Raw genomic sequence first — 60,948 nt, forward strand, 5'->3', positions numbered from 1 at the left:
AACCGGCAACCCATCAAACACGCCCAGACAAAAACACGCGGAGGGAGGCCGATCGCCCGCCGTCCGATCGCGCCCACGGACGGCCCAGATCCGCCCGCGAGGCCGGCTTAGCTTAATTACCGGCCACTGCATGCCGCGGCCAGGACGGTAATTAATTAATTACTGCTGCTGTAACTACGGATCTCGATCGCGCTTTGCTGCGAGAGAGATCCGGTAAAAAAAGAAGAGATTTTTGACAGAGGAAGCTACTGCTGCTGCCACCATGGTAATTACTAGTAGCAGGAGTAGCCGGGTTATTTTTTTAAAAGCTGCTTTGGTTAGAACTGTCTTAAACATCCACGGTTTCTATAAATTCTAAAGAATGAACCGAGAAACCACGAGCTTAAGAAACTAGGTTTTAGAGTTTTTTCAGATTTTCAAAAGCTAGCTACTAAACAATTATTTCTCAGAATCTAAAATATCTCAAACATGTCCATTGATCGATTCATGGACACAGGAAGGAAGCCGTTTGGAAGGGTTTTTATGTGGGGGGAATTGAATGCACATGTGGAACGGGTGACGACCGTCTGTGTTGTTGGGCAAGGACAGACAAGCCCCACTTTGGGTCAAGTTCATAATTCCACCTGTTTCTTGCAATGAAAAATATTTAAACTCCCACACAAAATCGTATTTACATAGAGTCTAGTAAAAGTGAATTTAGGAAATGAGTCTCAAAAACTACTGCATCCGTTCTAAAATGATTGTATTTATGGATTTCCGTGTCCTACATTTAACCGTTTGTCTTACTTAAAAAAGTTATATTTTTTTAAAAAATAATCACACATAAAATAATAATCATGTTCTACCATCTAATAACAATAAAAATATTAATCATAAAATATATCAATTTCTTTAGAAAATAGGAGGCTAACAGCCCATATTTTCATTTCTGTTATATTTACAAGTTAAAATTTAAATTTTAAACTTTAATTTTAAAGTAGATTTTACGGCTTTTGTATCAAACTTTATTTTTTTAGCCTTGTTTACTAGATTACAATAAACACGTACATAAAAATTTATTTCATAAATTAATTTTTTATTTGCAAATGTTGTTAGGGAAAAATATCAAACAATCACCGCTAGATAATATTCGGATGACGACGACAACGATGACGAGGCGTGGTGGCTAAAATATAATTTAGGGAAATTTTGGAATAAGCTTTCTTAGCGGCATAAAAAGCACATGGGGGAGGGGAAGAGACGGAAATGAAAGAGAATGAACAGACGGATGGATAGGGGAAAGCAATGTGAGTGGAATCATGGGAACTTTTGTGTCATTGTATGTGTGTTTGTTCTCAGTCCCTTTGCTTTTCTTTTGCTCCACCTTAACATTATCCTGTTTGCCCTCCGCTATTGTTGGTGTTGTTTCCGCTCCCTTTGCTTTTAATTCTCCTTTGCACAAGTGGCAATGGTCATTTGCATGCACTTCACTTACTAAGATCCATTAGCTTGATAGCTCTGTCTCCTGATGATATATATACTCTCTTGACCTTTTTTCTTAAAGCCTATCTCTTCAGTTTTTTTTTTCTTTCATAGCATCACATAGATAGACAGGTACATAGATAGATAGATAAATGGATAGATGGATAGGTATCTCCCTTTTTGGGCAGGAATCACTTGGAATGAGAATAATAACTGTATTTGTTACTGCAACCCATCTACCAGCACTGTTGCTGGCACTGTTCAACTAAGGTGTGTATGATTCAGAAGGGAAATGGTGCTACTGTTTGGCAGCTGAGCTGGTGCTCTCACTGTACAAGCATCTTCTCTTTCTCCCCAAATGAGCTAATTAAGGTTTTGCAGGAAAGGATATTAGAAACTGTTTCTATGCTTCTTTGGGTTTTTTTTCTCTCAGTATAAATGGATTGTCCACTTTGACTTTGTATTTAATCTGCGTATTTTTTAGACAAATCTTGCAGCCTAATCATCATTTGAATTTTTAACCTTAAATTTGTTATTTTAGGTTTTGTTATTATAGTTTATTTTGCAATCATGTCTTACGTCACTAATAACATGTATATAAAAGTTTTATTCATAAATTATTTTTTATTTTTAAATATGTCGTTTGATTTTTTCCTGAATAAACCTTTTCACACCCTTAATCTATTTAACGTGTATAGTATTATGGTACTACAACAATGTAGTGCATTCATGCTACCAAATTAAATACCAACATGTGTATTTGAAGCCTTGAGCACCGTTTGTCTGGCATGTGCTCATAAATGGAGTCCTTTTTTAAAAATAAATCTCCAACAAAACATGCATTTGGTTTCCCTTTATAAAAACACTTCCGGCCGGTCCGGTTTAAAATAAAGTATCCCATTCCATGCTTCGTTATGGGCTGATTTTTTGGTTTTCTATGAAAAAAGCCAAATTACATATTTGCAAACAAATAAAAATTTGTGAATAAAAAATTATATATGTATTCCTAGTGATATAAAAATCAAGACTAAAAAATAAACTTTGGTGAAAAACATCCTATAATCAACTCCAAATTTAAGGTTGAAAAATCAAATTTTACCTTATAAGCATAAGCATAAGCGAAAAGACGTGGGTTTATATTAGTTTATCAGACACGGGAAAATTTTAAATTATAAATCATAATTTTAATTTTCAGGTTTATGTTAGGATTTTTTATCGTATTTTATGTAGTATTGACTTTTAAACTACTATAAATATAAATTATATTTTCGACTTACGCTGTAAAAAAGTCTTACCGGATGGAGCTCAATCGGTCAGATGTGAATACCGGATTGATATATATTTTCAGCCTATTTTTCATACTTATTCTCTTACGGCTTTGCTTCTATAAGCTAACATTTATTTTTTACCTTAAAATTTAAGTTGGTTTTAAGGTTTTTTTTATCATGGATTATTTTTCAAACTTAGCTTTGCTAAGAACACATATAAAAAAATTATTTATAAATTATTTTTCATTTGCAAATATATGGAAAAGTCAAACGATCCACATCTTAGTTCATCCGTAGGAACTAAAGTTCTCCCAATGTTCCAGAGGTGGTAATAGTAAAGACTAAAGACTATGAGGTTGATGTTTTTTCATGGAAAAAATCAAACAATATATTTATAAATGAACAATAATTTGTGAAAATTTTACATATTTATATGTCTGAAAGTCATGACTGAAAATAAACTCCGGTGAAAAACACTAAAATCAACTCTAAATTTAAGATTACAAAGTCAAATTTTGGCTTCTAGGTATAAGTAAAAACGAAAAGATGTGACTGAAAAAGTTACTTTGATAAAAAACACTAAAATCAACTCTAAATTTAAAACTGCAAAGTTAAATTTTGCCTTACAGCAACGAAAAGATAAAGTTTGGGAAGACAACCAATCCATGTAAAGACCGAAACTAGCATAATTAATACTATAGTTAGTTGTTCATAATCTTTATAACACATGTCAAATCATGAAATGTCCCAGCAAACAGTTTTAAAAACTAGAGAGTACGTTCAGTGATGGGCAAATTAAAATTAAGAAAATTTTGGATGAGGCAAACAAACAAAGATACAGTGTGAAGCTGGCCGGCCGCCAGCGTCATGTCCGTTTAAAATTTAGGATAACCCGTTTCAATACCACTGTGACCAATCATATCAAATTCTTGCAATCGTACGGACTTCGTATACTTTAATAGTTTAATTACGTGCATGTACATAAGACGGACACTTAAATTAATCTGCTGAATTTAACAATCGTTGGCTTGAGCGTGGACAATTTCTATCCTCCGTAAGAAAAATAATTACTCCGTACGTATATGTTATCTTCCTTGACAGATTTTGGATTTTGTATGGACACGTTTTGTAAGCGCCTAAACAATATGTTTTATATAAACTTTTCTATACAAAAGTTCCCTGTCTGATATTTTTATAATAAATTTCAATTTTTTATTAGTCAATTCATTTGTTCCTACTATGCTAAAAAAAATTCATCTGTTCATATCCTCAAACTGCCATAACAAATAGGATTACTTGATAATCAAAACCCAAAATCTTCATATGTTTTAAACCGGGCATAAGATATTAAGCAAGCAGGAGGGTAATTATTAATCGAGTTAATAATCACTGTCACCTCATCTAATTTTTGACAAGGCGTTGCACTTGTACGCACCGCATTGATGATTTGAGGAGTTGAAATAAACGGGTGGGTCCCATCAAAACCAAAGAGTTATTTTATCTTTTATATGGCGTGATGAGGCAGGCTGTGGGTTCTTTTAATAATAGATTATCTGATTTTTATACATAATACTATTAATTACTACAAAATTAAAAATTATAGTAAAAATAAGATATATATATATATATAACAATATATATATATATATATATATATATATAACATTTTGAAAATATAGTTGTTTGAAAAATATACGCGTAAAAGCCCATCAACAATAAGATGTATTAGTGCAAACGAACGCAACATAATAAGTTGAATATCACTTTGGAGTTGAGTAATCCATGTGAAATTCAAAGTCAAATTGCACCACGTCCACGTCATTAATTGCATACTTAGATCGATAGCTCCACATAGCTGGACGCAGTCATCTGGACTTGGACATCGATCAGCTCAGGGAGTAGCATATAACTACATTTTCAATTATTTGTCCAGTAGTTTATTTATACAGAAAAAAATGTAAAGCTCAGCGGTATTTTTGTATTTGTCACCCATAAAATATATTGCTATAATTCGATATATTTGTCACCCATAAAATATAATTGTAGTTAGTAAAAATATGACACAGATGGATTGAGACTAAATGTGATATAAAACGGGAAACAATTTGTTGGGACTTGATAAAAAAAGACCAATTGGTCTTTTTCTTTTTATTGGTACATTGAGATAGGTCAAAATAAAGTTATATTAGGATGAAGTTAGTGCTCAAATGTTTTTAGAGCCACTAAATATGTATTACGTGTAAAATGGGGAAGCTTCATCGAACATGGAGTGATAACTTTTTTGTTGACAAATAAAAACAGTAAAAAAAGCAGTACTAGCTATTTTTTTTTCAGAAAGAAAGGAGTGTTTTTCTTTTGAGAACCTGGGAGGTATACATTTGCGTGTGGCTCCGTGTTTCCGAAACCGGCAGAAAAAACGATTATTACGATAATCATAATAAAAAACCATCAAAAATTATATTAAAACTGTGATAGTCGTAGGATAATGGTGTTCCGTACGACGACGGTTTCGGAGGCAAACACAAGCCCCAGTGGCTGTTGGATGAACGGAACTTTTTTTTTCCTTCTCGCATCGAATGTTTGGATGTTAATGAGTAGTATTTCAATATAGATTGATAACAAAACTAATTACATAAATAAAGGCTATTTTATTAGATAAATTTTTTAAGCCTAATTAATCATGATTAGTAAATGTTTACTATAGCATCACATATTCACTAATCATGGACTAATTAGGCTCAATAGATCTGTTTCACGAAATAGTCTGAAGTATGTAGTGAGTTTTATTAATAATCTATATTTAATACTTTTAATTAGTGTCCAAACATTTGATGTGATATCGACTAAAAAAAGTTAAACGAAAACAAGAAAAAGTTGGATGGAAAAAACAGGTCCTAATTTGGCTTGGTGGTCACCGTGATACAAGCACGGTAGCTGTACTACTCCCCTGTTTTTGGTAGGAACACAGAAAAATGCTGAGCCAGTACTATTAACCACCACTGCCTCGCTCATGCGTGCAACAGTAATTAATCTGCTTCTTTCTCCCTCTCTCTTTTTTTTTACTAAGCAGTAACAGCAGTAGATGAGTTGAGTTGAACAGTGCATTTGCATTGCACTGCATCAGTGGTAGTAGTGGTACAAAATGTATTTGCCTCTAAATTACTTATTTAACGTGGAGGTGGTAGTAGTAATCACCATGTCAAGTACATGATCTCTATGCTTTTAAAAATAAAAAAATAAACTTTAAAAGTTTGATGACTTGTCCAAAGCAAAATCGGAGGACGTATTCCCTCGGTTCCGAAATATTAACATTTATGTTTTTTAATTTATACTATATCGTAAGCATTTCTGAATTAATTATTATGATTATCATCGTATTAATGATCCTCCAACCAATCAGAATCTAAATCATTTAAGATTTAAAAATTGACCACTGAGTGGGCTAAAATGATATCTTTTGACCTAACCTTATATATGATCACGTTTTACAAAGGGTGAGTACATGGCTATGTTCTAATCCAATTTTGGATTTTTGTTAGCACATTTTTCAAAATGTCAAATGATATGTTCCATGCAAAAATTATCTATACAAAAGTTTCTCATCTGATCTTTCTGAAACAAAATTTTTCACTCTATACTAACTAATTCAGTCATTTACACCGTCAAATAATTATCGAAAAATAGATAATATATTTCAAACATATATATCTCACACACCGCCTGTACATGGAAAATTTAACTATTTGCCACTCTTATAAGTGACAACTCATTTACCACTCTTATATTTGCTCTTGCACATTTGCCATAGAAAAGAGAGGATTTCCTAACTATTTGCCACTCTTGCCAACGTGGCATGCCAACTAGGATTGACAGTGTGGCACATGATCATGAAATGTCCTTTTTGCCCTCCCTTGCACTTAACCCTCAGCCATTCCTCTCCTGCCATACTTGCTGGTTGCTACTGGAGGCGAAGCAGCTCCCTCAGTTCCTCTGTTTTCCTTTAGATCTAATCTTAACAAATTAATTAATTAAGTGCTTATTTTGTTTTGGGTTTGGAATTAATTACTCCCTCCATCCCACAAAGAATTAATTCTTTGGTTTTTGTGTCTAGCGTTTCATTATTCGTCTTATTTATTTTTAAAAATAAATTTAAAAATTAGTCACACGTAAAGTACTATTCATGTTTTATCATCTAATAAAAATAAAAATATTAATTGTAAGTTTTTTAAATAAGATGAAGAGTCAAACATTGTAGGTAAAAACAAAAAAATAATTTATTTTTGAACGAAGAGAGTAATTCATATAGCTCAATGTGTTCAGATGTATATGTCGTGAGTATACTAGTTCATCAGTTTTTTCCCGATTCATGAGCTCATGTATGTTTATGTTGTTCTTGATTCAATTCAATTCTTTTTTATTTTCACCGGTGAAGGGGAATTTTCATCAATCATAATCAATTACCGTCAATTGATGTGTTAATCTTCGTTGCTTGACTCCAGTGAATCAAGAAAGAATGGAACAGCCAAGTCATGGGGCAAAAAGGACATCTGGTGACATTGTTTCAAGTAGGCTAGCTTAGTTGGCATGCCACATTGCGAGCGTGGCAAATAGTTAGAGAATTCTCTCTTTCCCAGGATAAATATGCAGAGCAAATATAAAAGTGGCAAATAAAGAGTAGCCAACTATAAAAATGGCAAATTGTTAAATTTACCCCCTACACAGATTGTTACCGTGACATGTACACGTAGGTAAAGTAGCTAGCTTTGGGCGTGGGTGGGGCCCACCTGCCCGGCAAAGATGGCAGGCAGGGATGGATGCATGCATGCTGGCGTGGCGGGAAGGGTCGCTTTCGGGGATGGATGACACGTGTTGCACTCTGATTCCATCCATGTGTGCAAAACGGCAGCGCCGATCGGGACCGTACACGTGGACGCTGCCGACTCGCACGGCCTCGTCCGTCCAAGGTGTGTTAGGATTAATAAATCAGGAAACGTTTGTGATTAGTTGATATCAGAAAATATTAAATAGACTCAGAAATATTAAAAGTCAAAACGAGAGAGTATTACGTGTGAGTTCAATACAGACAAGGCGTGAGCTGCTAGATATACACAAGTTTCAGACAGAAAAAATAACAGAGTAGAATCATGTGTTTATTTCCTCCATTAGCTTAATCATACCCCCCCCCCCACCTAATTGGAAAAAACACAGCATGTATGGACACCTGTGTGGTCTCCAAGAAAGAAAAAAGGAAATCACTGTATTAGTACTATTGCTTAATCAAGGGGGAGAAGCTAGGGCTACCTGGAAATCACCACATGTGTGTTCTGATCCTCACAAGAACATGAACATGATGGATCATCACTGTCAACCTTTGCTAGTACCTCTTTGTATGCATAATTCTGCCCCCCTTTCCCCCCAAAAAGCCTCTCTTTTTAGGTCTGATATAAATGTTTGGAAGCTCATGGTCCTAGCCTCTTCATGATTAGCTCATCACCAACCTCTCTTTCTCTCTCTAGAACTTGGTTATTTGATCCATGTCTAATAAACCATTGAAAATGAATAAGTAACTAAAAAATAATTTATAAATATAGACTTTATATCTATGTTATTAGCTGTGTATAAATGCAAGTATAGAAAAATAATTGCGAGTTCAAAATCAATTTCTAGGGATAAATATAAACATATTGTTCCAAAAAAATCAAAATCAATTTCTGAGAAAGAATTTGGACCTAAACAATTTCAAGGAACGAACCAGTCATCTTTATAAATTGGTTTTTGGATGGAGGGATTAAGTTTTAAAATTAAAGTTTTGGCTACGGTTATTAATCTAAGAAGACGACGGGAGATTGGGAAGCTAATTATATTTGATATTAACAAGATCACTCATGCTACATTTTACACCAAAATTATTATAATATAAATATAAATGGTCTGTATATACAGATGTGGGTGATCATGACATGTGTAGGTCGAAATGAGTGTGTGCGTGTGTGTATGTCGAATGCACATGTGTGAAGCATTCTGAAGTGACACATACCGGATGATCCAGTTATCCACTGATCCCATTGCGTCACCAAACCTTGTGATCCTCCCTGTGGCCTTTTGAGATGGACAAGGACTGCAGTGCTTATCAGCTAACCAAGTTGGGAGACGTGTACTTTAGTTTCAATTTATGTTTTGTTCTTGAGAATGCGCATCAAACAACAATAAAAGGGCAATTGTAAATTTACCATTAGTTTAAAATGTTATTATACTGTCATTAAAAAATTACAAAAATACCACTAGATCTGTCATTCGAGTGACATCATTACAATTTAGAAAGAACTGGTGACAAATTTGCAAAAACCCCAACAACAAATGGTTAATAATATGGACTGCATTTTTTTCATTGGGGGAGATGAGAACAAGAAAAAGGAAAAGGAAAAAAGAACCCTAATGCCCTCAGCATCCAATATATCCATCCATGGTTGCTGCTTAATTGCTCTTGCTTCTTTATGTGTTTGGTTATTTAATTTCATTCTGGCCAATTGCTGTGATGATTGAGTTCCTTGCAAGGGATTTGATTATGAGACACCAATGATGTTAATTGTTCCAGATGCTGAAAGCCAGAATCCATCAATTTGTTGAATGCATATTGCTGATGTTTCCCTTGTTGTGCTCTGATTAGTTAATTAGTTTAATTAGTTTGCTTCTTTACCACTGATAGTGATGTCCATTCTGCGAGGCATTAACATCATTTACTTTAAGCTAGCTACGTACTGATTGCTTCTAGATGATGGTTAATAGATTAATTAATGCAGGAACTTTAACTAGCTAGGTACTGAAAATATTATTTTGGAGCATAAAAAAGTCATAAATATATTAGACTATATAAAGATGGTATATATTGCCGGAGGGACACGTAACGTATATATTTCCATATGAATATATATTGGGGATTGAATTACGATATATATAGTGTTCATATCCCTGTCTCACTAATAAGAAATTGATGATTTAACATGTGTTTCTACACATTTATAAAAGTATCAAATAATTCTTTTTTGCATGTGCTGCATTATAAATTTTAAATGGATATTAATTGTAGAAGTATAAAGAGCAAGCTAGCCAGCCAGCTAGCTTTATTATAAGAAATGGAGGGGGTAGTATAAAAAAATGTAAAATCTACAACTTATTATATGAGTGACCTATTGACTACAGTGGTCTTAGTTTGAGAGTATATATACCTCTTTTAATGTTTGAACTTTATTCCCCTTTAAACTAGACTAACTGAATTGATTAATGTATCTCCAACAGCATGCATTGATCTCTCTGGTCATTTCTTTTAATTTATTTGATAGTGGAGATGTGTTGGGCCCCTTTACTCTTTCTGTAGGGCCCACTAAGTTGGGTGCATATACATATGTTGGAACCAAGGTTTGAGGAGGAAGAGGTTTGGTTTTGATAATTTAATTTGTGTCTTAATTAATTTTACCAATGTGAGGTTCTGCTAGCTGTAAATTTTGCTACCAATATGTATTTACCATTCATTCCCATCTTTCCTGGTCCCAAAAACCAAAAAATAATATCAGAGTACCCTAATTATCTTTGATTGGAGGGTGTATATTGTACAATTAATTGTTCCAACCTAGCTAGCTGTATGGGATTTTTACTCTGAAAATCTACTGTATATATCTAGTTGGATTTAAGCTCATCTGTATGGAGTGTAGCTAGCCATCCTCACAAATCAATTGTATTATTTTATAAGCAACCTGCATATAGTATATTATACATACCTGGTTTACATCACCGACTGATAACCGGATTTCCAACCTTATCGACATCTTGGTTTCCGATAAATTTGGATTCGACGGATTTCAACTGAATTTTGATCAAACTTATTGTTTGACATCTGAATTTGTCAAAACAAACATTTAGAATTTTAACCGGAAATTGATTTTGAGCCAGGTCGAAACGTTAGAAAAAAAAAACACAAAAGTCGATCATTTCGTCGGCTTTGCAAACCCTGGCATTATATACTAGTACTAGTTAATTTGAAGCTAGGTAGCATTTCCCTTAATTTGTCTTGATTGTGTTCAGTCTGATATTAAAAACATGTTCATGTTGGTCGCGTTGATGGAATCCATTCGATCGCCAGCATTAACAAGACGTCAAGAGAGAGGTTGGGTTAAGTACGTGTCTTAATGTCCAAGTGATAGCGATGCAAAAGAATACTTTTTGAGCTGCCATGCCTATCCAGGTATGACACGTGTGCATGCTTAACTATAATACAAACATATTACTTGCATTGCTCTTCCACTACATTATAATTAAGAATGTTCCTACCTAACTTGCTAATAAACTAGTAGTATATTGCTTGCTAGTGCAAAAGAATTCTTGTTTTTTTTTCGGGGGGGGGGGGGGGGGGGGGGGGTTGGGGTCTCTCCAAGTTAGGCTAATTACTACCATGGCATGCCTAGCTTGATGTGATGCCGAAATGATAATTATACTAGTTGTGATGAAAGTAACATGAAGCTTACCAGTTCCATTAATCCTCTCCTCATAAGCTTCCAATTCTATCTTAACTGATACATTTAATTATCATGTCATTTCAACATTTTTATATGATTTATATTTGTCAGAAAGCATGCATTCGGTTGAAATTTATATATATGGATAAGATTAGAGGAAGTATGTAGTACTCCACACAACTCAACTCAATCTGGTGCTAATCCTAATCCTCGAGTATATATAAATATTAAAGATGCAATTAGAGCGACAACATCGAGCACTATTTGGACAGAGAAAAAAGTGGTCGATCAGGGCATCTGACAAAAGAAAAGTAGCCGGCCGGGGTGTGTGGAATTAGTTGCACAAGTTGTGTATATAATATGCATGTTAGCATGTTTTACTTGCAGCTATTCTAAGTAGTTAAAAACGAATGTTAGCATGTTTACACTTGCTAAATGTTGCCACACAGAAAACATAATTCTCCATGAAAAAAATATATATGCCTTTTTAGGTGAAACAGTGGCTATATATATATACACACTTGGACCTTTTTGTGGTGAAAGAATATGTCTAATACAAGGATCTATCTCTAGTTAAGGAATTAATTAACCATGAATCACTTGAATTTAATCCGGTGGCTGCTACTACAGTTTCTGAAGTTACTGTCCATAAACAGTTTCTGAAGTCACAGTGCACAAGGAGCAGTCAGTTCAGTTATCTAGAGTTAAAATACTACTACTACCTGGCATGCTGGTTTCTATCATCAACTCTCTCATTCTGATTCCTGAATGAATGTCTGTGCCTGCTAGTTGAAATGGATGAACTCCATGAACTCACTTAACTCTGAAGTCGTCATGCACAGCACAGGGTCATGCAAAGATGCAGTGGTGATAACAATAATAACAAAGGAGAGATGGAGATGTGAGGATGGAGATGGAGACAGAGAGGAGGAGAAAAGTTTGGTTATAGCAGCTGGAGAGAGGGGGAAGGGGCCCTCCACCCACCTCACTGCATTGCTGCATATTTTTGCATTGCTGCTCTCCTTGGCCTTTTTATCATGTGTGGTGAACAGAGACAAGCCACCTAAAGATGAGGGTGAGAGAGATGAGAGGGGTTTGGACCATTTAGGTCAGGAAGCATTCAGCATTTCTGAATTCAGCAGCTATCCTCTTCCTCCTACCTGCATGCCTCCTCCTATCAAAAAAGCCAGAGAGAGATACAGAAGAAAAAAAATATGCAAGAAGAAAGAAAGAAAATCAATCATATGTGTGTGTGTGTGTGTGTCTGTCTCAGCACTGGACTCCAAAGGTTGCAATGATAGGAAAGGACCAAACAAGCTCAGCCCTACTCTCCAAAGATATCTCACTGCTGCTACTGCATGCCTTTCCCTTTGATTGCCCTACATGCTTCTGTAGCCTGGGATCAACTAGTCATGCATCCCCTCTCTATCAACTCTACCTAGATTAGCTCTTTCTACCCTCACTGCACCTTGCAAATGCACTGTGTGTGGCAAATTGGCAAATGGCACTAGCTACCAAGGGGGTCCTCTCCTCAAGCTGATATTTAGGCAGCAGCAGCAGCTAGCATGCATGCAGGTAAATGCACCTACTCAAGCAGTTGCATCAGTTGCATTGCAGCTTGATTTGGACCTAAAAGGAGGGAGCTGAGCATGCTTGCTTGACCTGCATCTTATTTCTGCAGTTCCAACCATATGCAGTGCACCTCACAGTTAGTAGCTAGCTAGTACTGGTATGGAAGAAGACCTGTCCAAGTGTCCATCTCCCTATCTGCCTGCAGTCTCTCTGAATATGTATGACATAGATATATATCCACCATTTTGAGATCAAGTGACTAGTTAGTTATTAAATTCCAGATGTTACACAGGACAAATTAACTTGTCAGCAGAGACAGCTAGGTTGGTTAGGTTACGATGGTGATTAGGCACAGAGTTTGGCAACTCTCATATGGTGGTGACATGCATCATGCACCCCCTTGGTGACCTGTTCAGTTTCTTTGGGCTAAAGAACTCTCTTTGCAGATAACTAACTAACTAAGTGGACTGTCAACCATAAATCTATTAACAACAAGCTAGCAAATGCATGTTTGGTTTTGGTTTGCTCGAGAGATGAGATAGAGCATATTTATATAATACAGTCGTGGACAGATAGATATATCATGGTCAATTCCATGCTCTCCCCTAATTCAGGCGTCCGGAATTGAATATATATTCCCTGTCCAACGTCTATCATCTGCAGTTTCGTACCAAACAATTAGCTAGCCAATCATGCAATATATCCAACATCATCAGGAGTCCGGGAAACATGAACAAACTGAACAAAACATCTGTCCTGATCTTGACTAGAACGTCCTGACAAACAAGCATAGCCTAGCTTGTCTGACAAATGGAAACAAACGTCGACCTAGAAATGCATATCCTAATTAGTAATTAATCATCTTTGGCTAACAAGATATACACTACTTTCTCCCATGCTAATTATCTTCATCTTCAATGCATATCCCAATTGGTGCTTTGCGTGATTGGCTGATTGCAGCTACCACTGCCTGCACTTCTGAATATTGCAACGATCGAATGAGCGAACGGTCGTGTTGCCTGACAGAAGCTGCAGGTTTTCCAGCAAAACACTGCAGGTCTGCTGCAGTGCAAGAAACTGATGGAGGATAGATCGAGAGAGTGATTAATTGTGGTAGAGGAATGATTAGGCAGTAAAAAAGGAAGCTGGATCGAGCAAAGGCCAATTAATCACTGTACGATTTCCCCTTTGTACGTATGTGTTGGTGGTCGCTGCAGATCGACGCACATGCGAGCATCAGCATCAGATTAATTCAGAGAAAATCATATAACCAACAGATTAACATAATCTTGTTACCATGGGTGAAAAACACGAGGGGTGTGTGTGTGTGTGTTTTTACAGTGGAACCCCTTGCTGTTGTCGAATTCTCAAACGCTGGTCCCTCCATACTAGCAGCAGCTTAGCTTAATTAGCAAGACAGCTACTCCTGCAGGCTACAGTTCGTACAAGCACGCGAAGAGAGAGAGAGAGAGAGAGGTATCGATCGATCAAGATGAAGAATGTCTCAGGATCGACGTGAATTTACCTTCATCGATCGGTCTCTCAACAACTACTGTACTGCGTGGTTAATTACGAGCTACGAGTAGTATGATTACAGTGTTGTGTAGTAGCAGCAGTAGCAGTGAGTAGAGGAATTGAATACCGCGAGAGCTAGCCATAGCTGACCTGCAGAATGTCGAGGAGAGAATTAAGTGAAGGAAGATCGATCGGTCGAGGTAGAGGACGATCAATTTCAAACCATCCATATGCATACATCGATCGATCACGTCGCCATGAACGAAGGTATTGGAGAGGAGCTAGGCGAAGTGATTTACACATCCATCCAAACTGCATAGCTAGGAATAAAAAATAATTCATCAATAAAACTCTTTTATATATATGCCTATTTTTAATGATTTAAAAACAAAGACTAAAAAATAATACGGATACAAAGACTTTAAAATCAAATCTAAATTTAAAGTTAAAACTTTTAAATTTTATATATTGAAAATATGAGTTATTTAATTAAGCAAGCAGCTGCAATTAATTAAGGTGCTACTGTTACACAGTACTACGCCTGCTGCATAGTACTATGCATGTCGATCAGCGTATGCATGCAGGATGGATCATATCGATTCCCAATATTATTGCTTGGCTTATAACCCAAACTTTAAAATTATAACTTAAATTTAAAATTTGTTTTGCGGTTTTTTATACGTAGTTTATCCTCCCACAATTGTTTTTGATAGCTATGGACATGCATCTAAAGTTTTACAAATTGAATTTTTAATCATTAATGAGTTGTTTCGCTAATACTTATTACTCGGTTATAGTACATATACATGCACATATTAATATGATATATACATGTATTTATATAGTAACATAGATGAAAATTTAATAAAGGGGGTGTGGGTACGTCCTACTGCAAACTACAAAGCAAAGTAACTGTGGCACCGTGCAGGAATATATTATATATTTATTTATATAAATGAAAATAAAGGAGTATTACAGTACATATGGGCTCTCACATGCACAGTGCTGTATACATCCTGTCGATAGCTAGCCGGGCCTCCGTATTTGCTGCACTTCTGCACTGCACTGCACTGCCGGCTCCAAGCACATTCATACACATACATATATACTAGCTGAATGTCTGTACTTAGGAAAGGATACAAATATATTATATTATTTCTAGAATAATAAATTATTTTCATGAAATATTTGACCATTTTTTTATATAGGAAATATCCATATCAATTTGATTTTATGTGGATATACATTTAGATTTGATTGATTTTTAATATTACAAAGTTAAGTGGGTAACTTTAAAAATACAATGAGAGCTACCACTAGAGACTTTTATAGTAGTAAAGATAATGTCCGTATAAATACACGTAACATGTGTACAGGTCCCATGCATGCACATGCTACTTGTAGCTGCCAATAAGCTACGTCCTCTACGTACAAAGATATATCTATATACGGATACGATACGGTGTACATACGTACGTGTACCGGGCCCTGCCAACCTCCCGGTCTCGTACGTGCAGGGAGAGCATGTGGATGAGGCCCAGTAGATAAATGGGCCGGACTTTTATTGTCTCGGGCCCATGGGTCTCTCGGCCCATTTGGTGTATAGACTATACTACATTACTATATCTGGGAGAAACCAGATCGTGGCCCTGGAAAGGGCAATGGACGGACGGGATTTCTCTGGGAGGGCATCGTCTTCAACCTTTGCATGGATGGGGAAGCTGTGCAAAGAGAAAGAGGAAGGTGCAATGACCGTTTGAAAAAAAAATTGGACTTCAAATTCGAGGGTATTTTTATGTGACCTAAAGATATATGGTCTTTTTTTTGAGGTAACAAAAAAATAGATGGTTAATCTGACACCCTCATCTTGTGGCTTTTGCTTATAAACCAAAATTTGAATTTTTAACTATAAATTTGGAATTGATTTTGAGGGTTTTTTATCGTAGTTTATTTTTTAGCCTTGGCTTTCAGATCGTTGTGAACATGTTTATAAAAAGTTTTATTCTTAAATTATTTTTTATTTATAAATATATCATTTGGTTTTTCTCTCCCCCTAATTGCATCCCCTCTCTCTCCATGTCAGTGTGGGAATGTCTTTCAGTAGAAGACTGAGACTGGCAGTAGAACTGTAGAAGTATATACTCCCTCGGTATTCTTTTATATAACGCCGTTAACTTTTAGGTCATGTTTGACTATTCGTCTTATTCAAAAAAATTATATAACTATTAATTATTTTGTTATAATATGATTTATTATTATAGAAACTTTAAGTATGTATTATAATTTTGTATATTTGGATATAAATTTTGAATAAGACAAATGGTCAAACGTAATCCTAAAAGTCAATGATGTTATACATAAAAATATGGAGGAAGTACCTGACTAACAGTAGAAGTAATTAACAAGAAGCAGCGCAGGTAAATGCACTGCCCAATGCGACAGCTGAAGAGAATGTAATGTCGTTAAGATGACTGTACACAACATGACAACAAGCACTACATGTAAGTATATACTCTACGTACGAATTTGGATGGCTGCAGTGCTCTGCTACATGACATTCAAAGGGTGATTCTTTGACTTTTTTTTAAGGAAGAAACAAACGACATATTCGAAGATGAAAAACAATTCATGAATAAAATATTTATATACACATTCTTCACGATATAAAAACAAATACTGAAAAATAAATTGCGATGAAAAATACTAAAATCAACTCTAAATCTGTGATTGAAATTCGAATTTTAGCTTATAAGAATAATAAAGATAAAAAAAATGAGGTTGTTAAATGTTAATCTACATTCAAGTCCTTTCTTTTCCAAGTCAAATCCGGGACAGATAGATAGACAGACATAGCTCTACTCGTATTAACAACGACACGCTGGAAACAATTAATACAATGACATAATTAATTAAGGCTGCAGGAGGATGCAGCCAAACTAGCTGCTGCAGGGCTGCATGTACAGGGAGCCACATAATTAAGCTGCAGAGATCTGGAGTAATTAATTCATTATATAGTATATATTTTGTGGTGCACCGTACTTTCCATTTTAATGGATGGGGGCGCAGATGATAGAGGCAGTAGCGTGTAAAATCTCTAAAGTAAAATCTTACTCCCTCGTCTAAAAAAATCAATATATGAAAATGGATGTACCTGAACAAACGTTTTTATCTTCCCGTTAAAAAAAAAATCAATATGCGAGAATGTACTAGAATAACAAACGTTGTATCTAGATTAATTATAGAAATTCGTTTTTTCTGAGACGGAGGACATGCGAGATAACACATCACGTGGCCGAAGATGTATAATAAGTATATGTAAGTATGTATACGGAACTGATGGCCTCATTGGTTGCCTAAGATGCATATGCCGTTACCAAATTTTAATTTTAAAACCTAATTTTACAATTGTTTTAAAGGTTTTTTTATCTTACTCTTCTATGCTCATATTCATTCACGTATCATCGTACGTGTGTTTAGATTCATTAACGTCTATATAAATCTAAATAATACTATAAAACCTTATACCGTGGAATAAAAAAATTGTCTTATTTTTCAGAATTGACGTTCAGATTATCCAAAACACACATATAAAAGTTTGAACCATAATTGATTATTTTTCCCATCCCTAATTAATACACTGTTTAAAGTATTCTGTTTTCATATTTCCCCCAACCGATGGGGCCATGAAGCGTGATGAATATATATGCGTCTGGGTACGTACCAATTAGTAATTAACGTACCAAGTAGTAATTAATGTACTAACAAAACCATAGCTTTAATACGTATACTAACGGGCACGCATGCATGCATGCAAGCGTGTATAGGCTATGTTACACGTTACGGTTGCTTGCAATCTAAATAGTCATAAAAATATAAAAAAATTGATAAGATAGATTAATATGAGTTATATCACTCTATAAATATGTAAGTTTAAATTCAACTTCTATAAATTATAGCAAAAAAACAAACAAAACTGAAACTAAGTATACGCATATTCATAATAGTTTTTGTTATTACTGCTACAACTCGTAGAAGTTGAATTTAAACTTGCATGTCGGTGGAGTGAAATAACTCATATTAAACTATTTTTTTCATATTTTTTTGATGACTATTTAGATGGCATGCAAGTAACGGGTGTACCTATACCCGTGTGCTAAAAAACTGCCTCCTCCGTGTTGGCTACAGTTTTTCACTTGCCGTTTCATTCGTTCAAACCGTCCGTCAATAACATTGTGGTTTATACGTGAACCCATGTAATATGTCGCGATAATGTTACTATTATCGCGATACATCCTTATGGATTTTTTATTTTCCGTTTAATTTTACGGTACCCCTGCATGAATGTATGCATCATTGTGCTGTACATGTATGTGTACGTATATATATGCGTATGCAAGTACGTCTACGGACTGGACGTGAATTAAGGTAGATGGATCGTCAAGTACGTACGTATGTGTGCAGGTAGCCAAGCCGACAGGCGGGCTGGCCGACTAGCTAGCCGTTGCCACCTATTGGCACATGGGAATTGTTACATTTAGGTGACCAATTTTTTTTTCTCAAATCTCAGTGACCTATTTTCTGATCGCCTGTGCTAGAATTTTATGAACAGGAGTCAGTCTTTAATCCCTTGATTATGGGAGAGGGAGCAGGCTGGGATGGATTTACCATGGGGATAGAGGGGCTCGAGCCTTTGCTAGTGTTATTGGGACCATGAAAAATCCTACTAAAATTTTATACCAAAGATCAATGAGAAGAAGAGCTACTGTTTCATCTAGCTTGTTTTGTTTAGACTCCTCTGGCATCCTTTAATTTGATTCATTTTCTAGATCCATCACTAGGAGGGAGGCTAGAAAAATAAGAGGGAGAGAGGGCCAAGGTGGTATCCAAAAATTAACGGTGATGGTGCAGGGTTGATGAGGATGGGGCCGACTACAATAATAGTTTTAGAGTTTAGGTTTTGGGATAGAGTTGGGGCTAGAGGGCGGTTGGGGGAAAGGAGAGTGGATGTTTGTTTGGGGCTAAGTGATGTAGTACGTGGCGATGAACAAAGACAAGTGGTGAGGTGGCGAGGTCAACAATGTTAAATCTATGAGGTGAAGGCTAGCAGGTGTTAGGGGTGGTGGTGTGAGTGACAACAATGTAAGTATTCAAGAGGTGGAGTCGGATCCAATGGTGTGAGCCAACGAAGATAAGGAAGAATTGATGTAACAAGTGGTTAGATAAAATCAGGAGGACAAATCCAGTGTGACAAAGGAATATAGTGTGCAAAGGATAGGGGCCGGTGTGCCGTTTACGGTGATGAAGAATCGAGAGAGGAGAATTTGGGATTTTGGGTCGATAAACGGTGTGCAAGATATAGAAGAGAAGCTAGGGCTTTTGGGAAGGGGGTGTGTACAGGAATCCCAAAATTTGACCATTTTTTTTTCATTTGTCTAAACAGTAAACACACACCCTTGGGTCGTCGATCATCGTATGATTTTGAGCTTAATTAGTTTCTTTGGGCAATTTCGTATACCGATCGAGTAGATCATAGATGGAGGTGTCACAAACTAAATGTACTGATTCTAGATCTGATGGTCTGATCGCTACTGTACATATCTGATCCTGATGTGACAAGCAGCTGCAGCTAGCCTGCAGGGCTGCAACAACTCGATCCATGGATTCATGCCAATTACGCCTCCTAAATACTGAAATAGGATAATATAATAGATACATTTATATATATAGTCGATCGATCGGACAGCATGCATGCAAATCAGCTAGCCATGCACATGCTCGCCTGCACACATGATCGATCGACCTTCGTGTGTGTGTATGTATATATATATAAATACTGAGGTGATGGTTGGTTTTTAATTTTCATGTAAAAAGTCGAATGACATATTTACAAATAAAAAATAATTTGTAAATAAAAACTTTATACACGTATTCTTAGCCATTTAAAAGCAATACTGAAAAATAAACTCCGGTGAAAAAAATCCCAAATCAACTCTGAATTTAATACTGAAATTTTAAATTTTGGCTTATAAGTATAAGCAGAAGCGAAAAGATGGGGACGACCGATCGATCATTTCTTTAAAGTTTTTATGTAAATATATACGAATATAAGTCTCTTTTGCAATAAATAAAATCACATCAAGGTAATTAATAATTATGTAAATTTTAGATAAGACGACTAACTAAAACACACGCATAGACTAAAAATTATTGTGATTAAATAAAAGATAAGTACAGTGAGATGATCGAGTAGGTGCATACTGTTGCATGCAGGTGCACAGCTTCCGAGAATCGATCAATGGCGTACGTACAGACCGGTTGAGGCTGGCATAATTCGATCGATCTGCCATACTGCCTCTGCAGGACCAGGACCAGGCACTGCACCAGTAGTCGCTACGTCTACGTATTTATATACACCATGCATGCACATGTGTGCGTGCTTATATATATATTGACTCCATTCCATACGATAATGGTTTCTGATTTTATTTAGATTTATATATGAGCTAATAAATCTAGATGCATATACAAAATATATATATTGACATGTATTAAACTTAGAAAGTGTTATAATGTAGAATGGATGGAGTATTGCGTGCAAGCTAGCTACGGCTACCCCTCTATTATTTCGGGAAGGGAAAATGTAATGCCAATTAAAAAATCACGCTAGGATATTGTCAAGAGAAAAAAATCTATTTTGAATTTAGAATTTAATGTTGGTATTAGTTTGGAGCTTTTGCTTGCTAAGTTTTTGTTCCCATACAGTTATCCATCCCACGGGTGAAAATTTGGGAGAGTTAAAGAAGTACATAAATGTGTTAAAATTTTTAATGCAATTGCTGTTTCGAAAACGGATAGGACGTACGTACTCAAGGAGTGTAACGATCCAGTTTGTCATTGCTCTTAATTAATTTATTTGGTCATATATTTATGCTACTAGATAATCTGAAAAAGAGGAGTACAACGTACACTACACTACGATAAATTAATAATTTGTACATATGGTCAATAATCAATCAAGGGAGGGGCCGCAAAAATTAAAATCCACCTATTATATATATATACACGTAGTGACATGTTTACAAATAAAAATAATTTATAAATAAAGCTTTTACATATGTATTCATGGTGATTTAAGAACAAGGCTAAAAATAAATTTTCATGAAAAAACTCAAAATAAACTCCTAATTTTACCTTATAACTAGAAACAAAAATAAAAGTGAAAAGATAGGATGATATATACGCACATTCGTGTACTATATGTATATACAAAGATACAGATCCCGAGGGTACGTACACGTATACATACGGAGAGTGATCGCGCGTTCCGTGCCTCGATCGCTCGTCTACGTACGTACGTACAATACATGCATGCACGTGCGTCGTATTTAAAGTACACATTATACTGTATACACGAATCAGGAGGTAGCAGCACAAGTGTCGGCTTCTTTTTTTATTTATTTATTTGTTTTTTCCTCCTTTAATTATTTTCTCCGGCCCCGGCCTTTCCTGCCGTGCATCGTGATCGTCCGGTTCTTAATTAATTTTGTTTCTGAAAAAAAAAAGTGAATAGGGTCCAGTAATAAAATCGAGTGTACAGTGGTGGGCACGCAACGTGGTGTGGGTAATTAGCCACGTGAAAGAAACATTTTTTGGCTAACCATGCGGAAAATGTGAGGCGACTTACAACATCAAACTGAGGGTTAGGATGAGACAATGAGTCATCCTAAAAATTGGTTATGACTACAAACAGTGTGCCCTTGCAAAGAAAATAAATTAACGAAAAAGACACAAAGTGAGAATAGAGTCGGTGTTGAAGGACATGTTTAGAGATGGCAACGGGACCCGTGACCCGAGACCCGATAGGTATTTACTCCATTAGGATATGGGTATGAACTAAATATATAACCCATGTGTAAGTAATTGGACAAATACCTTCACCCGTATGGGTATGTAGGTATAGAAACGTTCTTATGATCCCCATACCTGTTTACCCATGGGTAATAAATACCCGCAAGTTCAAATGCATGTCATGGCCCAATATTAAATTAGTCTAGCCCAATTAACCAAAACCCTAGGTATTTAAATCATCCATACCTTTTTCACCGCACTATATGAATATGATGTCTTAAGTATCTATTGTCTACTGTAATATACTATATAGAAACTATGCAATTTAGTTTGTTTTAAACTGTTGTGTGTATATGGGTAACCCGACAGGTAAGGTTTACCCAAGCGGGTATGGGTCTGGAAAAATTTTTCTACCCGTGACGGGTATGAGTATTTTGATAGTATAAAATTTTACCGATGGGTATGGGTCTAGGGTACCAATACCCGATGGGTATTTACTCATTTCCATCCCTAGACATGTTTGGCATGGCTCTCACTCCACCATCTTTTTAGTCCAACCAAACGGTTTTAGCTCCGTACAAATAAAAGCGGAGTAATTTGGAGTGATCTAGAAAAAATAAACCCTTTCTGAAGGTAAGCTAGAGTCCAACCAAACGGTCCTAGCTCCATGCAAAATATAAGTGGAATGGTATAGACTATCTGAAACAAATACGAAGTAAACCACTTCTGAAATTAAATCCCAACTAACGGTTTCACCTCTATAAAATAAGGGTGGAACGGCACAAAGTGCGGAAATTCTAAAGAAGTTGGGCCCTACCAAACAAACATGCATATATAATACAAAAGTTTTCAAACCAGGGTGTAATTTGAACCCCCCCAAGAATGCAGAAAGGTACCTTGTCGAGAGAGAAGGAAAGGGAAATGAACGATAAGCTGCATGCTTCGTGGGCCGCCGCATCTCTATTGCGGCCCATCCGCTTGCCTGGGCCGGATTTGGCACTACCAGTAAAACATCCTGGCGCGTACATGGGCCCATACAAGAGGCCGAGAATTTCATGGGCCTGATGATTCTTTTCATCTCGGCCCAAGATAGGTTGCTGGGCTGGACCCGACAAAGCCCATCACTGGTTTTTCGGCCCATTTGCGGCCTTCTTCTGCACTGCCAGTAAATAGAATGGGCCGGTTTAGTGTGGGCTAAGAGTCCAGTTTAACTGCCGCTACCGTGCTACGCCTTGCAGTGGTTTTGTTGCACTGGATGCTTTTGACATATGAGCCCCTGGAGAATCACTATTTTGCTCTTAGGCCCCTCCATGTTTTTGGATAGCCTCCCCCATCCCACCATGACGTGACAACCTTCTGTTATGTTACTGCAAATTTGAAGGCACCCCTGTGAAGCATAAAGTTGGAGGGAAAATCTAGGATGAGTTTTGATAGAGATGTCACATAAAAATTAGGGTGTAACTTAGGTAGATTTGGTACGAAAAGTTAATAGTGGTTTAAAATGACAGTACTTGTTTAAATAGAGTGTGGCGCGAAAACGATAACTATAATGTGTATTAAATACACCAGCAACATCACACGTAATTCACACAATGAGCTCGAAGCAGCATATATGATTTTACTGGTGTGAAAAGATCAGTCATGTCTTAATAAATTTAGGTTATTTTAGTTTCCCGTACTAATCGAATCACATAGCCTCTATGCTCAATTTTTTTTATAGCAACACGATAAGTGTTGGTTGCACACTGAAAATAAAACTATATTAGAAGTGCATATTGTTGGTTACTAAGTAAACATCAACATGGTAATCAATTCATACCATGTATAATATATGACTAGTGCTATGCATGTATAATATATAACTTTTTGGTGCAAAAAAGTTAATAGTGGTTTAAAATGGTGGTACTTGCTTAAATAGAGTGGCACAAAATTGATAACTATAACGTGTATTAAATACGCAAGCAACATCACGCGTAATTCTACACCATGAGCTTGAATTAGCATATATGATTTTACTGGTGTACAAATATCAATCATGTCTTCATAAATTTAGAATATTTTAGTTTTCCATACTAATAGAATCACATAGTCTCTATGTTTATTTTTTTTATAGCAACACGATAAGTGTTGGTTGCACATGGAGAATAATACTACACTATAAGATCATGATCAATATTTTGTGATGAACAATTGGCTTGTAAATAGGTTGAATTTGATTTGGAAACAGTTATGGTGTTGGTGTGAGTGTGTGTGATTAATGTAGGTCAGGTTGCAATATCTGTACCCGGAAGCGGTTGGTTTGTCTCTATGTGTGCAAGTGACTTGAGGTCAGCTATGATCAATGACGAGGACCATGACTAGGTTCAGGAAGAAACCGATATCTGGATGGTCGGGACGGACCATTACTAGGTTTATGGAGGAACTGAGATCTGGATGGTCGGGATGCCATGTGACATGGTTGGACTAGAGTCGTGATTCTCGGAGGTCAATATTGGTCAACGGCGGTGGGATCGTGACTAGGCTCAGGGAGGAGCTGAGGTCCGGACGATCGAGGATGCCGGGTAAAGATGTTGAATACGAGGTGGCATATGGTGAAGGAACACCATGTAGGTTGAAATTGTAACGGGCTTCACATATTGCATGCGTAAGCGCCGGAAAAATCGTGAAGTAAATTGGATCAAAATCGTACGAGAAAAAAGAAAAAGAGTTGGTCGAGCTACTGTAGCATTCGGTTTACTGTAGCGATCGGATTACCGTAGCTTTGTGTTACTGTAGCGCCGAGGGACATGCATGGCCGAGTACCGTAACGCGTATGGACTGTCGTACGTCCGTACGTGGAGACGTACAGGCCATGGGCTGGCTGCGGGCTGCGGCAAGGCTGTAGGCCGTTTGTTCGTCCGCGTCCGCGGACAGCAATAGGACTTGGATTCATATGTGCTCGGTGCGTTATTTTTTAAGATTTTTAGAATTAGAAAATTAGAGAATAGTTATTGATTCTAGATCAATAATTTTGAGAGGAGCGTTGTTGGTGCGCTTTGTAAATATCAGTTGATGCAATAAAGTTGAGAGCATTCAATCTATGTCTTCTGCTTTTATCTACTGGTGGTTTTCTGGATCCCGACGATCTGATCGGCGGCATAGGAGCGACAGGATTAAGTTAATCTCAGAAGCGATGTAAACAGATTGGCAGAGGCATAGGAGCGGCGTTACGGCGTAACCAGAAGTAATCTTTTATTTCTGCTAAAGATTTTTGGGTTTTGGTTCTACCTACCATTCACCCCCTCTGGTAGGTCTGTTATACTCTGTTTCGATCCTACACACTATAAGTGCATATTGTTGCTCACTAAATAAACATCAACATGGTAATAAGATTGATACCATGTATCTTACCTATAGTGCACCAACCGCATTCCTCACTTCTACATCCTCACCTCTTAAATCCAACGGTACATAACAGTTTGTCTCAAAATCAAGAGCTCGGATTGTCCACGTCGTCCCTCACCCAATCTACCCTAGCAACACGCTCTTCCCTTCCCTCCGCCCCAGCGCCGCCTGGCTCCGCCCCTCATGCTGCCTCCACGCCGCCCGCGGCACCTCCACCGTGTCGCCGCTCCTCCACCGCCTGTGCCGCCTCCGTCGTCGTCGCCACTAAATTTTGTATTATATACATACATATATTATTTAAATTATAAACATATTTGTGTTCAGATTAACTCACAGGTGATTGCGGGAGCTATTTTTTGACACAGTAGTATTTATACTACTTCATCCGGTTTTTTAGATGCCGCTAAATTTCGGACCTATACAATATCATAAGTCATTCATAAAATAAAAAATAATTTGTTTGGGTCCGAATTAAATTATTTAATTAATATATGCGCATGTATAATCTAATCTACCCTACCCTATAGTGATAAAATATATTAGAAACTTTCTATGAAATATAAATTTGTATTAGAAATTTTATATATGTCATGCATAGATAAAATCGTTCTATATATTAGAAGCTTCCTACAAAATATAAATTTATACAATATATAACTCCTATAATCATGCTATATATACACATACAACACAAACAAGGTGTTGCCTTTGATTTAAAACTTTTAGTAAAAGTCAACTCTAAATTCAGACTATAATTTTATTGATTTTTTTTTGAAACTGTATTTGCTTGCCTTTTTTTTATCTGGAACTCAAATCATAAATTGATGTTAGAAAAGACGGTGATTTATGTGAAACCTGAGTTATGTGAATTTAATATTTAATATTATTTTAAAAATTAAATATACTTGATATTTAGAAAAGGTGGAGTTATTTGAAACATATGGTCACTTTTGTTACATTTGTTACAAATCTGAAGATTATAGTATGATATAAATAGGTGAGTGACATTTGTTATAAATCCATAATTGTAGTATATTATAAATAATTTTGGTATCTCATGACATATATTATTTAGTAGCAAATAATACTATAGCTATCATACTTTTCATGATCACACATAGTTAGTTATTCGTGTTACTCTTGCTAATAATCACTCATGTATTGCTTTACGAGTTACTCGTGCTAAATTATATTTCATAATTGAGCACTTTGTATTTAAAAATGATACCTCAAACGCTATTTTTTTATAATATATTATCGAACATATTATGGCACTGTAACGTTGCACGGACACATTAAGTAGTGCTATGCATCTAACATCATTCTAAGTAGCACATCGAGGACTATACATGCTGCTAGCAAGGCATGAGGCCATAGGCCAAGAATCGTCTACTGTTTTTGGCACTGGGGTGATTATTTAGTTTTCTTTACCAAACGATATATTATAAATAAAAAATATTTATGAATAAAAATTTTATACATATGTATTCAGTATTCTTGGTGATATAAAAGTCAAGTTTAAAAAGTAAATATCGGTGAAAAGCCCCAAAATCAAAAATTCAAATTTTGACGCATAAACATAAACATATGTGAAAAAGCTAGCGATGATTATCTATAACGGATACACTACAGTAACTATAAACCTCCACATAGCCGATGATTACATAAACGCCACGGTGTGAACCGGTTCTAGAAAAAGAACTCCAAAAACACATTTCGACTAGATGTTTTTTTACAAAAAGCACACCAAAACAATATAATGTGAACTGGTTCTACAACATAATTCCAAAAATAGATTTTATCCATGGGTAAACACAAAGATAATTAGTGTGTTCACATTCATTATTATCACGGTAATATCATCGTATAAACAAACTAGTATATGGGCTTGAGTACGTCTAGGTTTCACACAAACTCACAGGAGTGTTTATTTATCCCGGTCTACTAAACCGATTTCCAAATTGTTGTCGTCTTCTCCTCATGCATTTTTTACAAATCGAAAAGAAATCAATCCTCCGAACTAGGAGCGCAAGAAGCAGTAGCCAGTTGCGCCAAAGCCAAACCAAGGTGAGCGCTCGCTTCGATCCCCTCCCACTAATTTCGCCAAAATCTGGGGCCAAAATCGGAGACGGCGATCTCCCTCCCCCTCGCGCGCCATCTCCCTCTGTGTTTGTTTTTATATGGTTTATCGCGTTTTTGGTCGGCTGCGGCTGCCGTCGTAGGTAGGTTTCGCCGCCGGCTGTGTTGTGTGGTTCCATATTAACAGGCGGGGATTTCTATTTCTTGATGTAGCCTTTCGAGTGCGTGTGGTTGTGCCTAGACGTATGGGTTTGGGAGGATCAGGTTGAGAAGATTAATCAATCTGCAGGTTTAGGAGGATTGTCTGGTTTAGGTTTAATAGAACTATAGAGTGTTTCTTGGTTGCAGTTAACAAGTGATGTTTTAAGGGTGCATTGGTTCAGATTATGTATTAACTCCATAAAGAGTATACGATCACAAAAACCATTACATCTGACGCAGTGATTGCGATCGCTTCTTCTTTGACGCATTAAAAGTTAACACTTGGTGGAAAATGTGGTAGCCATAAGTACCGAGTTGTTTGTGATAATTAGATTTGGAGGTCTACTAAACGTTTCGTGGAATCTATTTATGGGCATAGTATTTGCAAATGCATTACATTAATATTCTGTTTCGAGCGTTGTAGAAGTTTAACAGACAGTTTTGTTAATGTTACGAAGCACTTCCTCCGTCCCAAAACAAGTTTATCTTTCTATTCTAAATTTTTGAACAAGCAAGATAGACTTATTTTGGGATGGAGGAATATATTGTATTAGCGATACTTTTGTTCATGTCCTTAGTAATGGATCTGTTAGATCATGAGCCTGTCATATTTGGTGAAATTTTGTTGGAGTTGCAGTTGATTCTACAACAATCAAAAAAAATGTTATGTTCACGGGGGAGCATCCGAACAAATTGGTTGCATTAAGTGGGGTTTTGTAGAAGTCCTGTCTTGGATCTTCTCATAGTGTTTTGTTTTAGTGGAAGAAAATCTGAAGCTTTGGGAGTTAGTGGCTCAATCAAAAAGTGAGGTCTGATTCCTAGAAAAGATTCCCTGTGTAGAGTGTGATTTGCTATGCAACTAGGCAATTACTTGGGCTAGACATGGACTATAATTTATACTTTCTCTCATTTATCCAGTCTCCATTACAATTTTGCATTGCCAACTTGTCGGTTGCTCATGTTTGACCAGCTTTTTGTTCCTTTGTAGCTCGTTAGGTTTAGCTTAAACCTTACCATGAAGAGTCAATAAGTACATCATTTCTTGGCATTCTGCTTCTTTTGTAATGTGCGTCAGCTTTAGTTCCAGTTATATTTGGTGGAAAGTGTGGTAGCCTGGTAATGTACCATAAATGAGTTCCATGCGAATATTGGATTTGGCGCTATCAGTAATATATGTGCATAGGATCAACGACCATAATGCTTGTTTGATTGGTTTCCTTAAAGGTGTAACTCTTGTAGGTGTAGCATGAAAGACTTCTAGTACATTTCTTAAATGTAGTTTATTACCAATACTGAATATGGTATCATAGATAGAATGCACGAAATATTTTGTGCCCTGCATCAATGAAGGATCTAAAAATGTCATAGCTAAGTGTTTTCTTTAAGTTATAACTCATGATTGCTTTGTGAAATAACACTAATTATATTTATATTCAGATACGGAGTGCAACAGAGATGACGCAATCCGATCAAAGGAGATTGCTGAAAGTAAGTTCAAGGAGAATGATCTCGCTGGTGCGAAGAAGTTTGCCTTGAAAGCAAAGACCTTTTTTGAGTCACTTGAAGGCATCGATCATATGATTTCAGCCTTGGACACGCACATAAGGGCACAAACAAAGATTGGAGGAGAGAATGATTGGTATGGCATCTTAGATGTATCAGCATTTGATGATGATGATAAGATCAAGAAGCAGTACAAGAGGTTGGCTTTACAAACTCATCCGGACAAGAATAGATTTTCTGGTGCTGAAGGAGCATTCAATCTCATCTCAGATGCTTGGAGTGTTTTGTCTGATAAGAATAAGAAGAGGTCATATGATCAGAAGAGGTCTGGTGGTTCCTCAGGAGTGTATCAGAATAGCTTTAAGTCAAATGCTAATGGCACTCCTGGTTTCACTTTGTCAAGTATGAATGGTTTCTTCTGAAAAAATTCTGGTCTAGCCCCCACCGACCAATGGGGACTCTTCTTATTATCCAGTCCCAGACACATTTTGGACGTTCTGTGGTTCTTGTCAAATGAGTTTACAGTACTCCAGGGAATACATCAACTGTGATCTGTAGTGTCAATTGGGCCGAACAATATTTGTTGCTGTTGAAATTTCACCTACAACGGTTGCTCCAATTCACACACAAGGAACAAGAAAACCTTATGGCAGCAACCAGAGTTTTGATCCTATCTTGCAGCCATTTTTTAGTACTGTAGGTGGTGCACACTCTAGAAATCCAGTTCAACAAACGCATGAGCCTGTTAGAAAAGAGGAGGTAGCTGAAGCCAATGGAATTAGGCCTGAGGAGGAAACCAAAAGGAAACATGAACAAGCAAGTTCTTTTCTTGGATCATCAAATTCAGCTGCAAAAAAAGTCCACATAAAAACATCAGCGACGAAAGAAATGGAAGCTGAAAAGAGGAGATTTATCAACAATAGCAATAAAGTTGTTGGACAGTCAAGAAGTTGTGCCCCTGATGTCCAGTAAAAAGAAACCTAACTCTTCCATTGGAACATCAGGATCAAAGAGACGCAAAATGTCTTCTTATGATCATACTTCTGATGAAACAATATACAAGTATGACTTGGTCCAGGTTCTTGATAGCTACAACCCAAGCACAGGCATTTCTGTTATGCCTATAGTGAAGGTTCCGGGGTTCGTGTCAGTGTTTTGGCCTCTTCTTGACCCAATGAAAAGCGGGATAATTCCAAAGGAGGAGATGCTGCGATTTTCTCACCAGGTACCATTCCATGTCCTTACTGGAGAAGAAGCCAAGAATTCTCCCAAGGGTTGTTATGAGTTAGATCCGGGTTCTACTCCAAAGGAACTTCTTCAAGCTGTTCCACAATCTTAGCTGATGCTAATGCTAGCTCTAACTCTAACTTCTAACTTGTACTTAGTACCTAAAATATTTCTCCTTTATATATATATATATATATATATATATATATATATATATATATATATATATATATATATATATATATATATATATATAAATACACACACACACCCTGGAATCATTTTGGGTAATATTGGTTTCTTTATAACTGTACAGTACATGCCCAATGTTGTGTGCGTATGTTTAAGGCTATCTGTGAGTTTTTGTATATTTGTGACCAGTTAGGCATATTTTTATTTCTTGATGCTCACCAAGAGCAGTAGAAAAGTTGAGAATTTTGTTGACCTGTTTGTTGTACATGGAGTTAACGATGGTCCTCAGTCGTCACAGTCGGCAACAAAATACATTGCTTTCTCACCAAGAACAGAATGCAATGGAACGCTCGTAACGTTCCATTGCAGTTAGGAGGAACAAACCTCCACTTTGGCATGGGAGATGCAAATGCTAGCTTAAGTATCAGGCAACCTGACATATGGCATCATTTCAAGGTTGTTAGCAACAGCAAAACTTCCATCTCTGCCAGAACATTAGAAGCAGCTAACATTTGATACATAAGTGTCATCATGACCCCAGGAGCATCAATTCAGCCCCAGTTATTACTATAGAGAGTACATAGTTTTTGGGCAGATGACTGCAGACTCAGAAAATATTACACACTGAAGACGAGACGATGATGAAAACAAGCAAAAACCAAGAAAGACTAAACAGATGCCTTCTGTCCAGCCTTCTGGCAAGTACCCTTGAATACCTCTAAGCTGATTTAATCAGTTGATGCTGTGCCGACCCAAATTCCTCTAGATGATAACCCAAACGGTTTTGATTGCTTCAGCGAGATACAAAAACAACCGCAGGTTACATGAATTTGTACATAACAGATAGCCTTCTCACGGTAACATGGAAATATCTAAGGATAGGCCAATGATCCAGAATGTCTGAAATCTCAACCACCTTTGGTGAAGAAAGTGAAAAAAAACTGTCATGCCAAGGCAGAGGGGCATGGACTAAATGCTGTGCCACATGCTATCCACTGCTTTTTGCGGCTGCATGGGAGCATGCAATCAGGAACCTTCTGCCACTCTTTGTTCAAAAGGTTGTACGTCACGAGACGGTTCATCCGCTTCGCCTTCAAGGAGAGCATGAGCAAACCACTGTTGCCCAGGCATGTCATCTTCATGTGCTTACCATAGAATTCTAAGCACCAGATATTTGGCATTCTGTCCACCTCCTTCCAGAGGAGAGTCATCTTCTGCAACTCCCAAATGCAGACACAAGTTGCTGCATTTTTGCAGAGCAGACCCACCAGCATAACCCTTCCCTGGAACTCGGCAAGTGTGTGGTCGGTCAGATGAAGTGGCAGTGGGATGACAAATTGTCTCCAAATCCCAGTGCTTACATCATACGACAAAACACCTTCTGGTTCTGCACACATGAAGTATAGCATGCTGCCAACCGCCACGGGCTGTGACCTAAAATTTAGAGCAAGTGGAAGTTTGATGCCTGGTGGAAAAGTGCCTGGCCAAGACCAAACATTCTTCGTAGAATCATAGAGTTCATAATTCCCATCATTTCCTAACCACATTACTTTGTAACCTTCATTAGAAGTTGCTCCATTCATCACCATCCCCACTGCCACTCTTGACCATGCCTGGACTGACCTGCGTGGAATTTCCTTAAGTGACTGTGTTAGCGGATTGCATATGTAGAAGTTCCTGTGGCTAAGATCCAATAAACAAACAAGGCCACCTGCAGCTGCCACTGGAATGACTATTTTTGCAGGAGCCAGAGGAACTGATGGGTGGTGCCACTTCTTCAGTGAGGGGTCATACATTGCTACATTGTTGTTGGCATTCTCATGGGTGATTGTATAGAACCATGGCAGTCTGTTTGGAACTTCTGAGAACTGCTGAGAGAAAATGTCTGAGCCTAACATAGAATTCCACTTCCGACAAACAGTACGAAATCGGAAAATTGCAGCAACTGGAAGCCTTGCAATGACGGTTTCGAAAAGGTCTCGAGGGAACTCACTCCAAATCTCCTCTTTCATTTCTTCAGTTGAGTTTGAGTTTGGTGCTTTCTCACGGTTCCTGTCCCTCCGTGAGCGTTTGCGAGGAGGTGATTGGTTAGCTTCCATGATCTTTAGCAATTCTGAGTTGTATCCAGTCCTTGCTCTACAATTATCATCTTTGATTGAACCATGCTCAAAGTCCAGTAAATACCACCTGTAAGATATCCCTAAAATCAATTAGTCCATCATACTTAATAGCAAAGAAATTCTGGAGAGTATGCACAATAACTTTTAAAGCGCAGAGAGATAAAAATGATCCACAACTTTGTAGACTGTACAACAGGAAATGCATGATTCTATCTACAGACCGAGAAATGATCAATCTGATGAACTAATTTTATTCTAAGTAACCAAAAGTGTTGATGAACTAAAGCACCTGACTTGAGAGAGGGAAACGACTCCAGATATCAAGAGGCAAATGATTTGTTCATGCAATAGTTGCACCACTCCATGGGTAAACGGAATTTGTAATTATAGAAGGTGAAAATATGTGCGCCTTAATAATAAACAACAAATGAGTACAGCTGTACCCACCATAGACATGTGCGACCACTCTAATGGGTATAATTGCACAGGAGAGCACCACACTAATAACACCACGCTGTTTCAGATATGTAGTTATGCCTCTGTGGTTCCACTAGCACCCAGAATTCTTAATATGACAAGATGTAGATTAAGTGTTCGGTGCTGCTGAGCAAACCTATATGAGACTAACTTATTCCCAATAGAATCGCATTTTTTTAATCACAGTAGATCTGCACAAACCAACAGTAAATGTTTGTTTGCTAAAATGCACGGCTAAACTGATCAATATAAAACTTCAATATTATAATCACCATGGATGGAGTGCCCGGTAACACACAACAGCAACTTGGTTGTTTAACAAACACCACTGACAGCGAATTAGATTAGTTGCGTATGGTAACCACACCTTAACCTTGGTAATCGACTAATCGTGTTTTCTTTGGATTCCAAGCTATAGCATTGCAACTGTATTTTTTTTAACAAAACAGACATCAAAATTAATCTGCGTCTCTATCTCTCTCTCTCTTTGTCATGATTCTTGCCTACATAGCAGTAAAAACAGTGCACCCTCCCCAAGTCAACTTATTCAGGATATCTTAAGATCAGCAGCGCCAAAATAATCCCAAGTGGTGGACTTTCTTGCGCTCAACACCATGGATATACGTAAAGAATCTTGTCCTACGCTTTGGGCAACGTCAAAGCTTGAAACTTGGAGCCTGAAAAGAATTAACAAACGGCAATAGGGCGCACGAATTCCTCCATCTCTATAGCTCACGCCACCGTTCGTCGAATCGATTGATCCTGGCTAACTCCACTGCTAAATCCACCAGCGCAAGAGAGAGGGAGAGAAATTTAAGAGGTTTTTTTTTTGCAACAAAAGTACAGCAATATTAACTAATCAAACAAGGGAGGAAAAAAAATCGCGTGAGCGCGTTGGTGAAAGATCTAATTTTTTGCAGAGGCGAGGCCATGGGACGCCAGATCAAGAAAAAACCCAATCGAAGGCGAGCAGATCCGGAGCGAATCGAGAGAGAGATGGGTGTTCTTGCCTGGGGAGTGGGTGGGAGTGGGCGCCGTAGAGGTCCCAGAGCTCCTGCACCTCGCCGACCAGCTGCCGCAGCGCCGCCACCTCCCCCATCTCCGCCGCCGCCGGAGGGGCGCCCCCCCCACGGCCCCTCTCCTCGCCGCTCTCTCCTCCTCCTCTTCCTCCAACAAATACCTTTTCTTTTCTCCTCCTTTTCCTCCTCCTCCTCCTGTGTCGCTACAAGAAGGAGAAGTTGCTGCTGCTGCTACAACACGGAGGAGAAATGGGGTTGCTGCTTGGTGGGTGTTTGCGGAGGGTGGTACGCTGCTCGCATCTCCATCGGGATGGGTGTGATGCGGTTTAAGTAAGCCATAATTTTGGTTTGGTTTGGTTTGGCTTTGCGCTACTGTTTCGTGCGCTGCGGTTCACCACCGGTTACATATGATAGGCACGCAGGCAGCTACGGATGAAAACAGACGGAAACTATCTTTATCGTTTCCGTTTCTATATTTTTTCAGAATCAAAATCAAAATCGGAAACCTCAGATACGAAAACGAAATCGGATATTATCAAATACGAAAATGGATTGAATTCGAATCGGAGCGGATATGGTAACGGATATTTATCATATTATGAAAACTCTCAAACCGGGTTTCAATTTTTTTTCTAAAACAGTAGATCAAATTTTAAACATTAGCAACTAACCACAATATTTTTTTACCATTACAACCAAGTTCATAAATCACGTTATTAATGATTATCTAAATACCAAGTAAAGGTTTAATTTACAAATTATTATAGTAAATACAAATCACGTGGATTATTATAAAAGTTCACATATCATATTATATAATAAAATATGTATCATACAAGTTGATATAAAGTAAAGTGATTTTATATTTTTTTATTAAGGACTTAAGGCTAACTTGCTAAAGTGGGCTGGGCTATTTTGGTTGATATTGTGAATTTATGTCATATAGGCCTGCAGAAAAATTCCGAAAAACATTCCGGAAAGTTTCCGAGAAAAAATCCGGAAATATTCTGACCGATTCCGATTTTCGACGGATAGTGCCCTTACCGTATCCGTTTCTGTTTCCGAAAAAAAATTCCGAATTCGTTTCCGTTTTCGATAAATTCTGAAAAAATTCCGACCGACGATTTCCGTTTCCGAAAACTGGTCCGGAATCTGAAAAGATTCCAAACCATTTTCATCGCTACAGGCAGCAGAGGGAAGGAGCTTGGAGGGTGTCATCTATATTTAATGCGCAGTGGTCCGTTCTCCCTGTTCTCTTGCACGTATAGGCTTTGTTCCCGTAGGACAAGTAATCGATTTTTTTTAGAAATATTGTTATTTTCATGGAAAATAGTAAAATTGGAGGTCGTCTGCGGAAAATCATAAATTTAGCACCCTATTCAACTGTCGTAGTTCGATAGGTCCCATATCGAACGGCCATCGGGTTCAACAGGGCTCGTCAAACTATCCCTGTTCGATAGGCCCTGCACAGGTGACTGTCAAACTAGTTCGACAGGTGGCAATAATGTATTAGTATATGTGTAAAGCGTAGCAGTGAATTAGTATTTAATTAATTAATTATTATCTATAAAAAAATTTTAAAAAAATTGATATAATTTTTAAATCAAATTAAATATTTATAAAATACACACCATTTAGCAATTTAGGAAGCATGCGCGTGCAAAACGAGATAATCTGGTTTAGCTAACCTGGTTAAAGAACATGGTCATGGTGTATTTATACTTGAAAAAATCCGAGAGAAATAAATAATCGTTTTCCACACTCAAGAAAGCAGAAAAAATAATCGTCTCCACGCACAATACCACACACACTGTGCATCATCTTCGTGTGAATAAACAAATCAAATAAACAACTTTTATTTTCTATTCGATCTATTTAGGGAACAATTTATAATAAACATATATAATAATAATCAATAATATATTTATAACTCAATGTTATGTTGTAAAGGTGCGTGTATGTTTACACTAATCACTCTCGGTAGTATAACCATCTTCTTCTTCGGCGTCGTCATTCGCTGATGGTTACATTAAACTATTGATTAACTTCTCTTTTAGAAAAAAAAATAACAATGTTATACGTATTAACTTTTTCTTATGAAACTCTTCAAGCATTCTCGACATTTTGTTTTGATTTAGTTGGTGATTATAAGAAATCAAGGTGGAATGATACATCGGTTTTTAAAGAGTTTATATGGTTAAGATCATTGGATTGGATCGACATAAACAGACGAGAATCCTTGACACCACAAAGAAAAAATAGTTTCACTCGAAACTAAAATCAAAAGCATATAGTATATTATTTGTTTTGCCGAGACAAAGGCAGATATAATCCATATCTCTCTCTAAACATATTGTACTCTTCTGATAGCATCCCCAACAGCCCATCCATTCCATCCTCCATTCTAGAAATAGAGGATAAAGAGTAAAAGTTGAGCTTTAGCACAATATCTATCTCATCATCTATTTTTAGATATCATCCATATTAGAAGAGAAACTCTATATTGAGAGGTTCTCTCTAATCCTCTAAATAGATATAGAAGATGTCATATATAGATGATCTATTGGAGTACAAAGGGATATGAAAGATGAAAATGTGTTTTAGATGATCATCCAAATGAAGATATGGATGGCCAAATTTAGATGAGCTGTTGGGATGCTCTTAGTCAATAGGTTTAGTTCTGCTCATAATGATTTACTCTTTCCTAAAAGCAAAAATGTATTCTGAAAAAAAAAACAAAGAGCTAGATCTGCATTTGAATAATGCATAAATAATCAAGGTTGTCTATTTGGCTGGAATGGATAGACACAATTATGAAAAAATGGCCTCTAGAGCTTCTTTAATTTTGGTTGCGTAGCTTTGAATGCTTTTAACGAGCATCGATTAGATTCGAGTGGCAACATGTCTACATCGTGGTGGATTCTGCGCCTAATTTCGCTCAAAAATTAGTGCTCCCCTGCAACCACATTTCATGCGACGCAACTACTGGATGAATTCGTGTATCCAGCGTTGTCTCACATCACTGAATCAACCAACATCCTTTTGCTCCAAAAAGATCCAAGAAAAGTATATTAAGACATGTTTTATCATTCATAATTTATGTTTCAGCTTTAGCTTCTAGGCCGCTGAAACACATATATAAACTTTTTATTCATAAATTATTTTTTATTTGTAAATTTATTGTTTGGCTTTTTCAATGGTGGGTAATTAACCGGAGCAAGATGTCAGTTTCAGTTTCCAGTGGAAGTGTATATATATAATATATAGCGGTAACAATAATGGTGCATAATTGCAGTAATAATAATGGTGTATGGATTCAGTCACGCAGGTGGTTGCAATCTTCTGAATTTCTGATGGCTTCCAAGGGAGCTTTGCATGATGATGAAAGCGGCATGCAGCAGCAGCAGATAAAGCTCTAGCTCTAGCTCAGCTCGCTCGATGGATTCTATTCGCCATCAATGGCGGATCGAAAGCAAGCAGCAGCCATGGTAACTTCCTCCGTCGTCAAAAAGCCACCACGAGCATGCTTGCAAATCGATCGATCGATCGACGACGAACAACTGGCCGGCCGGTGGCGGTTGAGCTGAATTCAGAATTCAGAATTCAGAGTAGACGAAACGCAACCGAATCGAATCGATCGATACACGATCGAATATGCAACTGCAAGTTGCAGCAGCAAGATGTATAATTGTACGCAGCAATGATGATGTGGTTTGCGAATACGTACATCGGCAGCTAGGTATGCTAATGCTAGCCTGACGATCGTTGAGACTGATCATGGTTTCTTTCAGTTTCAGGCCCATGTATGTATTCAGAAGAACTATCATGTCGTGCCATGGCCAAAGTTGCCAGCACAGTTCATTTCATTATTAGGGTTAGTTGTTTATGTTTTGTATCTCGCACAATGAGAGCGATTGATTGATTACTGGTGTCTGTGTTCCCTAATCGATATGTAAGATGTGTTTGTTTTGATCACCGGAATGAAATCATGAAAGTATGACGTCTCCTTTCAAATGGAAGAATTTTAAGAGGTCTATGTGATGATCGAACTAATTGTTCTGAAAATCAAATAAGATTCATGGATTTCAAAGAAAGCTTTGATCGTTTGAGCTACGGCTGATGTACCACGGAAAACAAGAAATAACTAATTCATAGGTAAAACTTTTATATCTATGTCTTTTTGATTTAAAACACAATTCTGATAAAATAGATTACGACGAAAAAAACACCAAAATCAAGTTTCCAAACTTAAAATTTTAAATATGGTTAAATTTGAAAATTCCGAAATTAACAAGCAGATGATGAGAGGCGAGTCTCTAACAAAGAATTGTGATGTTTTTTCCAGCAGAATTCCCGGGAAACTGTAACTCTGCAAGCTACAAACTGGTTAAAATCTGGCACTTTTTACAACTGGATTGATGAGGGCGTGCAGATTTGCAATCGTGCAAAGAGGCAGAGAGGACGACGATACACTGCACGGAATAAAGCAAAAAGGGTGAGTGATAAACATATTCGTGCGAAGAGATGAGCCTCGCACGTGTGGATGCACTCAGCTTCAGCTAGCTGTGAGCACTACACACGCTTCACTTTTCCTGCTGCTTTTGTGTGCTAGCTAGCTAATTCTTACTCGCATCTGAACACACACCCAAAAAAACACCATGGTTTAAGATTTGACTGAACTGCCTACTTCTCGAACGCGTAAAATACTTGCACGTCAATATATTAGCAGAAAAGAGTTTTATACAAGACGTCTAGAGGTCTGACGGACTTAAGGCTGAGACATAAGAAGGTAAAATAGAACGATTAAACTAGTCGCGCGACTAAGAAACAAAACGTAACTCCAGCAGAGGGAGGAGAGGGGCAAGACCATGGGTTAGAGTAGATTACCACAGGGGTCATTGCATGATCGAAAGATTACTTTCCTGGAGACTTTTCCTTTTTATTGCTGCTGCTTTTTTGCTCTCCTCCCTGCAGCTGTGGTCTTAACAGCTTTGGATGGCAGAGATCATTGCAGTGTTGAATCTTCCTACCATGACTTGCCATCATTCTCTTCCTGTATTTCCTGTAAATGTCATCTTTTTTTTTTTGCCTCTCTCCTCTGATCTGCCATCTCTTCTTTAGTTGGATGCCCTGGATCATTGCATCTTTGAAGGTTTGCCCCCCCCCCCCCCCCTATGTGCTGAATGGTGATAATTAGGTTAATTGGCAAGAATGATTCTTTTACCACTAAGGTAAGCTCTTCATGATTAATGGAAAAGACAGACAGCAACACTCCCCTAGAAGCATTTTTATCTTGAATTCTAGAAGGTTTTATAAAGGAAACAGCACTTGATGGATGAAAAATTTTATATTTTATACTAATTACAGTTTTATGCATGGGAACTCAATACCTAACCATTTTACCAGGGACAAAGTATTACTTGAGCCACACAAGAAATTGTAGGAACCTTTTACCCACCAGGGTTCAATTCATGAACTTTTTTTCTTTACCAGACTTGAGAAGATGTCTGGTTATACTTTCTTAAGAACATAATTTTTTGTTCAATTCATAGGTGGAGTGTACCCACCTGGTATCTCTCAGGGAAAAATAAATATAAAAAGAAAGGTGCTAGGCAAACAATTTGGATCACCAAAAAGATGAGCTATTTTTCTAAAAAATAAATTATTCCTAACTGGCAGGTTGCTTCTAACTAGAATTCACCAACTGGTAAGCCATAGATCATGATGGCCAACAAAAGCACTGCTCTCCTCTAACCAATACTACCACTCTGAATCCAAAGGTGTGGTCTCGGTTGGTATTTGGTAAATAAGTAGGTCATGTGGATTTGGTGTTGGTTGCCCTCTCCCCCTTATTTAATTCATTGCTTAATTAATTAATTAATCATGGCACCGTGTTACACACAGCATCTAGAAAGAAACAGGAAACATAATCCAAAACGAGATCCTCTGCAACCAACTGCTGCTGCTATTTTCAGGTATTTGGGTTTCCACATGTGAGTAGCAGAATCAGAAATAAAAAAAAGGACATGAGGTCCCTGCTGCTTCAGAAATGTTTTTTGTTACCTTTGGATTTTTGAACAGACACTAGTATTTCATTTGATTTTTTTTCTCAGGACAAATTAACTCTAATTACAACAAGGGATCAGGGGGTAATTAGTAATTACTGGAGTAATTAATTACCAGGTATACTGAGACAGTGAGATGGATGGAAGTGATCATTTGGCTTATGAGTCAAAGCTAGCTTGCTGCTACTATCAAAGAGGAGGTAAATAAAGTGTTGGTGGAGACATCAAGTGTTTTGTTTACCCATCTTTTTACGGCCATGGTTTGATTCCAATTGTCCATCATATTCCTCAAGACTTCAGGCCGACACTGCCTTTAATTTCCTCCTCAGCATCATTTGATTATCGCCAGGATCATTGCTGAAAATGATGATTCATAATTGAATTAAAGATCCCCTTTTTTGGGGGTTATACTCCAGCCAGATTCCTGCCTAAAAACTGAAGAAAACTTCGGTGCAGCTGATTGCAGAAGTGACAGCGATCGATCTGAAGAATTTATTAGCTCGGTGATGCTCTGAAGATTGGTCGGATTTTCAGTCATACTACATACATGGTCATGGTCAGATCGGCTGATGACTAAAGATGATGGAGGATCCAACGGTAAGACCGATGGATTGATCGCCTGACTGAATGAATGATTGATTGCAAGCTGCTTCACTGTTGCAGCTACAGCTAAATCCAGCTTAGCTTAGATTAGCTAGCTGCTACAGTGATCGAACTGAACATGAGCTAGTGGCAACGTTTGGGCCTAGGAAGGTCAGAGGGGTCGTTTGCTAGTGACCAACGATTTTTCACGTGTCTTGCCATCAACAGATAGGGCTTGTTTCCCTCCGTCATAGGTCTCCGAGGTGCAAAAGGGATTGTTCCAGTGCCAAGGGGTCATTATTTGACGAAAAAGCCAAATTTATAAATAAATATATATATATATATATATGCTCTTGGCATATAAAAACTAAGGTTAAAAAATAAACTGCGATGAAAAACTTAAAATCAATTTCAAATTTAATATTAAAATTTAAATTTTAGCTTATAAACATAGGTATAAACGAAAAGACAAGATGAGTAGCTTGGTTCTTTTAAGTGTTCACTATGCGAGCAATGATGACCGTTCTTGATAGAGGCCTTGTTTAGTCCTAAAATTTTTTTAAAAAAACATCATATCAAATTTTTAAATACCTAAATAAAGCATTAAATATAGATGAACCAAAAAACTAATTACACAGTTATGGAAGAAATCTTGAGACGAATCTTTTGAGCCTAATTAGCTCATGATTAGTCATAAGTGCTACAGTGACCAATATATGCTAATGACGGATTAATTAGGCTTAAAAGATTTGTCTCGCGGTTTCTAGACTAGCCGTGAAATTCGTTTTTTCATTCGTGTCCGAAAACCCCTTCCGACATCCGGTCAAACATTTAACATGACACTTCTCCCAAAAATTTTCTCAATCTAAACACCACTAGAGTCTGTGTTTCCGTCTAGCAATGTCGAGATGTTTTTGCCAGATTTTCTTTAATCAACCGTGCATTTAGAAGGTTTTGATCCGATTTTTCTTAATTTTAAATGAAACCAACTCCTTAGAGCAAGTTTAATAGTAAAGCCAACTTACTAGCTATAAGTTTATATTATAGTCAACACATATAATAGATTGGCTATAAGGTTGGCTATAATTTTTTATTTCCTATCTCTTTCTCTACGTTTGCATTTAATGTATTTTTCTTAGAGTTGGTATATAGCTGGCTCTTGCATGAGAGCCAACACCACTCTTTTTTCATTACCTCTTTACTCTACATCAGCTTATAGTTAACTTATAGTCTACTATTATACTTGCTCTAAGAAAAAAAACTCAACCGATGCCATGTCACCACTCTGACTAACTCCGGAGCTAGCTCTATCGTTGGTCACATTAATAATAATGGATGAACAAGGATTAGCAAAAATAAAATGCAAATTGGATTTTAATCAGCAGAGTGGTGAATCGAAATGAACAGTGGAAATGGATGGTGGGGTTAAGGGGGGCTATAATTGGATCCACAGGGGGGCACAGATCCACTCCATTGCGAGGTGAAGCACACTTTGTGAAGGATGCATGGATAATCAATCATGCATGAGCATGGCCGTCCATTCCATGCAACAATGAGGAATCCCCCAAACCCTACTTTGCCTTTGCAGTCAAGACCGCCATCATTCCTGCTCAATGGGGCTCATTTTTCTCCTCCAATTCTTCTGCTCTCTAGTTATGGTATTTATTATTCTGTATCAAAATATAAATATTTCTGACACGTATTACTATTCCTATTCATCACTTTCATTCTGGCTATTGCCGTACTCTCTCCTACTCTTTCACCCTTATTCATTTCTCATTTATTAAGGGATATGATAATCCTTTTCTCTCGACTTTAATTTTTACTAAACAAACTAAAAATACTTCCATCACATTTGCTTTCTGGGATTTCTGGTGGCCCCAACTCCACTCTTCCTCTCCCGCACAGTCACATTCACCTTTCATTTTCTCCCCCATGAAATTCCTTTTTGTGATTTGTTTGATCGCCGCACGAATCACAACCTTTTGTTCTCCCTTTTTAGAAATTCATGATTCATTTTTGGTCTCTCCTGTCACCTTCTGCTGCTATCTTTCTCTTTTATTTTTTTCTTTCCATAGCTACTCCACAGATTAAATGTTCAACTCAATAATTCCCTTTCGATTTTATCAAGCAACGTAGAGAGACCGTGCTTTTGCGATGGAATATTACCTTATAATATTTTACTAAGCGGTGTATAGGTATAATAATGGGCCGGACGTTAAGATGTATTCCCTTTGTTCCACGTTATACTAGATTTATATTTGTGCTAATAAATCTAGACACATATACAAAATATATACATAGATACATAAATGAATCTAGGCAAACTCAGAAAGTTTTATAATATGGAACGGGGGAAGTAGAATAGACAACTCCCCATAGTAATCTGGAGTATACTTAAGTTTAAGTGTAGTAGTTAATTTTGAGTATATAATCTATACTATTTTAAAATAAGATTGTGATGATGGCAGTGAATTTTCTATCCCTCAGAAATATTATTTCAAAATTATGCAGACAATACTATGTCTAATTCATTCATATTTTTACGAAGTAAAGCACAAATATTTAAACACAGTAGCAGGAAAAGAAAAGGAGATGTGTATGGGCCCATTTCTTCTCATGCTTCTACGGAGCCAACGAACTTCATAGGCCGCGGCGTGATTCCGGCCCACGTACGTACTGGGCCGGCACGGGATTCCCTTCGCCCACGTGATGGGCCGCCAGAGCGCGACTCCAAGTTTCCGGCCCACGTAAGTGATGGGCCGGAATGGCGGGCCCACTCCACTACGACGTTATCACCTCGCCTCGTCTCCACGACCACTCCTATCTTCTTCTTCCTCCTCGCTACTGCACCCACGCGCACTGAGCTCGAGAGGGAGGAGCAATGGCGTTCGCGCTGGTGGGGGCGTTCGAGGGGCTGTCCCTCTCCTCCACGCGCCACTCGTCCTTCCTTCGCGTCGGCGGTGTCGGGGTCGGGGTCGGGGTGGCGGTGCCGGCGCGGCGGCTGACCATCCAGATGGCGCACAAGAAGGGGGCCGGGAGCACCAAGAACGGGAGGGACTCCAAGGGGCAGCGCCTCGGCGTCAAGATATACGGCGACCAGGTCGCCAAGCCCGGCGCCATCATCATCCGCCAGCGCGGCACCAGGGTTACCGTCCTCCCCCCGCTCTCTCTCTCTCTCTCTCTCCTTCTTGGGGATGGTTGATTTGATCTGTTAGATATCCCCCTCCATTCTTGGCTGATAATAGCTTCGTCTAGCTCTGGAAAATAGTAAATTTAGGTGTGGACACTGGAGTTGTTGTGCGTGTGGCGTTGTATAATTTCAGGCTGCTATGTTTGTATAATCATATTAAAACATGCACACGCATCACAAATGGCTTGAATGGTCTTTAGCGAAAAGAACATGACAATGATCATGTCCCAAAGTGTTTCCCAGAGAAAGTCTGATCTTTTATGCAGCGCCACTCATTTGCTAAGACGTGGCTGCATGTAGTACATTCTTATTTCTTACCGATTTGTGGGATGTGGCCAAGAATTATGCACTCTTCACTTCTTCAGGCTTCAGAGGAGCTAGACTAGTTCATCCAGTAAACGGGGGTAATACTAACATAGCGCAACATTAATTCCATGGAATCTACATAACTGTGTGCATCCTGTAAAGCAATTGCATGTGCTTCTTCCTCTTATGCATTCTACCATATTGAAATGCATCCTTTTAATGTACTTTGCAAAGTCTGGAATTTGTCCCATTTTTTCAGTAATGCATATGCAACTTCCTTCCCAACTTCTTTGAAGTATATTCCAGAACCATGATTACACCATCTTACAATACTAGTTTTTAGATCCTCTGCAATATTCTATGCAGCGGTGGGGACAGGGAGGGGCAACCAGTGGCCTGGCCTCCTCCAATATTTTTTTTACATATAAGCACGTAATTAATTAAATTAACCTAATTAACACAGTAGCTTCATATTTTACAGACATATTATTGCCTTTTCTTATGCATTTGCTCTGAACACTTTAGGTCTATCCTGGAAATAATGTTGGAATGGGCAAAGATCACACCCTCTTTTCTTTGATCGATGGCCTCGTCAAGTTTGAGAAATATGGACCAGACAAGAAAAAGGTAAGTCTGTTAACTTGTCAACATCTACTTATAACTGTGTCTGAGTGGCCTTCTGTTGCCTTTTCTTTTCCAGGTAAGTGTTTACCCATACGAGAAACAACCTGAGAACCCAAACAGTTACAGAGCAAGGAAGAGAGAGTACTTCCGCATGCAGCGTGAACGCAGGAAGGCAAGAGCAGAGGGAAATGTTGAGGTACAATTGGTGTTGGCAGCTGCAGATGAAAGTCCTGAGGTTAATGCAGACTGTTGATAAGTTCTCTGCCCCGTTTTTCTCCATTTTCACAATCCATGTTTGATAATCATTTGTGGAATGTAAATCATCAACTGTGAGATGAATACAAGGCTCATGTTCAACTCGTTGTTTATCCATGTTCGACTTGCTGTATCTTTTCTGGCAACTAGGCTTTAGGGACTATGGCGGGTCTATTCCAACTGAACCATCAACTGCGAGATGAAAACAAGGCCCATGTTCAACTCATTGTGTAGCCATGTTCGACTTGCTGTATCTTTCCTGGCATCTAGGCTTTAGGTACTAGGATGGGTCTATTCCAGTAGCCCGGTACCACAAGTTCCACGTAATTGTGTGATGGGTGTTGTGGACCTGATGCTTGAAAGTAGTGGTATTCATGCAGCGTTGCATTTTGCAACAGATCAACATCATCACTGGGGGGTGTGCTATATGGTTCAGGCCGTATTTGAAACTACTTTACAAGAGGTTCTTGCAAAAGTAGTTTCTTTTGGCATGTAGGGCTATAGTGGAGTTTTAGCTTCTTAATGAGTTGCTTGCTGCAATCCTGCAATACTGCATTATTTTTTCTTGAGGGATGAGGGATCTAATATCTCTGTTATCTACTACATTCAGTATATGGATTGGTGGTTGGGATGGTAAATTCTACACCTGCGTCCTTTCTCCAATCTTCCCTCACAACTTTGACATACATCTTAAAAGCCATCTTTTACAGGGAATACTAGATACATTTAGTCACTGTTATCAATTTCATGGCTGTCATGTGCTGATGTTCACTACTAGTATTATAGAAACAAAACAATATGGTGAAAGATAAATCAGGTTATCAATACTTGAAGATGGTAAATAACCACTTCATCAAAAAAAAAACAATAGTACCATGACATTCTGAAGTTATCACTCAAGAGCAACAAGAAAGGTGGTGGGAATTAGTTATGCTCAAATGAGGGACAGAACCAAAATGGGCAACTCTCCGGTGCATTTTACTGGTAGTATTATACTCCCAGTAGAAAAAAGAGTATTTCTATACTTTAATTAGTAGTATTTTGTAATTTTGTTTTTTTTTTGCAATAAAGATCACAATAAAAAGGACGATATTACCCCTTCAAATCTATTACACCTAATATTGTTGGTAGTATAATTTAATCACAATCGTCCGATAAAAATATATTAACGGTATGGATTAAATTCTACTACCAGTAAAATGTACCGGAGTCAGCCCTAACCAAAATATATCACATACTTGGATTATTAGAGAAAGTTTAGCCTTTTTCTTTCTTTAAGGAAGCTTGTGGATTAGTTATTGATGATCATCTATTCAGCAAATAATTATAAAGGCTTTTTACTGTAGTGTTTGGCCCCTCTTCTCTATCCGTCTAGTCTATCTGTTGTGTATCTGTTGTGTTGCTTTCACTAGAACAAAGCAAAGAGGGGCATGAGCCTCAGGTGGGATTTTTGTCCAGCAAAGGTGGCCTGCCATATGGTAGATGGGACACGTTCTTGGCCCCTAACTTCTGAGTCGACAAGTCTGCATCAGGAAACACAATACAAAGGAAAAAAAGGAAAGAACAATGGAATCAAGAAGCATAATCCTTGTTTGCTCTCTCATCCATCCCTCATCCTATAACACGGGAGTTAGCAGCACTAGCAAGTGATGGTGCCAAGGCAAACATTATTGAGAGCCCACCTTGTTTTTCCACAAGCTTTGTGCAAGTGGAATAATGGAGAGGGGCACAAAGTATGCTAATTTCTAGAACTTTTCTCTTCCAATGTTCCCATAGCAGGATCTTTTCTCACACAGAATCTTGGGGGTAAAAATCAGCCTTGGCATTTATAGCATTGTGAAAACAAAACCATATGCTGTGTTTTATTATTGACATGGAAATTTTATCATACAAATAGCAGTTTATTGGTAATACTTGGGGCTGCTTGAGGCATTTCAACTCTACTTTCTACCTTCTGAGGGGTTTATTTTCCCAATTATATATCCCCATCATGACAATGCAACTTGCAGGATAAAATACTGCACCATTAACCTCCTTATGTAAAGTAAAGCAACATTATGGTTTGAGGCCATACATTGGTTCTCTAACTTTACAGAACAATAGAATTAATACTAGCATGTGCATTTTTCACAATGTCTAAAATTGTACTATGACATTCACTGAGCATTGTTTCTGATCTTTCTTCCATTATCACATTTCTAGGAATGTTCCCATTGCTGTTTTCATGATGCATCTGAATTCCTGCAGGAATTTACAGCCATCAGTGCTTTCGCTTTAGTTACGTTAACCTAGTTTGGTAGAATATTAAGAAGATCTTGTGAAATATCTACTTTTTTTAATATGGTTATGAAAGAGCCATGCTTTCATGAAATGAACCACCTTTTTATGGTGTAGAAGTCGCTGCATATTAGCCTTTTAGATGCAACTTTTATAAAATTTATTTCAGCCATATGTTAGAAACTCGTGAGATTTTAAGGATCTTCTAACAAGAGAATCTCTTCTGATGGAACTTCTTTGCCTTGGAGAAGGAGCTACATTCATTCAAATAAAATGGGCAAAGCTATTAACCCAAAAGGTATTTCCATCCCTCACCCAATAAATGAGCAGTAAGAATTGTGTTCCAGACCAAGAGAGGACCAGTGGAACCGTCCAACTCTCACCCATGAAGCTATGCTTATCTTGAATTTTTCCTTTGCATGCAGACTCCACAGCCCACACCACACTGCATAATAGTAAAGTTTTTGCCCACCAACTGCTAATGAAGCCCTTTTTATCAAGAATGGTGCTCCTTTTTCTGCTCAATTATTTGCCTAAAGCATATTCCTTCTGGTCTGGTAGCCATAATTCATGACCTTCTTGTCTTGCAATGTATGTCACATTGTCATGACAGGTAGATTACTGGAACGGCCAAACACCTTTGTGTTGCCTTGTTCAAGATGGACTGGTTTTAACGCTGCACTCGATTGCCAGGCACTTCAGTAGTCTTGCTAAAGAGAGATGCTGGGTCCTTGTGAGGGGATAATGGACACTACGGCACTAGTGTTTGTTGGATTGGACTGGTTCCAGTTTAACCTCATCTTTCCTTAGTCCTTAAGTTTCAAGGATATGCTTGTTCAATCCACAGCAGACGGCGAGGATATATCCTGCAGATGCAGTTAGATAGATTTGATGTAGCCATTGGTTGTTCACTTAAGCCAGTTTTTGGTATAATATGAGGTTATTTACCTGTGTTGAATGTTTGAGCAGTTCACTGTCTCGCTGATGCAATGGTCATAGGCCAAAGAATATCTTTGTTCCAAATTCGGGGAATATATGGTCATCAACTCTTGATTGTCTTTTGAAATGATATAGAAACATAAGATACCAAGTCCAACTTCGTCTACTGCAGCAGTTCATCAGAGGAGAGAAGATGGAACATTGCAGCTGAAAGGCTATGATTCTGATGCTCCCTAATGCTGACATTCTATGAGAAACTTTAGCATGTTACTGTTATGTGTCAATCTGGCATCTTAACTAGCTGATCTTAGGCTATCAGTTACTTAATTGAAAGGCACTGCCCTTTTATTGGACCCTTTACAACTTGTTCCTGCTGCTGCTTTTATTTTGCTGTAATTTTTCCTAAGGTGGTCACTAACCTGCTGGATTGAAGTTCCAGATTGAGAATTGAGATAGCATTTGAACAAGGAGAGAGGAATCCTTTTGTGCTGTTGAACTCAGCAGATCATGGCTACTTCAGCTTCTGACACAGAGCCAGAAGACCTATTCAACAGAATCCAAACCAACTTCTGATGCACTTTCACCAACTGTGCCACTATACAACTGATGCACATCACATGATCTGCAACTGTCAACAGTCTTACCGGAATTGGTTCTGAGGTGGACACTCCACCTTAAATCCGTATTTGTCAGAGGTTACACTGGCATGATATGTCTTTACTGCAAAGATGAATTCTGCCATGAAATACTAATAAGTTTATCTTGGGCTCTAAAAAAAAGGAAAAGGAAAACCATGAACACCCTCACAAATTTGCTAGGACAGTCCCATGTGCATAGTTTGTAGATGTGGATGGGTGTTTAGCTAGCTGCCTTACTTTGTAATATGCCACGGTTTGTTAGGCATATATTTGTTGCATTGCCACGATCAGGCGCGGAGCTAGGGGCATTTTATGGTGTCAAAATGACACCAATGATCTCTTGTAATCTCCATTACAAATTGGCGTTTTCTAATGTACTAGCTGAATGCATGTGCTTTGCAGAGGATAAAAACATATTATATTATTTCTAGAGTAAAAAGAAAAATATTTTCATGAAATATGTGACCCATCTTTTTTATATAGGAAATATTCATACCAATTTGATTTTATGTGGATATCCATCTAGATTTGATTGTTTTTTAATATTACGAAGCTAAGAGGGTAAATTGTAAAAATGCAATAGAAATAGGTGGTGGTGGCAGATTCATTGCCACCACCACTAGAGGCTTTTATAGTAGTAAATATATTTGTAAAATAATCTAATGATATAGGCCCATTTTCTTTCGGTATGGAATTATTATAATCCGGATTATTGAAAGTAAGCTGAAAGAAACAGATAAATTATTGAAGTAGCTTATTATAATCTGATAAGCTCATTTAGGTGAGCTTTTTCTAGCTTATTAGGTGAAAAATTACCCACCATACCACCCCACTCCCTCTTTAGACTTGGAAAACCAATAATCTACACTCTAATAATCTAGGAAAGAAACAACTCACAGCTTATTCTATTACAGATTATAACAATCTAGCTTATAATAATCTAACTCAATAATCTAGATTATAATAATCTTAAGTTGAAAGAAATAGGGCCATAATAGATGTGACACCAACGATGTTAAATCCTAACTCCGCTCCTGGCCACAATTATGTTGTGCCACACCTTTTTATAATAATGTCTCATATGTCATGTTATCAAATTTTGAGCTAACTATGTCGCGCTTGTGACCAAGACCAACGATTTCTTAGCCACGCTTGTCCTATGCCACAACTAGCCTGAGCCATGTTGCGGTAAGCTTAGGCATCAACTAAACATCAACTTCTCCAAAAGCAACCACAACTAGTGGTGGTATATTTGAAAATCTTAGAATTTCTAGCAAAAACTAATACAGTAAGAAAGAAAAATCCCGCGAGGATGTGATAAACAAGTCGTGGCTACCAACCAAACACAGCATACTGTGTGTCAGTACCCTTCTTCAATAGAATCCATGGTCTTTTGGGGGGCATTCAAATTCCAAAATAATTGCAACCATCAAGTCAAGGATCAGGATCCCTGATCAAGAGCAGGGGTGCCAATTGCCAAAGCAGGAGAGTGAAAGAAGAGGGGGGAAAAAAAAAGAAGAAAGAAAGGGTGTTAAAAAGATGGCAGCCACCATGTCTTTCCTGCCAAAGAAGTGCCCCCACCCACACAACACCAACACCAACACAAACACAATTACACAAACCCAAGAGTTTATAAAATCCCAAAATGCAAAAGCAGCAGCAGCATGTATTGCTATGCTTTGCATCTCTGCCACCAATGGGAGATCTGTGTCTGGTCTACTGTTCAACCTTTGTATGCCCCTCTCCTTTTTTTTTTTTCCTCTTGGCCACATATAAAACCCCTCTCACCATTCCTCTTCACATCTCACTCTCATTGAGTCATTGTGCCTTCTTCTCCTTCAGCTGAGCCTCTCTTCCCTTCTCAGGCCTCTCTTGTATATACACATTTTTGTATAGATTTCATATCAACTTCTTGCACTTTCCATTGCAAAGAAGCTTTGAATTTGATTTGATCAGCTTGGTGTCCAAATGGATCCTATGAGCATGGTGAAGATCAGGGCCATGAGCAAGTGCAGCAACTGCAGGAGGCAGCAGCAGATGCAGATGCTGCTCCCTACCATGGCAGCCTGCATGGTGGCCACCTCTGTGCTCTGCCTGCTGGTGACCAGCCCTGTCTGGGCTCCCAGGCTGTGCTCTCTCATGGCCTTCTTCTTCCTCACCACCCTCCCTGACCTGGCCATGGCCTTCCTGCTCAGCCCCAAGTGCCTCTTTGTCGTCGGCAACCTCATCGTCGCCTTCCTCGTCGGCGAGTCCAGGCTTTCGCCGAAGGCGGAGCCGGCATCCCTGGTGAATGACATACATGAGGAGCATGTCAAGAGGAACGCCGCGACGGGCGCGAAGGCGGTGGCGGCCATTGATCACAATGCTATGGTTGGAGAATTGGGGCAAGGAGAGGAAGAAGAAGAGGAGGAGGAGGAGGAAGAAGATGATGATGATGAAGAAGAAGAAGAGCTGCACCAGAGAGTGGAGGACTTCATTGCAAGGGTCAGGAGGCAGAGGAGGATGGAAGATAAGAGCTTCTTTGACACTGATCGATGATGAACACAATTTCCTTGGATTTGGAAAGCTGCAAAGAAGGATTATTGAACCCAAAATTAAGGATCTTTGATGCTTAGTTTCATCTATCTTGTTAGGGCCACAGATAAAGAAGAAGAGTTCACTGGCTCACTTCACTGTAGGAGATTATGCATGCACTTTAAAATTAGAGTGTATCTGATCCGGTTTAGCCATGCCAAAGAATTAGGCAGGGAGAGGGAAAAAAAGAGAGACAAGGAATGTGTGTGATCTATGAAAAAAAAAGCAGAAAAAGAAAAAGTGATGCATTGTGTCTTTCTCTTATCTTGCTTTGTGCCTAATGGCAATGTGTAATGTCACCATTATTACATCACTTATCCTTGGGAACAATGAGGCCAAGTACACTCAACCTGATCGTCACTCAGATGTCGGATACTGTATGTACTAACAAAGTTGCTCAAAACCTAACATGAAAAGAGGTACAAGCCTAGCATTTGTATGATTTTATGAAATGTTTTATTAAGCGGTTAGTACTATAAGGTTAGCACTTCTATCATTATCTTTTTAAAAAAGTATTTCTATGATATTCTGAAATGGTTTGTTAAGCAGTTGGCACATAAATATGTCCGGTCAAATCTGCCCTTTTTTCTTTTTTTTTCCGGCAGGCAGCTCGCAATATTTGATCATGACTTAATTTCCACAATCCTGCAATTTATATTAATTTTCACAAAAAAGCTTTTTTTTTGTGAAACACAATATAAACACAGAGGTTCACCCCCCATGAACCTTAGACTTCGCAAAACTTTTCATGTGTATGCTACCATATGTTCCATCACAAATCATTTTTACATAATGATATATAGCCCCAGTGAACACGCGAGTACGTACAAGCATACGTATAAAAAAATACAGATACAAAAAAGAGGACACATGAGGATGGCTCAAGCTTTTGATCCAGATAAAAAGGAAATTGATAAAAAAAAATTCCATGACACATTGACACGCAATGCTGAATGTTTAGGCACAATAATATATAGCCCTCTGCCTGCATATATGCATAATTGCATATGCAATGTTTCTCCCTGTTTAGCAACAAAAAAAAAGAAGATTAGTTCATTAACAGTATGGGATTATCACCAGTGATCTTGAGCCACATGTTGGTTGCTGGCCGTCCCTTTTTTTCAGATGCTGATTCAGATCAGCGTCACTAGCAATGAGATCACGCATTTTTCTCTTCTTTTTTTATCTTAAACACGCAGCTGCACGACATGGCGCAGAAAAAGAAAAGGGACCAATCCACACGGCCAAAAATAAATACTATATTAGAGAGATGCAAAGAGGCAAAAATTATATCTGAGAGTGAGAGAGAAAAAAAATAAAAGTTGATTAATGCATGCATGCAATGCATCCATGCAGCATTTGTGCAGGATGAGACGGTGATCAGGTTAGTGGCACTGAATTATTATTACAAGTGGACTTCTTTGGAACGTGGAAAGCGGAGGTGTCTAGTTAAAAAGAGTGTTAGTTGTTAATATCATCATTCTAAAACATCTTTCTGACGCCTTACGAGATTAAGACGCTACTGTCAACTCGTCTGAAGTATATCCATCAAGTTAATGCTGACAATTGCGCGTAAATAGTAATCCATTCCATTCGTTCTAAAATATAATGCATTTCTTTTATAGTTAAATATATATGCTTTGCTACAGATTTTATGATGTGTTATCAAATTTTCTTACGTAGATTTTCATCTATAGTTAACTGATTTTTAATATCAAGAAATTTAAGAGTTAAATTGTAAACCTGTAGGAAGGATAGACGGTGGTTTTCACAACACTGCTCCTTTTTATAGGAGTATAGAAATTGATAGTAAGTATATTGAAGTATTTTCAAATATATGAATATAGAATGAAACTACATGCATGTGTTTTTAGTTTAACTATTAGTCCATTTTTTTCAAAAAAAATATTAACTTTACTGAGAACCTGGTATTCGCTGGGGAAAAAAAATAACACAGTTGAGTTTGCAAGTTGAGAGATACGCTGAAAACATTTCTTCACGATTTGTTTCACAAGCGCCAAAATCGTATGTCAGACGATGTTTGCAACCTTGCATTCCATTATGTTCAACAAAATTGGACTTTCATCACATGGGAAAAAAAAAGAAAGAAAGCTTACATCATAACTAGAAATCTATCCTCATACGTAGCCAGAAACTGCTTGATCCAGCAAATGCTGATCGCCATAGTGCTATTGCGTTTCCAGCATCACTTGTATCGGTCCTCCAAAAACCTGTCGAATTTCCTAAATATTTATTTCCCGAATTTATTAGCTACTGCTGGTTCCGTTAATGTGTTCCAGACCTGTACAAGAAGCAGAACAATGTCACTGAAGGCAGTCAACGATGGCAACGAATGTGTTATGTGACGGTCAACGATGGCAACGAATCTTAAGTAGACTCTAGGCATGACAGTGATGCTTACTTTTAATTTGCCTTTTGATCCTCCGCCGGCTAACAAGAAAGGATTGTCGTCTGAGAATGATAACGAGAAAACAGCTCCCTGGAGACAACATCCAAATGTATAAGCAACGTACAATTATAACCTGAAACTAATTCCTTGCAAAGATAACAGACTGGTTTCACTTTAGTGCTTACAAGTTTTGGATTCAGAGAAGCAATGCACGATGGCTGGTTGTTTGACAAATCCCATAGTTTCACCTGTGTTAACAAAAAACAGATGTTATTAACAACAAGAGTTAATATCTAAAGTTTTACCAGACGCATATAAGTTCACACCATTTTGTCAGTTGAGCCTGTCGCAAGAAACTGCAAGAGAAAAGCTAGTCTGAGTACTTCACTCTATATAAATCTCTTTCAGCATGCACAGAACATAATATACATAGATTCTAAAATAACATATCATACATTTGGGGTAGATGGACTGAAGGTGATGGAAGATACAGCTTTCTCGTGTGCATGCAGGGTAAATGTAGGACGACCAGAATTTGAATTTGATGAGGCTGTCCGCTTATCAAATGCTTGAACCATCCCATTTTCAAGACTAACCTGCAAGATGCAGCAAACTCTGACTTTGAAGACTCCAACAGATTAATGTAACATCTTAACAGGGGCCACATAGAACAGCCAAAAAAGGAGTTGAGTGAAGCAATAGTATAGCAAAAGGAGAAAAAAGAGTCACCACATAAGAGATTAAAACTGTGGACACAAACAGCAGTTTCAACTTCTATGACTAGGCTATTTCCATAGCAACCCCAACATAATGAAATTTGCATCTCATGGCTGACTCTGCCATCCTCCACTGCTCAAATCTTAAGTTATCTGTACCTTCTACTAGCTTTCTAAATTAAACTTGATGGAAAAGGTTAGCAAAAAAGGTACTGTTGCTTGTCAGCAATTTCTGGTATGTTTTCAACAAGACAGATAAATGGCAGATAACAGTTTTAGGCTTTTAGCAATTTAGCATATTTAAAAGAAAAGGAATGATAGTTCCATTTACTCACCACAAAGGAGTGCTCATTATGTGGATCCCAAACTAAGCTTTCTACATCTGCTTCAACAGACCATTTATGACAACTCTGTCCACCATCATTCATGTCATTCTGTAATATATTCTAAAGTCAGTTTCCAGTTAATGCAAGTACATAAGTTTCTCAATGCAACAGCCTTCAATAAAGATAATTGAATTAAAACTGCAACTGGATCTCTCTTTCACCTTCCAAGAAGAAAAACAAGGGCATGCAAGAAAAAATTTCTAAACCCCAACAAAAGAGACACAGATAAGGAATGTTTTGTAGTTTGTAGAATTAGCATGGCACAAGCATCTTCATTCATCGACCTACCAATTATCATCCAAAGAATAAGGGTATTCACAATCCAAGTACCCGAAAGTACAATAATATGAATTACACATGCTAAATCATCATACTGCTTATAATCTAGTCCGAAACCATACGGTACACATAATGTGACTAACATATAATAGCATCCCCATTTAAAAGGTATAACAGCAGCAGAAATTTTACAAAAAAAAAAAAGGATCTCATAATGCCTAGCAGACCCATTACCATGGCAACTGTTTTATCGAATGATCCACTTAGAAGAATTTCAGGTGACTGTTGGCTCCAAGCAACTGATTGAACCTACACGTCAAGGTAAGAAAAGATTGAGTGTCTAAGAACCAGAAATACAGTAAGAAAACAAAAGTAGACAATCATTACCTTGTCATCGTGATGTTCCAATGTGACTGCACATTTGCCAACAGCAACATCCCAAATCTTAACAGTTTGGTCTGCACTTGCACTAGCTAGAACATTCCTGTAACTCATAAACAGTGGGTCATTCATGAGTCATGAAGGAACCAATAAGAGAAAATAAGTACCATCACTTGAGTTGAGAGCTAAACGCACCTCACCTCCTTGTTCCATGCAAGACCAAGCACAGAACTTCTATGGCTTCCCTTCTTGTATTTTTTTGCCTGCGCATGAGAAGGCATGTACCATGAACATTAGTGAGACTAACAGAGAATTAAAAATGAGGAAAAGAAATAAACAATCACCTGAAGATTTGCGTGTGTGAATCATAACTACCATATAAGTTCACATAAAACGTGTAAAAGAACCTATGCAGAAGTCTGCTCAATGTTTTATACCCTTCAGGTTTTGGCCAGCTAACCAGAAAACTACAATATCAATTCGTGTGAATTCAACTTGAATAAAATATTAGAGTGAACGTGAATGTCAAACATTTTGTTTCAGCACATCTAACGGACAAACAACTGCTGGTGAAGTGGTGATAGGCTGGCGCAATTTTGGTCTACATTGTTTGATTGCATCTAACATACGGTTTGGCAGCTTAGGGCATCCACAATGTGAGCCAAAAGTGGTCCTTATAACTCTATATAGACTACTTTGCCACTGTGAAAGGGGTATTTGGAAATGAAATAGGATGAGCAACCTTTAGCTATATGGACTACCCATATGATTCTCTCTCTTTCCTCTCTAGTGAGAGAGTTAGGACTATTGGATGTGATTTATTTGTTAGGGTGTGGGCCCTAGCTTGTCTATTGCTATCTTTATACATTGTGCAAATTGAAACAGTACAAGATCACCTATGTGGGTCCCATTTATATGGACTACTCAGTCTATATACATTGGGGATGCCCTAAGAGATCAGACAGCAAGTGCCCCACATGGTGATCTAGACTGAGACTGCCATGCAACTAAACAGTAAACAGAAATGGTACTACAATCATTACAAAGCTAAAATATTTTACCAATGCATCTATAAGACTATAACAGAAGGTTCAACATTGAAATGACAAGGTGCTAGGGGCATTGGCAAACATTCAGTAAGAAGAACAAGAGAAGATGTGTTTAGCATGACCAGCTAGTAAAATATCCCATGAAAAGCAACAAAAGCTTCAAACTAGCTCAACATTGAAAAATATTAAGGACTCGGAAGAAAACCTTTTTGCCCTTGACTTTTTTCTTCTTTTTTGAATGTCCTCCCAGCACCAAGTGGGGTTGGACTTCATCAACCTGTTAAATAACACCAAATTCCAGACAAGAGTGCATTAATTGCTTCTGCAGTTGAACAGTTCGTGGCAGTACACAAAGATGGTGGCATATGTTTCTAGAAACATTACTATATCCAAGTCCCAAATTTCAATTGCAGGATCCATTGTGCCAACAGCCACAAAATTCCCTGAGATATTTAAAAAATGCAGAGAAAGCCACAAATTGCAAATGTGAGCAAGTGAAACACTGAGCAAGAAACAGATTGGTTTTCAGTTATTTGTCTAGTAAACACAAATGGCATCAAAATTTTACCTTTGTCACCACCCTTAAGGTTAAAATCCATCCATGCTGTGCATAGTGGAAAATCAGCGAGAGGCACTTCATGATGCACAAACATATTTAGATCACCATCTTCCGTTTCTTCAAGTAGATTGACCTGCATAGATGTAAATTTACCTAAATTATATAAACTAATACTATTCAGCAGATCGCAGGGTACTAGTAAAAGAGCATTGCAGTGACCTCCAATCAATTTGAATTATGGTAATAATCTAATGGGTATTAGATTACTCCAGGTAAAGATTCCCTCTTTAGATTTCTCTCAAGAAAAATTTGTCAACCAGACAAAGCAGAACTACACAATCATTTTTAGCAAAAATGTAGGACGCTAACAGATACTTGCCTGAAGAGAATTGACATCATCCTCATTATACGCGCAAACGATCATCAGATCAGTAGGTTTGATAGTCATGTCTTCAATCTCTTCATCATCATCATCATCATCCTAATAAGTCAGAGATGTGGACTAATTCAGTGTACTCCAATTCAGCAGATATAGATGGAAAAGGAATATGTGTATAGCGCTCATTTCATGTAAAGAGAAAGAATACACACATCATTCTTGTTGAGATAAGGGTCCAGATCATTGCTAGCATAGTACAGGTCACCTTGGCCGGAGCTGAAAATCTCGATACCTGATGATGCGAATACACACCAAAGTTTCCATTACAACAGTTACCGCAGTTTAATCGATCAAATCAATAGGTGCCGACCCAATCGAACTCGCAAGTAGGCTGAGAAGGATCGAATTTACTACCTTCCTCCTCGTCGTCGTAGTTATCCATGTTGAGCTCCTTGAGCTCATCGGCGACATCATCAACCGAGCCCTTGGCGAGCGCCCTGGCCGCGGCCTTGGCCTGCGCGACCTCGTCTACCTCCTCCACCTCCGCCTCGCCGTCGACCTCCATGTCGCCATTACCTTCGTCGTCCTCGTCGGCGTCGCTCCCGCCTCTGCACGTCGCGCAGCAAGCGTCAGCAGCCGCAGCTGAAGGAAGGGATGGGGGTGGGGGTGGAAAGGGAAGGGAAGGAAGGTAAGGGAAGCTCACTCGGCGTGCTGCGCGATGGTCTTGATGGCCTCGTCGATCTCCTCCTGCGTGGGCGGCTCCGCCTCGACGGGGACGAGCTTGGCGGCGCCCCTGGGCACCCAGGATATCGCCGAGATCATTGCGCTCCCCCGGCGGCAAGGAGGCCGCTAGGATACAAGAGGAAGAGACAGTCGGAGGCGAGGAGGCCGGTGGCGAGCACTCCGGCGCGCGGCGGAGATGGAGGAGAGGAGGGGGAGGGAGAAATGGTTGCGCGGAGACGGAGAAGAGGAGGAGCTAGGGTTTTTAGTTGGTTCGCGGCGAATATTGTTGGGCTCTTTGACGGGCTGGGCCGCGGTGGCCTTGTGGCCCAAGGCGAGGCCGAGGATGACGTAGCGCGGTGGTGGGCCAGCCCGATCGGGGAAGCGGCCTCGTGCGCGTGAGCAGCTGGCAGGGAGACAAATCCAAAAATCTGTTGCTCAGAGCTTCGCAACAGTACCACACTCAGCTCATCCAAATTTGGTCATCTATATCTTAGTTTAGATAATCATCTAAAATAGTTTCATCCTCTATATATATATTTATGTACTCTAGCAGATCATCCATACTAGAGCATCTATATTCTAGTCTATTATATTTTATTGATACATGTAACCATCATACATTTGTTTTATGTTTTACAGTGGTCAAAGTGGGGATATTTGAGTTTTAGATGATGGAGAGAACATCTAAATATAGATGATGAAATAGATGTTCTGTTGAAGCACTATTTTTACCCTTCATCCTCTATTTTTAGGATAGATGATGGGATAGAAAAGCTGTTGGGGATGCTCTTAGGGATTTTAGATTCTAAAAAACAATTTTTTGGTAGTCAGCTTCTGAAAATCTAGAAAACCTGTTAAACTTAGCTTCTCTAGCTTCTAGATTCTTAGTTCATTTTCTAGAATATGTAGCTACAAATTCTCAGAAGTTGTCGACCGTTTGGGCAGCTTCTGGGAAAAGCTACAGCAGTGGGAAACTCTCCTAAACATGCTCATAGTTTGTGTTTCTCCGGACAAAGATTTTCTAATTTTTTATGTAATGGTATAAATAAAAAAAATTAGGTACTAAGAAGTTAAAAGCTTATTTTAGAAAAATAGTATGAACTTTTATATAAACTATTTTTATAAAAAAACTTATCATTTAACGGTTACGAAACATATATGTAAAAACGGAGAAACAAAACTAAGAATAATACGGAGAAAACAACACATCCTAAGTGCATGAATTGGTCGGTCTCCAGTCATGCATGGTGGCTCCATGGATGTTGGTCAAAGGACATAACAATAATACTCTCTCTCTCATTTTATTAATATTGATTAGTTTACCGTCATATATTTATATATGAAGTAATACGGATCGAGGTCGTCTAACATAATGTTGGAGAAACTTACTACATGACCACTAACAGGTTCCATGGATCACACATCCACCTGTCAGTGACCATGACATGAGAAAGTTTATGGGATTGTCTGTTTGGTGGCTAGACTTGCCACACCACACTTAGCTAAATGTGTGTCATGCCACACAAAGTGTATATAGTAATTTATTAGCCACAAGTATAGTAAGGATAATTATGGCTATAAATCAAATGTAGATATGATTAAAGCATGGTTTAGCAAAGTGGAGTAACCAATCAAACAACCCGTATGTCGAACAGTCGAAGTTTCAACTCCTAATTCTAACAAAACTATGGTCGTATTTTTATAGTAGATTGTTTTTAGACATTTGGGTTGGTTTTTTGCGAGCACAATTTCTAAATGGTTAAGCGATATGTTTTTAAAAAAATTAAATACAAGATTATTATATCATATTTCTGAAGTCGATTTTAAACTCTGTACTCCCTCCATCTCATAATTTAAGGCATAACTAAATTTTTTCCCGTCCCATAATATAAGACGTACATATAATCATGCATTAATTAACATATATCTTTTCTCTAAAACTAATTTATTTTAAATTCTACATCATCAAAACGTTCAACCACATTATATACATAATGTGGCTATAACTTTTTATTGTTCTTTGTGTTACTGATAGTTACACCTTATATTATGGTTGGACGGAGTAATGGTTAATTTTATTATTTATACATTAAATAGTTGAAAAAATTCCATCTAATCTCACATATTCTATTTGGTCACGTTCTTTTTTAGCTAAATAGGAAACATTATTTGTTTTTTATAACTGATATAAACAATATAATTAACTATTATAAATCAAAAATATATTATATATATAT

General features: G+C 37.9%; 4 protein-coding genes and 1 pseudogene across 4 annotated transcripts; 3 read left to right on the top strand and 2 right to left on the bottom strand.

Annotated features, from left to right (window-relative positions):
• Positions 1-24,728: 24,728 nt before the first annotated feature.
• On the top strand, positions 24,729-30,713 carry LOC102712961 (annotated as a pseudogene).
• A 545-nt stretch (positions 30,714-31,258) lies between these two features.
• Positions 31,259-34,527, bottom strand: LOC102709414 (F-box only protein 6). Its single transcript, XM_006645191.1, has 2 exons — positions 34,368-34,527; positions 31,259-32,947 (listed from the first exon to the last, which is right to left on the bottom strand). Exons 1-2 carry the CDS (start codon positions 34,454-34,456, stop codon positions 31,705-31,707), a joined length of 1,332 nt encoding a protein of 443 aa, XP_006645254.1. The 5' UTR covers positions 34,457-34,527; the 3' UTR covers positions 31,259-31,704.
• A 9,323-nt stretch (positions 34,528-43,850) lies between these two features.
• Positions 43,851-45,627, top strand: LOC102709693 (50S ribosomal protein L27, chloroplastic). The gene is made up of 3 exons (XM_006645192.2): positions 43,851-44,171; positions 45,048-45,149; positions 45,223-45,627. Exons 1-3 carry the CDS (start codon positions 43,908-43,910, stop codon positions 45,397-45,399), a joined length of 543 nt encoding a protein of 180 aa, XP_006645255.1. The 5' UTR covers positions 43,851-43,907; the 3' UTR covers positions 45,400-45,627.
• A 5,322-nt stretch (positions 45,628-50,949) lies between these two features.
• Positions 50,950-52,272, top strand: LOC102709973. The gene has a single exon (XM_006645193.3). It carries the CDS (start codon positions 51,224-51,226, stop codon positions 51,791-51,793), a length of 570 nt encoding a protein of 189 aa, XP_006645256.1. The 5' UTR covers positions 50,950-51,223; the 3' UTR covers positions 51,794-52,272.
• Positions 52,273-53,779: 1,507 nt separating this feature from the next.
• LOC102713238 (uncharacterized WD repeat-containing protein C17D11.16-like) lies at positions 53,780-58,919 on the bottom strand. Its single transcript, XM_006646562.3, has 16 exons — positions 58,692-58,919; positions 58,403-58,596; positions 58,201-58,280; positions 57,989-58,090; positions 57,619-57,742; positions 57,435-57,493; positions 57,256-57,327; positions 56,197-56,264; positions 56,008-56,104; positions 55,855-55,929; positions 55,291-55,389; positions 54,695-54,835; positions 54,566-54,595; positions 54,425-54,487; positions 54,252-54,329; positions 53,780-54,131 (listed from the first exon to the last, which is right to left on the bottom strand). Exons 1-16 carry the CDS (start codon positions 58,808-58,810, stop codon positions 54,081-54,083), a joined length of 1,452 nt encoding a protein of 483 aa, XP_006646625.1. The 5' UTR covers positions 58,811-58,919; the 3' UTR covers positions 53,780-54,080.
• Between the last annotated feature and the right edge of the window lie 2,029 nt (positions 58,920-60,948).

This window comes from Oryza brachyantha, chromosome 1, assembly GCF_000231095.2.
Source record: "Oryza brachyantha chromosome 1, ObraRS2, whole genome shotgun sequence".
Taxonomy (NCBI): Eukaryota; Viridiplantae; Streptophyta; class Magnoliopsida; order Poales; family Poaceae; genus Oryza; species Oryza brachyantha.

Excerpts from the sequence above, each read along its gene's own strand:
- LOC102709693 (XM_006645192.2), top strand. The coding sequence starts at position 43,908 with ATGGCGTTCGCGCTGGTGGGGGCGTTCGAGGGGCTGTCCCTCTCCTCC. Across the intron at positions 44,172-45,047 it reads TCCGCCAGCGCGGCACCAGG|GTCTATCCTGGAAATAATGT; the intron begins GTTACCGTCCTC and ends TGAACACTTTAG. Across the intron at positions 45,150-45,222 it reads ATGGACCAGACAAGAAAAAG|GTAAGTGTTTACCCATACGA; the intron begins GTAAGTCTGTTA and ends TTTCTTTTCCAG.
- LOC102709973 (XM_006645193.3), top strand. The coding sequence starts at position 51,224 with ATGGATCCTATGAGCATGGTGAAGATCAGGGCCATGAGCAAGTGCAGC.
- LOC102713238 (XM_006646562.3), bottom strand. The coding sequence starts at position 58,810 with ATGATCTCGGCGATATCCTGGGTGCCCAGGGGCGCCGCCAAGCTCGTC. Across the intron at positions 58,597-58,691 it reads ACCATCGCGCAGCACGCCGA|AGGCGGGAGCGACGCCGACG; the intron begins GTGAGCTTCCCT and ends CGCGACGTGCAG. Across the intron at positions 55,930-56,007 it reads TGGAACATCACGATGACAAG|GTTCAATCAGTTGCTTGGAG; the intron begins GTAATGATTGTC and ends CTTGACGTGTAG.
- LOC102709414 (XM_006645191.1), bottom strand. The coding sequence starts at position 34,456 with ATGGGGGAGGTGGCGGCGCTGCGGCAGCTGGTCGGCGAGGTGCAGGAG. Across the intron at positions 32,948-34,367 it reads CACTCCCACCCACTCCCCAG|GTGGTATTTACTGGACTTTG; the intron begins GCAAGAACACCC and ends GATATCTTACAG.